Source organism: Acinonyx jubatus, chromosome A1 (genome assembly GCF_027475565.1).
Source record: "Acinonyx jubatus isolate Ajub_Pintada_27869175 chromosome A1, VMU_Ajub_asm_v1.0, whole genome shotgun sequence".
Classification (NCBI taxonomy): domain Eukaryota; kingdom Metazoa; phylum Chordata; class Mammalia; order Carnivora; family Felidae; genus Acinonyx; species Acinonyx jubatus.
The window spans coordinates 6,825,370-6,895,713 of record NC_069380.1 but is presented as its reverse complement, the minus strand read 5'-3'; the positions used below and the strand labels follow the sequence as shown (position 1 = coordinate 6,895,713).

Sequence of the window (70,344 nt, the reverse complement as noted above, 5' to 3'; positions counted from 1 at the left end):
TTATATATTTTGGGGAGAGAGGGGAAGGGGGGAGACAGAGGCTCTGAAACAGGCTCTGTGCTGAGAGCGGGAGAGCCCAGTGAGGGCCTCAAACTCACGCACCGCGACATCATGGCCTGAGCCGAAGTCAGTCATTTAGTCAACTGGGCCACACGGGTGCCCCTTCTGAGGGCTCTTAAATTCAATTAAATGGAGTCCCTAAAAAAGAAGAAAAAAACCTCTTTTAATAAGAAAATGTCAGTTTCAAGTTGATCCGGCAAGATAACATCAAATACAAAGTAACTCATTCAAAAAACTTCCCAAACCACAAACAGACCCAGGAACCATGATGCTCCAGGTGCCAAACAAGTCGATCATTTCACTCCAGAAGAATCACCCGGGTTCCATTCTCAGCCTAAGAATTTCCTTTGAAAACACCCCTTTAAAAGCACCTTTAGAAAGAGGAGCATTTCCTAAGTTGATGGTTCATTCAAGCTGCCACTTCCAAGGGTAGGACAAAGTTGCACCAGCAGCCATGACGCAAGAATTGCAAGTCCTGTGACACACGGCCGCCGTCACTTTCGTGTCTTTGGTCACATTTCTTCGTCCCCTCTTTTCCATCTTCTCTGCCGTGATGGTGAATTTCATGTGTCAATTTGGCCTGGCCATGGGACCTGCTTGTTTGCTCAACCTCTAGCCCCGATGTTACCGTGGAAGTGTATTGTTTCCGTTGTTGCTTTTTGAGTGATCTTTGTGAACCACAAACGAAAGTGTATTTTTAGGTGTGGTTAGTCTTTAAAGGAGCAGGCTTTGAGTAGAGCAGATTTCCCTCCATCCTGCGGGTGGGCCTCATCCAATCAGTTGAATATCTTAAGAGCAAAACTAGGGATCCCCAAAGAAGAAAAAATTGTCCTCAAGACTACAATGTAGAAGTCTTCCCTGAATTTCCAGACTCTGAGTCAGGGCTACAATGCCGACTCTTACCTGACTCTCTAGACTGCTGGCTTGCCATGCAGCTTTTGGACTTTGAAAGTCTCCACAATCCCATGAGCCAATTCTCTCTCTCTCTCTCCCTCTCTCTCTCTCTCTCTCTCTCTCTCTCACACACACACACACACACACGTTGTATACATACATTGTTATGTGTCTATGTATAATATTTATAATGTATATGTGTATGTATATGTGTGTGTGTCTTCTGTTGGTTATGTTTCTCAAGAGAACCCTGACTAATAGATGTTTTATGTCATACTTAGAAAGACCTTCCCCACGCTGAGATTATTAAAGCCATTTTCTGCCATAAATTTTTTCACCCTTTTTATGGTTTCTTTCCTTAATGTTTAAGGCTTTACCCGTTTGTTTTGTCTTTTGGTGTAAGATATGACTAAGAATACAACCATATTTTATTCCCAGATAAGGAAATGCCATTTTGATTTATAAATCCGGTATAAATATAAAGTAATGAGACTGGTTTTATTATACAGTTTGTAGCCTGGCTCAGAGAGCACCTAGAGTCGTAAAACACTTTAGAGAATTTAAGCATCTTTGGGGGAAATATATCATTGTTTGAGCACTACTTTTGAAGCCCCAAACTCACTCAGATTTAGGACGCCTGAAGTGTTTACTTAAAGAAGAAAGCCAGTAACTCAACAGCGATGCCTCCTTTATCAAATTATATTGCCACAGGCGTCGCTCCCGGGCTGAGGAAGGTGTTTTGCCCACGAGCCTTTAATATCACTGTGTACCTTGTGCCTGGTTTTGCACCAGAAACAGCGACAGCTTGACTCAAGGCACTTGGGAACTCACACACAGTATTTCATTCTGCCCTGTTTTGAATCCTAACAGGCACTGTGGAATGCCCTTTGGCAAAAGACAATTTGTAACCCAATGGGAAGATTATTTATTGGGTCAAAGTCCTTGAGGTACTGATTCAAGAGGTATGACTATTCGCTGGGGAATGTAATTTGTTCAAAAGGCAGTTTGAACACCATAAACACTTGAACATCGGGGGACGGACTGCTTTTCCGACAAGGTGAAAAGAAAAAACCAATTCCAATTCCATAACTGTACAAAAAATACTACTCACAGGGTTTACAATAAGATCTTTTGTTTGAATTCAAAGTCAAAAGTTAGCTTTAACAGGCGTGTTTTCCTCCCTAAACTATTTGACATTGTCAAATGAATCCACATTTCAGGAGGGGAAAAACAGGACTCAAATCAAACGTCATCTGAATGCTATACATTTGAAATAACTAAAACTCGTACGAGCGGTTAAGGCACACACTATTTCAAACCACCAACCCTACCGTAGGTTGAAAATAGTACAAAACTTGCAATATTTAAAGCAGTACATGAAGAAAAATGCAAAACCCACAAAAACTAGAATTGGGGGTATTTCTGGGTTCACGGGACTTGAACACAAGCACGTCAGAGGGGTGAATGGGTACGTACGTTAAGGGTTTCGCTCTTCAAAGAAATGAACCGGAGAGAACCTCTCTGGAAGGGATAGACAAGGCACTCACTGGTGGAGTGGAGGTTGGGCTCAGGGGAGTGGTCCTGGTGGCTAAAGAGTTGGAGTTAGGAGGGAGATTGATCGCTCACTTCCTATCAAAAACAAAAAAGGATTTCGGAAGAAATCGTCGTTGGGAACTAACAGTCAGTGAGACAGACCACCAAAAAGAAATGCTGTTGGGGTTCCTGGGTGTCTCCATCAGTTACGCATCTGACTCTTGATCTCAGCTCAGGTCATGATCTCACGGTTTGTGAGTTTGAGCCCCGGGTTGGGCTCCATACCGACAGTGCAGAGTCTGCTTGGGATTTTCTCTCTCTCTCTCTCTCTCTCTCTCTCTCTCTCTTTGTCTCTCTCCCTAAATAAATAAATAAGCATCTTTTAAAAAAAGAAATGTTGCAGAAGAATGGCCGAACTGCCATGGACAGGTGACGCTGTTGACCACACCCTGAGACTTGGTGCTCCAGCCTTCCTTGACTTCCGGAACAGTGTGCTCCTCTAGCTCTCCCTCGATCTCTGACGTTCCTCCTTGGTCCTGTCCTGGGCTGCCCTTCTTTGCTCGCCCATTAATTCCCACAGCTCTGCCACGGCCGGATTCTGGACAAAGGGATTCACTCCCAAGTCTCTCCCCAAGCTTTGAAAGGTGGAACCAAGTGCCCCACTAGCTCAGCTCACATGCCCTGCAGGCTCCTCAGTCTCAACACGCCCGCTTCCAGATGCATCTAAGAGCCAAGTGAAGCCTTTGGGAGGCCTCACAGAGCAAGCTGTCCACGTGGCGCCATGCTGGGACGGGCTTGCCTGACCTGGGAGACAGGAAGAGTAAGCAGGAATCTGTGCTTGTGTTCATTCAACACTGCATCTCCGGAAGCTTCTAAAGCACCCCAACACCTCAGATGCCACGAACATTTGTTGAGAGGAGGAAAGGGTAGGAGGAAAGGAGAGGGGGGTAGGGAGCCCAGGAAAGAGGGAACAAAGATGGAAACAATCTTGACTCAAAACCCAGCAATTTATACTAAACTTATGGCCTTGGGTAAGTGACTCAGCCTCGCTGACTCTAAGCCTTGATGTCCTCGTCTGTAAAACGAGGCAGCCACTCCACTCAGGGTTGTTGTGAACACTGAATGAGATAAATATGGATAAAATGCTTAGCATAGGGCCCAATGTGTAATGAGTGGTCCATACATGCTATTGTTATGACTCTTGATGAGGGTCATAGAGCTGGCGAGGACCACGGGCGTAAAACACGCCTGTTAGCTCAACATCCGAGCCCCTTCTCTCTGCTCTCACCTCCACCTCCAGCCATTTGTGTAACAGACCCTTTCCCAGCCAGCCCCAGTTTCCCACTGTCCCCTGAAGAGCCCTGTCCCCAGCCACACAGACACCTGTCCCCTCTGGTGAATGCAAATCCACTAACAACAACCAAAGAACTACCAGGATCTGTTTCTACTAGCTTGATAAAGCCTCTTCAACAGCTCAGCTGTCCCTGACACACAGAAAAGGAGCGGGCGGAACCATCAGGATGCGCTCAGCCCGTTCTAAACCTCGAGGCAGTCAGCCTGAATCACCGTCCTTGTCAACGGTGCCTCTCAGCAGCATGGGAAGATTCTGTTCTGGGCTCTGGACCAGATTGCTCAGGAGCAAGAGGAAGCAGGAAGCTCGAGCCTCTCGCTCTCGCTGTTGCTGACCACGTGGCCACCGGGTTGGGGACACTAAGCCACAACCCTAGCGGGAGGGACAGCAGCCGAGGAGTCTGGTTCTAGACACAGAGCACTCATTTCTGCTCCAACGCCCTTCGATGCTCTCTGCCCCTCCAGCAAGTAGAAAGGGATGGCAAGTAGTGACCTTCCCGGTCTGCGGATGTCCTTGACCACAGACAAAGGCTAATCGAAAGAGATGGCTTCGCTTGGCAGCTAAGGGAGTATTCTGGAGTCGTTCAGCCTGGGTGTCAATTCCGAGTCTGCCTCTTACCGGCCATGCAACCTTGGGCAAGATACTTAACTTCTCTGAACCTCAGTCTTCTCATCTGTAAAAGGGGGGTGATAATAAGACTTCGCTCATAAGGGTGTGATGTAATGCCGCAGTAAGGGGAGGACAGAGAAGCAGTGGTCCGCGTCCACCTTCCCAACGTCCCACTTGGTCAAGTCCATCAGCACAGGCACCCCCTGACATTTGACATGGATTGGGCGTTGGTATGAGTCCTCAAATGGCCCAGACTGAGTAAAAAAATCTATTCCATGGTGGAGGAAAGATGTTTGCTCTTTCCTGATTGCCATGAAGCCCCAGTGCCCTTGGGCCGCCATCTTGCCTCCAAGAAGAGAGGAGCCTTGGACTGATGTTGACATTGAGGACAGAATGAAGACGGCTCAGTCGGTTGAGCATCCGACTTCGGCTCAGGTCATGATCTCACAGGTCGTGGGCTCGAATCCCACATCGGGACAGCTCAGAGCCTGGAGCCTGGCTCGGATTCTGGGTCTCCGCATCTCTCTCCGCCCCTCCCCCGCTCACGCTCTGTCTCTCTGTCTCTCTCTCTCAAAAATAAACAAACATGAAACAACAACAACAAAAAGGCTATTTGCCAACATCAGACTTCTGGTTCCTGAACAAACTTAGGGTCAGCAAGACCACATCCTTGACCGCATAAAACAGAAGAACCGGGGCCACGTGCCCTGCTACAGCATATCTCCGCGTCCAGCTTCCTGGCACACATAGAATAAGAACATGTGAAATTGATTCAGCCCAGCCCGTGACAACCATCAGCATCCCATGGATTGGATGCCCCCCAAGACCACTTGTGCTCAAATCTTCTGCCTCTCTAATCAGTGTCTCCAGGCAACTCAGGCAGTGAACATTTTGTTCTTTCCTTCCCTCCCTCCTTCCCTCCCTCCCCCAACACGTATTGATCAAGCATCTACTATGTGCTTGGTGCTCAGGGTGGAGGGGGAAGGAGGTGTGCGGAGGGTCCGTGGAGGAAGTGGCGTTTGAGTTTGCCCTTGCAGACTGGCTGAGATCTGGATGAGCAGAAGGGACTCCAGGAGGACAGAGCACATGCATAGATGCCAGGAAACAGGAAAGACAAACCAGGTTCAGGGTCAATGAGTAGATAAGGTCTCTCGGGAACGGAGGGAGGGTTGCGTAAGGGCAGTGAGGGCGCCAGTCTAGAAGGGTAGGTAAGATGTGATTGTGCCTTAGAGGGGTACCCCACCTCACCACCTGCCCTTCACTTCCCACAAGCTTGAAGTCAACCTGCAGAGACCAAGGAGAAGGGGCCGGAGACCCGGAGGCAGGCAGGTCGTTCCTCCTTCCAGGGAAGGATGGAGACAGGAAGGGAACAGTGACAATCACATGGTGCTCTGACTATAATGGCCAAGTATCCCTCTATTTGGAATGTATTGTACCTGGACTCTGACCATCCTGGTGGGCGTTCAGATTTGCATGGCAGTGTGGGAAACATGACTTGACTGTCTATGGTCGAGCATCTAAATCTCTCACCGGGTGAACGATTTTGTTCGTGTACCATTCACCGGATGGTATACATGTTCGTGCAGATGCTTCCTTTCAAAGCACAGTTAGATGGCAGCCAAGAGACGCTTACGCTTAGATTGGCTTCTTAGACGGGAGTTAGTTCCTATTATAAGACAGCTCCCCACCCCCACCTGCCAGTTCTAGAACAGAATCACAGGTGAACACGTTGGCTTCCTAAAGTATGCTGGGGTGGGGGTGGGGTGGGACAATGAAAAAGAGGGGTCTGTAGACTGCAGAACAGCCCTTTCTGCGGGGAGTTTGAGAGGACCAATGGGGTTCCCGGGCAGCCTGTCCTAAGTGTTCAATGCAGCTGGATGATTCAAGTAAGCAGGGGCTTCCTGTCCCAAATTGTCAACCAGGCAGCTCCTTCTGGCTTGTCCGTGGGATTCAGGGTCTTCGGGGCACCCAAGAAACAATAACGGGAAACTTGTAAAATGTTTGTTGCTTCCCTTCTGGAGTACGAAAACCAAAAAGGGGTGGACTGCTTTGTGCCAAAGTGAGACACCACCATACTGGAAAGATCTGGTGATGCTGTTCACGTAGGTTGTGTTAAGAATGCAAAACGCTACTTGAAGTATGTTGTTTTCTAAAAATGCCTCCGTCAGGAAATGTTGGGCTGGGGAAGAAAGGAATCTCAGAACATTAGAGCTAGATTAAGGGAGGCTAAGACCTGATAACTGAATACATCGTGTGTCTGGATCTTCTGCTAGAGATGGAAAAAAATGCCTTAAAAATATTACTGGATACTAGACCCTGACCAAAATCACAGTAAGAAACTGCTGCACACGCAGTAGGATGGCTATAACCAAAGATAAGCACGTGTGTTGGCAAGGGGGTGGAGAAAATGGAACCCTCACACATTGCTAGTGGGAACGTAACATGGCGTACCTAGGTGTGTACCCAAGAGGAATGAAGACATATGTCCAGACAAAAACATGTACGCATACGTTCGTGGCGGCATATTCATAACAGCCCGAAAACGGAAACAGCCCAAATGTCCATTAACTGACCAACACACCGATGAAAGGTGGTACGCCCAGGCAACAATAAAAAGAAATAAGCTGGGGCGCCTGGGTGGCTCAGTCGGTTGAGCGTCTGACTTCAGCTCAGGTCACGATCTCGCGGTCCGTGAGTTCGAGCCCCCCGTTGGGCTCTGTGCTGATGGCTCAGAGCTTGGAGCCTGTTTCAGGTTCTGTCTCCCTCTCTCTGCCCCTCCCCTGCTCATGCTCTGTCTCTCTCTGTCTCAAAAATAAATAAAAACATTAAAAAAAAAGAAAAAGAAAGAAAGAAGCTAATCGGCCAGGAAAAGACACAGGAAAACCTTAAATGCATATTCCTCAGTGAAAGAAGCCAATCTGGAAAAGCTATACACGCTCTAGGATTCCAACTCTATGACATCCTGGAAGAAGAAAACTACAGAGACGGTAAAAAGATTCGAGGTTGCCAGAGGTTAACAGGGAGGGAGAAGTAAAGAAGTTTCTTTAGGGCAGTGCAACTATTCTGTTGTGATTCTGCAATAATGGATACACATCACTAAACGTTTGCCAAAGCCTATAGACTGGACGACATCAGGACTGGACCCTGGTGTAAACCATGGACTTGAGGGATATGCCCACGCAGGCTTTTCAGTTATATGAAATGTACCACTTTGGTGCGGGATGTTGACGGCGGGGGGGCTGGACACATGTGGGGACGGGAGATGTACGGGAGAGGTCTGTACTTTCCGATCAATTTTCTGATGAACCAAAAACCTCTCTAAAAATAAAGCCTATTTAAAAAAAAAAAAACAAAAAAAAAAACGAAAGGCGACTCCCAAGCCAAGAAACGCAGGCAGCCTCTGGAAGGTGAAAAAAGACAAATGGATTCTCCCCAGAGCCTGCAAAAGACACACAGCACTGCCAACACGTAGATCTGAGCCTCGTCGTGAGACGATTGATGAGGCATCGAGCCCCAGCTCTGCCCTCCAGACTGTACGGGAATGAATCTTGTTTTCAGAGCACCGAGTTTGGGTGATTTGTTAACAGCAGCCGCAGGAAACTCCTGCGGTAGTGTTGTCTGCTGAGTGCAGCGTGGTGGTTATGATGACGTTTGGGGGTGATGCTGGGGTTCACGGGGTCTGGAGCCGACGGCCAAGAAGGAATTCTTGAAGGCGTCTTTGGTGCAAAAAGGTGATTTCATTAAAGCGCGGGGACAGGACCCGTGGGCAGGAAGAGCTGCCCAGGACCAAGAGCAGAGACTGGTTATATACTATGGAGCTGGGGTAGGTCAAGTCCAGGGGAAGTTTCCGGTGAGATTTTCATATGCTAAAGAAGACGCACTCGGGGTGCTGGAGGCCTAGCTATTGCCCAGCGAAGGTGGTTTTTCCCTCTAGCAAAGCATCAACATTAAGACACAGGGAGTCCCTGGAGGAGCATTTTACTCGCCTGCCTCAAGTATCTGTCACTGGGCTGAGGTTATGAGGAAATGTAAGGCTACCCGCCATTTTCTTCTTGCCTCTGGTCCCCACATCACTATGGAAGGGTGACGTTGGGGCTCCAGGGAAATGGAGTCCACAGGTCACTGGACATTAGGCTATGGATAAGATTGCCTTTTTCTTGTAATTGACTAAGATACTTGTAAACTGACGGAGACCCACTTCCTGTAAGACTGTGATCTGCATCTCAGTCATTTGTTTTCTTTCCTTCCCTTTGTTCTTGGGCGGCCAGGAGGGCCTGAGGGATGTCACACAGATCCCACCTGGGGGTGGTCGGATAATGCCAGCTTGTGTTTGGCCCTCAGCCCGCCTCACTCACCCTCCCTCATCAGTTAGGTAAGAGGATAGCAGTAGGAGAAGCTGATGGAAGGATATACTAGCACCCTCTACACCGTATCTGTAACGCTCCCGCAAACCTAAAAGTACTTATGTTTTTTCTTAAAAGAGGCTAAGATTGGCCAAAAACCAACAGGCGAGGCCCCTTGTGCACAGTCCCAGTGTGGCGGGGCCCTGCTGTCTTCTTGCTCCTTCCTGGTCACAAGGAGCCAGGACAGAAAAACCGAAGACGAGGAAAACCAACCATCTCCTGAGGGCACTGCCCAGAGGGGATCCTCACCACTGACGTGAAACAGTCAGTTTTCCAGAAGAGGTCAAGTCATCTGCAGCAGTGACCCGTGAGCCCCTTGCAAGAGAGACAATGGGTAATTGTGCAAGGATGCCGAGGTCGAGAGGTGACAAAGTAGAGAATGTGCCAAGTATCTACCACAGGCTGAATAAATACGTGTTACGGAAAAACGAGGACACTGTGCCAGCCGCCTGAAGCGTCGCTTAGAAAACATAGGCATTGGGGCGCCTGGGTGGCTCAGTCGGTTAAGCGTCTGACTCCTGATTTCGGGCTCGACTCGTGATCTCGCGGGTCGTGGGTTCAAGCCCCGCGTCGGGCTCTGTGCTGATGGCTCAGAGCCTGGAGCCTGCTTCCAATTCTGGGTCTCCCTCTCTCTCTCTCTCTGCCCCTCCCCTGCTCATGCTCTCTCTCTCTCTTTCCCAACCATAAATACATGTTTAAAAATTTTTTTAAAAAAGAAAACATTGTTTTTATAGATTTCTTAAAAACAAACAAACAAACAAACACTGCTTTCTGTGTACCTATTCCTTATGCTGAGAAAAGTAGAGTCTTAACAACAACCTAGTTTCTCCTTCTTGAAAGTTTTATTATAATTACTATAAAATTAAGTGACTTTACACAAAAAGATCGACATTAAATTCTAAGCTAGGGAACATGACATTCTTCGTGGGCAGTACCTTCTGCTCCAGGGCTACACAAGTGCCCACTTCACATGGACGAGCGCCTCCCCAGGCGACTCCTCCCGCTTGTCCCCCGAGTCATCTTCCAAGGTGAGGGCATCTTCATATCTCCTTGACTGAACTCTCTGCTCCACCCAGCTCTCTGGGGCTGCCCTTGTTGGTAAAGAGTGTTTCTTTTCCTCCAGTTGCCCAGTGGACTCCACTTTTGAGCCACCCCCGTCCCACTGCACCTGCTGCCTCCTGCCCACACCCCTGCCTCGGCCCAGAGATTAGAGACAGTCGAGATGGCACAGCTTCCTGTGACCAGCTCCCTCCCGCCTGCAGGATGAAGTCTCCACCTTCCCGACCTAGGAGATCATCAAGTTCCTCACAGTCCTGCTCACAGGCTCACTTCACCTCCAACCCCCCCCCCCCCCGCCAGCCCTTCTCCCCCTTTCCCCACCCCTACCCCTTCCCCTCTTGCTTGGCCCCCACACACCCGCCAAATCATAGGGCCTGTTCCTTAGAGTAGGCAGGTCCCATGAGCACCTGGGACTCTGGGCTCAGGCCCCTCCCTCAGCCTGAGGGTGCTCACCTCCCTCCACCCTTGACAAGCTCATGCTTTCTTTTTTATCTATTTATTTTGTATTTAAGTATAGTTGATGACATGGGAAACAAAGGCAGAAGGAAATGGCAGATAAAATTAAATTTCCTTATAACCTGCTGCCCGTTGACAAATAACTTGGGCTGGCAGAGTAAAATATTTCTCCAGAAACTTCCTACTGTCTTAATGTTAATGCTTTGCTAGAGGGAAAAACCACCTTAGCTGGGCAATAGCTAGGCCTCCAGCACCCGGAGTGAGTCTTCTTTAGCATATGAAAATCTCACCGGAAACTTCCCCTGGACTTGACCTACCCCAGCTCCATAGTATATAACCAGTCTCTGCTCTTGGTCCTGGGCAGCTCTTCCTGCCCACGGGTGCTGTCCCCGCGCGTTAATGAAATCACCTTTTTGCACCAAAGACATCTTCAAGGATTCGTTCTTGGCCGTTGGCTCCGGACCCCGCGAAAACCCCCCATCACCCCCAAACCTCATCAGCTGATGCACAGCGTGACAGTTTCAGGTGTACAACATAGTGATTCCACAACCCTGTATGTCCTGCTGTGCTCGCCACAGTGCAGCCGCCACCTGTCACCAGACAGCTCTATTCCAGGGCCACTGACTGTATTTCCTGTGACTTGTTCAGTCCATGACTGTATCTCCCAATCCCCCTCACCCGTTTTGCCCGTCCCTCCTCCTCGCTGGCAGCCGTCAGTCTGTTCTCTGTATTTATGGGTCCGATTCTGCTTTTTGTTTGTTCATTTGGGTTTCTTTCTTGCCTTCTTTCCTCCCTTCCTCCCTTTCTTTTTCTTTCTTTCTTTCTTCCTTCCCTCCCTCCATCCCTCCCTTTTTCTTTCTTTCTTTCTCTTTTTTTTTCTTTCATTCATTCTTTCTTTCTTTCTTTCTCTCATTCTTTCTTTTTTTCTTTCTTTCTTGTTCCCTCCCTCTTTCTTTCTTCCTTCCTTCCCTCCTTTTTTCTTTCTTTCTTTCTCTTTCTTTCTTTCTTTCTTTCTCCCTCCCCCTTTCTTTCTTTCTTCTCTCCCTCCCTCCCTTTTTCTTTCTCTTTCTTTTTTCTTCTTCCCTCCCTCTTCCTTCCTTCCCTCCATCCTTCCCTCTTTCTTTCTTTCTTTTTTCTTTCTTTCTTTCTTTCTCTTTCTTCCTTCCCTCCATCCCTCCCTTTTTCTTTCTTTCTCTTTCTTTCTTTCTTTCTTCCCTCTTTAATTCTTTCTTCCTTCATTCCTTCCCTCTTTCTTTCTTTCTTTCTCTTTGTTCTTCCCTTTCTTTCTTTCTTTCTTCCTTCTTTCCTTCCCTCTTTCTTTCTTCTTTCTTTCTTTCTTTCTTTCTTTCTTTCTTTCTTTCTTTTTCTTTCTTTCTTTCTTCTTCCCTCCCCCTTTCTTTCTTTCTTCTCTCCCTCCCTCCCTTTTTCCTTCTTTTTCTTTCTTCCTTCCTTCCCTCCATCCCTCCCTTTTTCTCTTTCTTTCTTTCTTTCTTTCTTCCCTCTCTCTTTCTTTCTTTCTTCCTTCATTCCTTCCTTCCCTCTTTCTTTCTTTCTTTCTTTCTTTCTTTCTTTCTTTCTTATCTAGATATAGACAAGAGAGAGGAAGAAGACCAACCATTTCTTGAAGGTTCTACTCAGAGGGAGTCCAAACAACTGATTTGGGCCCATACACCCAACTCCTTCTAAATGCCTCCTTCTCTCTGATCCCTACTTGCACCCCTCCTGTCAGAAAGACTGGAACCCCCTCACTGACCACCCCCTCTGTTCCCAGAGCACATTGCTTGTCCCTTTCTGGTTGCTTCTGTCGAGTTTGCCCAGTACTCTGTGAGGTGTCTGTCTATCTTATCTTTTTTTATCAAAGTCATCCATTCAGGGTGACTGTGTATTCAAGCAGCCAGCAGAATGGGTGGGGCGTGGCTGAGGACAGCCTCTTGGCAAAGCACTAGCTGAGACCCACAGCCAAGGTCGACTAGGCCTGCGTCACAGCTCTGCCTCTCCCATCGGGGGCGTGACCTGGGACAGCCTCTCCGCAGCCGTGTGCCTCCATTTGCACATCTGTAACAGGGGATAATCATCACTCATACTATTAATAATGTACCGATAATACTAATTAGCCCTAATGTACTAACAATAGTATATGTCACGGGATCGTTGCAGGATAAAATTAGTTAATCCACGAAAAACTCTTTTAAGTAGTGTTTGGCACACGGCAAGGACTCAGTAGGTTTTAGGTGTTTTTGTTGGGCAATTTCCACGTGGAATTTCTGTATCAGAGTCTCTGGGAGTAGGCGCGGGGGGCCTGCATTTTAAGCAAGCACCCCCAGGCGAGTCCACTGCATCCTGGCATGCGTGGACCGCTAACGAAACCCAAACCTCTCGTTTCATAAACGAGGGGCTTGGAGACCAGCGAGGGGAAATGACTCACTCAGGCCCCACAAGGACTTGCATAAGCCACTGTTTAGTGTATCTTTCATCATTCAGGAGCTTGAACGCTCAAGAAGACCAACTTTTTTTGGTTTTCAGATGCTTTCCCCACCCAGGGCAGCCCAGAGGGGACCAGGGCCACAGAACTGGCCTGGGCAGGAAGTCCAGCTTTGGCCGATACACCCAACTCCTTTCCTATCTGCAGCCAGAGAAGCAAAGCCCACGAATTACCACTTACTCCATTTCCTCCGTTCTAAGCTCCTCAAGTTCATAAATAAGAATGCCCTTGGGGCACCTGAGTGGCTCAGTCGGTTAAGCGTCCGACTTGGGCTCCGGTCATGATCTCGCGGTTTGTGAGTTCGAGCCCCACGTCAGTCTCTGTGCTGACAGCTCGGAGCCTGGAGCCTGCTTTGGATTCTGGGTCTCCTTCTCTCTCTGCCCTTCCCCCACTTGTGCTCTGTCTCTCTCTCTCTCAAAAATAAACAAACACTAAAAAAAAAAAAAAAAAGAATGTCTGACTATCAGACTGTTCGCCCGTCTGACCCCGTCCCTCCAAGGCAGAGGACCTTGCTATGATTTGTGTGCGTGGCCTGGGAGAAGCTGAAGTGGCTTCCCAGAGTCCCCAGGCTTCTCAGGTACCAGGAGCAGACAAGCCATTGAGAGGACACTGGGCAGAGCCATTTGGGGGCAAACTTCCCCTTCCTTCTTCAGCCAGACATGAAGGAAGTTCTTCCCTTCTCTTCCTTGTCCTCTACCAACCCGTGAAAACCCAGAGAATGAACCTGTCCTGAGGTGGATTTTGTAGCAGTGACCATTAGCTGTCTCCAATATCCATTCTCTTGTCCCTTAAAAAATGGAAGTCGAATTTTTAAATTTTATTAGAGAGAGAGAGAATGAATGGGCGAGAGGGGCAGGGGGGAGAGAGAAAGAGAGAGAGAGAGAGAGAGAGAGAGAATCCTAAACAAGCTCCACACCCAGTGCGGAGTCTGATGCAGGTCTGGATCCCATAACCCTGGGATCATGACCTGAGCAGAAATCAGGGTCGGACGCTCAACCGACTGAGCCACCCAGGTGCCCCCGGCAGTGGAATTTCTGGCAGGGAGCAAACTGCCCAGCTGAAGCCTGCATCCCTCAGTCACAGGAGGGAAGGACAGCAGAGGGGACAGCCTCGACTTTTGGGTCTCCACCTTAAAGAGACAGAGCCTCCTGTCTTGGCCCCTTCCTGCTCTCTGGCTGCAGACTGGCTGAGAGGCATCGTAGACCCCGGAATGAGGGTGACGCCAGGAAAGGCAGAGTGACAGAGAGGTGGAGCCTGGGCCCCTCCTGGGCCTCCTGGGCCCCTGGAATGTCGGAGCAGAGCCACCCACCCAGCTTGAACTGCCCGTGTGGGAGACGCAAACTGTCTCTCGTCAGGCCATGCAGATGTCAGGGCAGCTAACCCCAATCCTGACACAGACGTGGAGAACTATACTTGGAGGACAGAGCCATGGTTCCCCCTGCTCTGGGCTGCCGTGCCTGGCCGCAAGGGTGCGGTGGGCAGAGCCCCGGCTTTAGGTTCAGACTCAAATATGGGCCCAGCCGTCTATTAACTGTACCAGTCAGCTCGGGCTGCCGTAACTAAGCACCCCAGCCAGGTGGCTTAAGCCTGCTTCTGGAGGCTGGACGGTCGAGGTCAAGTTGGTAGCAGGGCCACGCCTAATTCTGATTCTAAGGAAGGATCCGTTCCAGGCCTCTCTCCAGCTTCTGGCTGTCCCTCGGCTTGTGGGCGTTTACCCCAATCTCCGCCTCCACCCTCACATGGCCTTCGCCCTGCGTCTCTTCTTATCACCTTCCCTCTGTTCACGTCTGTCTCTGTGTCTTTTTAAAACTATGTATGTATTCATTTGTTTAGTAAACTCGATGCCTAACGTGGGGCTTGAACTCACGACCCCGAGATCATGGGTCCCATGCTGTACCGGCTGAGCCAGCCAGGCCCCAGATTTCCTCTTGTTATAAGGGCACCAGCCATTTTGATTTAGGGCTCATCCTAATGACCTCGTTTGAACTTGATTAGCTCCCTTAAGACCCTATTTCCAAATAAGGTCACATTCTGAGGTCCTAGGAGTCCAACGTATGGGTTTTCTGGAGGAACACAATTCAGCCCACAACACTCGCTTTGCTCATAAAATTTGGGTGTTTACTTAATGCCTTATTGCCTGTTTCCCCAATGTTAGGTTTATATATTCATTCTCAAGGCCTAGTATTTAGGAAGTCCCCGGGCCATGCCTTGGGTCTGGCCTGTGTCAGTGTCACGTCTACATTTGAAGACAGGCGCCCCTTCGCATCATCTAATCATCAGACGTATGTAGTGGCCTTTGCCAACTTTTCTGCCTGCTCGTCCCCCAAACCCCTTTTCCAGGGTCTGGGGTGAGCCTGTACCTTACGCGTCGGGGACAGGGACCATCTGCCACAACAGATGCTGAAAATGCCACTTTCTCGGCCTCCCTCGTAGCTGCACAGCCCCAGCTGTGGTTCTCCAGCTCACCCGGTGATGCAGTAACGACTCACTAGCCCTTTTTTATTGATGAGGCAGAGTCTTCCCTAGTGATACCCCGTGGCATTTTCAAGGCCAAGATGGTTGATCAGGAGAATGTAGCAGCTTCCAGGTGACCTCAGGGTGCAGAGAGTAGGACCGTTGGCATGGGAGGCAATACAGTGTGGTGGCTTCCAAATCAGAAAGTTGTGGATTGATGGGGCGCCTGGGTGGCTCAGTTGGTTGAGAGTCTGACTTCGGCTCAGGTCATGATGTCACGGTTCGTGGGTTCGAGCCCCGCGTTGGGCTCTGTGCTGACAGCTCGGAGCCTGGAGCCTGCTTCGGATGCTGTGTCTCCCTCTCTCTCTGCTCCTCCCCTGCTCATTCTCATGCTCTGTCTCTGTCTCAATAATGAATAAACATTAAAAAAAGTTTTTTTTTTTAAAAAAGAAAGCTGTGGATTGAAATCTCAACTGTGCCCCTTACTGGCTGAGAGACCATGAGGAAGTTGATGAACCTCTCTGAGCCTTGTTTTCCTGGTCTGTCAAATGGCGATGGTAATACTCAGCTGCTCAGAATTGCTTGGGAGGATTAAATGAGATAATACGCCTGAGACTCTTACTGCGCCGTGACGGTTACTTTGACCTGTCAACTTGACGGGGTCACGGGATACTCAGATACTTGGTCAAATGTTATTCTGGGCGGATCTGTGAGGGTGCTTCCACATGAGGTTAGCACCTGAATGAGTGAACTGGGAAAAGTAGACTGCCCTCCTGAAAGTAGATGAGCCCCCTCCAGTCCCTGGGGGGGCCTGCGTAGACTAGAAAGGCTGACTTCCCTCTTGTAAGCGGAGCTCCTCCAATACATATGTATATAATACTATACTATATATATAATACTATATATAATACTATATGTATATATAATGCTATACATATAATGCTATACTATATATATTATATAATATATACTATATAATATATAGTATATATATACACTATATAATGCTATACTACGTATATATAATGCTATATATATGCTATACTATATATACTATATATGTACTATAATACTATACTATATATATACTATATATATACTATACTATGTATATGTAATGCTATATATATAATGCTATACTATATATATTATACAATATATACTATATAATATATAGTATATATACACACTATATAATACTATACTATGTATATATAATGCCATATATATGCTATACTATATATACTATATAATACTATAATACTATACTATATATACTATATATATACTATACTATGTATATGTAATGCTGTATATAATGCTATACTATATATATTATATAATATATACTATATAATATATAGTATATATATACACACTATATAATACTATACTATGTATATATAATGCTATATATATGCTATACTATATATACTATATAATACTATAATACTATACTATATATACTATATATATACTATACTATGTATATGTAATGCTGTATATAATGCTATACTATATATATTATATAATATATACTATATAATATATAGTATATATATACACACTATATAATACTATACTATGTATATATAATGCTATATATATGCTATACTATATATACTATATAATACTATAATGCTATACTATATATACTATATATATACTATACTATGTATATGTAATGCTATATATAATGCTATACTATATATATTATATAATATATACTATATAATATATACTATATATATACTATATAATACTATATTATGTATATATAATGCTATATATATGCTATACTATATATACTATATAATACTATAATACTATACTATATATATACTATACTATGTATGTATATGTAATGCTATGTATATAATGCTATACTATATATACTATATAATATATACTATATAACATATAGTATATATATACACTATATAATACTATACTACATATATATAATGCTATATATATGCTATACTATATATACTATATATACACTATACTATGTATATGTAATGCTATGTATATAATGCTATACTATATATACTATATAATATAATAATGCTATACTATACATACACTATACTATATATATATATTTTTTTTTTCTGTTGATTCTATTTCGCTGGGGAATCCCGATACACTGGAATACATGGAACAACAGTGCCCATTCAGCGATTACAGTAGCTGTTTGTTGCGTGAGTTCTAGAATTCTGCTACAAATAAATGATGGAGCCAACACACAGCCCCCAGCAAAGCCCCCTCGAATATCGCCATAGCAGCCTCAGCCTTTGCCCTGCGCCACACTGAGTGGGGTGGGGAGGCGTCTTCAGCTCCCGGATGTGCACTGGCAACTTCTGCTTCCCTACACCGTTGGTTCCCACAGCCCCCTGGGACGCTGACATCAGCCGCCAGGTGCTCCAGGAGAAAAGAAAATGCCTGAATCTCTGGGGGCCGCTGTGCAGGCTGCTTCTCAGGGCCCCGGTCGGAGAAGAGCCTCAAGAGACAGCATGGCCGGGGTGGGGTGCCCCGGGGCCTCTGACTTAGTGCCCCCTGCCCCCCGCCCCAGATGGCTTCCAAAACGGTGACTCTGGGAGAGACCCTCCTAGCCTAGAGAAGACTGCACTCTACCGGCTGGCGCTGAAGACAGAAACTCAGCAGAGCAGCCGGCCCCGGCCCCCCAGGCCAGCCACGGGGTCCCCCGCCCGTCCCTTGTGGCATTCCTGCCCTCCCCTCCAGGTGTCACTTTCCCCTGGGGAAACAGGAAGCCGGGATGATCTTGCTGAAACCTGCAAATGTGAGCTATCCGGCCTCTTCCTTACCACTCAGGGAGCTCGTCAACAAGCGGACTCCTCCTCCACAGACCCACAGAATCCCTGGAACTGCGCCCCGGGATCTTTGCTTTGAACAGCTTCTCCAAAAGACGTGGGCCTGCACGCGTCTGGCCAAGGGAAACAGCCCTGAGCTGAAAGGCACTCTCTCCCCTTCCCCGGGCCGGACCTCCTGCTTCCTGGGTTTATATGGCTTGTGGCCATCGCAGGACCTCTCTGAGCTTCAGTTTCCTCATCTGAAAGATGGGAGTGATCATGGCTCTTCCTCAAAGGATTCAAGAGAAAATAAAAGTGCTCCGTGCAGAGTCAAGGATCAGTAATTGTTAGGCATTATCACGGAGAGAACAACGGCTCCCCTGCAAACTTTCTTTCTCCCACATGTGAAATGGAAAAAGTCACGTCTTGCTGAGCACCTACTATAGTTTTTGGAGTACACGAGCAAGCTCAAAAAGCACTCTTTTTCCAAAAGCAGCTTCGTAAATGTACCAGTGTACCTTTAGAAAAATAATAAAAAACTGAAACTATTAATAATAATAATAATAATAAATTACAACTTCCTGAATGCCTTCTATGTGTCAAGCTCTGGCAACAATCCTGCCTGATGGGTACTGTTATGCCCGTTTTAAGAGAAGGAAACCCATACTGCACCTTGACCCAGGTAAAGTGGGCTTTGAACCCAATCTCAGTCTGGGAGCCACACTGTGCTACCTTCATAAAGCTGGTAACTGTCTCATCAGCAGGAGCTCCCTAAATTTCCCTGATTTTCCACAGTCATAAATACACGGTAGTATTTCCAGGCAAAATTTGTTTATGTAAGTAAGCTTTGCTATTAGCAACGTTTCTTTTTTTTTTTAATGTTTATTTATTTTTGAGAGAGAGTGACAGTGAAAGCGGGGGAGGGGCAGAGAGAGAGAAGGAGACACAGAATCGGAGGCAGGCTCCAGGCTCCGAGCTGTCAGCACAGAGTCCGACGCGGGGCTCGAACCCACGAACCGTGACATCATGACCTGAGCTGAAGTCGGACCCTTCCCCGACTGAGCCACCCAGGCTCCCCAACACCCTGAGATCCGGGTCCGGATCTTGTTTTCGCCTTTCATCCTCCCGAGTCCCACCCTCAAGGCGGACTCCCTAGAACTCCCTCGGACCGTGTTTCTGGAGAGGGACAGCTCTCTTGATCACAATGACATCTGGCACAGAGCTTTGTGGGAAGCAGGTTCTCCATACATGTGATTTGAAACCGTGCAAATCACTACCGTGGTGGTCTTTAGAAAGATAGGAGGAAAACCAAAAGCAATAATACTCATTTTGTTCACGTAGCCACGCCGTGGAGAATGGGTAAAGGGCCAATTCGGATCGTTTGACAGCGGGAGCCCAGAATACAGATACACACAGCACTGCCCTCCCGGCTGTACCCAAGTAACTGGAAATGCTCCTTAAGTTTTCTGATGGCTCACCTTAGCAAACGTTGAGGATCCTGGCTTCTACCGGACACTACGGCAGGTGCCGTGGCTGGGGATGAGGCAGCAGACGAGCACTAGAGGAGCTCATTCCTCCTGGGGCAGAGGTGCATGCGGGCATCCGAAGGTGAGGGCCGACCGAGCCAGGATGGACAAATTTCTGCAGGGTATATGGAAAACCGTTTTTGCGGTTGCCAACTAATCATTGCTTACGACGGTTCATTTTTCCTAGACCCCTAGAGAACTTCAGGGTGGTTGGGATTTTTTTTATGTATCACCCCTTTCTCACTGGGTGTCCGAGTGGCTCAAGACCAATTTTAACAAAGTCCTGAAAAAGACTCCACCGTTTGGAGAAGGGTCAAATGGTAAGAATAAGTTATGAATCATCCCAAATTTCATCGCATCGTAAATTCGGACTGGTGACTGTGCACGGCGAGAAGCCGAAATGACAACACACACGTGGAACAAAAAAGCGATTCGAGCCCCAAGTTCATGACTAAACAGCCATCTTGTCTCTCCCATCTGCTCCGTTGCCTTCCACGGCGACTTATTTTCATCCGTTCCTCCAAGGAGATACGAATAAACTTCGGGACTTGCGCTGTGCCCTTCACCTCAACCCAGGCAAAGCAGATTTATCTTCTGAGGCTATAATGGGTCTCGTTTTCCATTATTCGAGTTTGCTCTCCACGAGTGGCACATGGCGTACAGAACGCTTCCCGGATGTGCAGTGTAGTCATTTGGAGCTTCTCCATTATCTCCAGGCCCATTAATTAAATCATTCTGCAGTTTCAGAGCAGCATTAGCGCGGAGCCTTGACCGGAAGGGGGATGAGTGGTGTCAGTGGAGACGGGGGAATCTCAAAAACAGATGTGGGGGGGGGGGGCTGGGGGTGAGGGGTGGGGGCGGGGGCGGGGCGTGAGGACGGAGGTGACAGTGAGGATGACACCCCGGAGGTACGGCACGCCTATGATGGAGATGTAGAGAGTCTCCTCCCCACCTCCCCACCTCTCCAATATTCTCCCCAAAGCTCCAGGAGGTGTGTCCCCACCAGGGGCGAAGCGACAGCCAGGGCTCTGCCTCCCCCACTCCTGAGGCAGAGGGACGCTAGCTGGGAGCTCAGCTTCCACTCTAAGGGCCTCCTCCGCGCCCAGTCAAGACCAAATCCTCACATCCTCTTTCCTGCACACAAATCCAACAACGTCCCACCCTAAGTGTCCCCCCACCATGAACTCCATGCTCCCCTCTCACATCTGCACGGCTGCTACTGGGGGGCCTTCTGGATGTTGCCCCGTGCACCTCGCCCCTCAGCAGGAGGTCTGGGGAACAGGCATGGAGGTCCCTGTGAGACCAGGGACCCGGGTCGTCCCCTGGGTCCGTTCTGGCAACCAGAAAGAGAGGAAGCTTTGAGACCCAGGTCAGTTATTTGTGATGCCGAGGCCAGGAAAAATACCATGCGGGGTGGTTTCGGCTTGGCCCCGGGGTCCCTAGCGGCTCTGCTCCTCCCTTTGGAACTGCCCCATGACTTTTGACCCCTCTGGTCCACACTGTGCTCTCCCCTGGAGAGCTCAAGGGTACTTCCTGTCCTCAACATTCCCTCGCTTGGAACTTCTTCATAGGCAGCCTTGGGACATCTCTTGTGTTGTTCTTTCGCTGCTACAGTAGGGCTTTCCCCTTGGGATGTGGGATGCCTTATTCCCATGGGATTTGGGCTCAGCTCCTTAGAGGCAAAGGAGCCCCCTCCCTGCGCAGAGTGGAGATCTCGGCAGGCTGTGGGCATAGCGGTAACTAGCACAACTGTGGTTTTCATGTCCTAACCTCCGAAGGGAAGATGTATGGTTAGAAGCAGGAATGGCCGATGATAGAAAGAACTGCTTTAGTTCTGTGCTTGCGAATCAGCAAGGAGGAGTAGGCACTTTTTCAAACATAATAGAATCCAAAACTATATTATTTTCCCTTGATTATTTCGATGCTGCTTTAGGCATGGACTATCTAATTTGGGGGTTTTTAATTTTTTTATTTTAAAAAAGTGTCTTTTAATGTTTATTATTTTGAGAGAGACAGAACGCGAGTGGGGGAGGGGCAGAGAGAGAGAGGGAGACACAGAATCCGAAGCAGGCTCCAGGCTCCGAGCTGTCAGCGCAGAGCCCGACGCGGGGCTCAAATCCACGGATCGCGAGATCGTGACCTGAGCTGAAGTCAGATGCTTAACTGAGTGAGCCACCCAGGCGCCCCTTGAACTATCTGATTTTTGTAAGCCTTCAATGCCATTTAGCACAGGTAGTCACCCCAGGTAGACACCCCTCAAGTGCAGGGAAGAATGATGGTAACAGCACAGATGTGGACACAGGTATCCCTGGAAGGCAGGGTAATGGTCTGAAATGACCAGAAGCTACATATGTGTCCCTTCCTCTCTGTCGCTGCCAATCAAGTACCTCTAACTACTCGGAACACCTCCTTTCCTTATTCTGCGGAAGTGACATTGTTTCATCGTAACTTCCCATCACTGTCCCTTGGCATCAAAATCAACGCATGCAGCTGGTATTATTCAAGTATTTACTGAAAACTTACCACTCTGTGCAAGCTGGAGGCCAGAAGCTTGGGATACAAAGTCATAAAATGCAGTTGCAAAGGAGGTGACAAGTAGCTACATGGTGTGGCTGGGTTTCACACAAATGCTACAGGGAGACGGAGAGACGGCACCCCGGGAGCTGAGCCCAGCACAGGACTTGGGGCTTGAAACATGAGTTTGTGATCTTTTCGGGGGAGAAGAGGAAAATGTATTCAAGGCACAGGGACTGGTTTGTGCTAAGGCAGGAAGCGTGACAGAGCCTGGTATGTATTGAGAACGGCAGACCGTTCTGTTGAATGGGCTTTCAGTCCATCGTGTGTGTGTGTGTGTGTGTGTGTGTGTGTGTGTGTGTGTGTGTGGGTGTGGGTGCGTGCTTGAAGGAGGAGATGATAAGGTTGGAGAGGTGGTAAATGATCTCATGCCTCATTTATATTTTACCCAGTAGATAAGGGGAAAACGGTTGAGTTTCTTTAGCCATGAAAATAAAGAGATTAGGGTTGGTTTTAGCCAGGTTGTCCTGATGTGAAGAAAGCATGCGCGGGGTGTCATTCCAGAAACCAAGAAACCAGTCTCACCTTCCCTGCCAGTCTGGGCGACACCTGTACAGGCCTAGATTGTGGCAGAGTGACGCTTTAGAAAAAAGAGGGGAATGGACCCTTCAGATGCCCTGTTAGATGTGAGGGTCCGGGAGGCAGAGCAGGAAGAATTTTTCACCACTCTGGGTAGGGTGCGGTTACTGACCTAAGGCATTTTTAGTTTTTAGAACAGGGTGGAGAGGATAAACGAGCATTTGCACCAACAAATAAAACTGTTACTCTTGTTTGTAATTTTGTAGCACCAGCGGATAATGAACCCCTTTCCCTGAAAATCACATGGTGTCAACTTCATGCCTGTGGCAAAGCGCCCTAATTAAAGACATCCTACAGTTGCTCAAGTCTTTCCTCCTGCACATTCTTTCCTTTCTCCCACAACAGATCCCCCTACATCAACCCCCTTACCGCAGGACACCAACAGGAGTTCAGACTGAGGGCAAGTGTGGAGCCTTTCTGGGCTCTGGTGCAAGTATGATCTATAAAAAGACATTCAGAAAACAAGGAGCCATGTTGCCATTTTGCCTTTAATGGAAAAGTGGCTAGCACTTACAGTAAAAAAAAAAAAAATTTAGTTTAATAAAAAAAAACAAACAAACTATCCAACTTCTAGGCAATCACTGAATTTTCAGAAACACATACACTCGAAAACCAACGGTCTGTATAAAAATAAACTTTGAATGTGCGGCTAAAAAGGGAGATCCCCAGTCTTTTCGGCTGCATAAACGCTCAGTAAAAAGGAGGCGAGTCTGGGTGAGCCGGGTTCACCCCAGCGCAGAGGGGGCTTTGACTTTGGAAGACAGAGCCTGCTTGAAGCGCCTCTTGAGGTCTTGCATGTTGGGAGAGCGCGGCCGGGGAATGATGGAGGCTCTCCTCCTCTCCCCGCTGACGCCGTGCGACTTGCTCACCTCTTTGCAGAGGTGCTGAAACACATCGCAGACGTCCTCGTAGTTTTCACTGGTGGAAATTTCAAGGAACAGGCTGCCCAGCTCGTTGGCTAGTTGAACGCCATCACGCGTTTGCACCTGCCGGGCATGCAGAAGGTCCCCCTTGTTGCCCACGATGACGACGGGGACCCTGGCGTCAGGGTGGACCTTCCGGATGTGCTGGTAGAGGGGGCGGATGGCCTGGTAGCTGTCGTAGTCGGTGATGGAGTAGACCAGCAGAAAGCCGTCTGCCCACTGCACGCACCTGGACAGCGGATCAGCTACCTGGAGGAGGTTGTCTTGGACCTGAGAAAGATCAACGCGAGTCTGGATCAAGGAAGCCCGCAGAGGGAGCGGACCCAAAATAAGATCAAAGGGACCCTCGGGAAAACAAGTTCGAAAAAGAAATCGTAAGTACAGTTTTCAGACTCCACCTAGCTTCTGCGGAAGGCGGCTCTGGCTGCGGGGAGAACAAATTCTCGGGCCAGCTCCCTGCCTGGGTTATTTTATTGGCTGCCACTAATGCTCGATCTTTCGGCCCCCTGCTTGGCAGGTATTCTGTGGTGAGCCCTGGCTGACTGAAGGATGACTTCAACGAGAACTTTCACATTAGAATGGCGCAATCTTTAGGGAACTGGGAATAAACAAAACTTTGAAAACAAGCCAAGATAAATATCTTCCCAAGCCCATAAAAATATTTTTAGCATGCCCTTTTTGAGAATGTTACAGAAACAAATTCCTTCTTTCTGTTCTTCCACTAGACCTTGCCTCCCTAGAAGGGAGCGCAATTAATAACTTGTTAATCAAGTTAAATTCCTGACTGCTTGCCAAGGGCTTATCTGGTTGCAATTACTAACTTGAGGGAACAGTTAAGAAGCACGTCAGCAGTCCCTGCTAGGGGAGGAGCCCCTCCCCAGAATCCCACCCCAATAATTTTGTTAACGGTTTCCTGGCCCAGTTCTGGAAGCTGGGGAGGACCCATCCCTACAAGCAGTGATGCCCCACTAGGGTTGTAAAGAAAGGTCACGTATCTCTCTCCTTTGAAGGTGACGGACACCAGGATGCTGCCTCCCTAACCATCCACCCACCCTGCCCGAGCCCCCAGGAGGGTTTCTAAGCCCCCACCTGGGGACAGCCTACTTCTATATCTAAAGGCAAAACGGGTGTGTTTAGACATCTTGCTCAAGCCTGGGAGCCCTCCCCCGCCCCCGTGTGTGCAAGGTGGTGAGCTGTTTGCTGCGGGCAGTCCTTACCTGGATGCCCCCGGGGGTGTCCTGAATCTGCAAGGATAGCTGGTCCCCCTCTACGTAGACGAGCCGTGAATACAACTTGCCTGGAGAGTGAAGGAGAGTTTGCTTTTAAATTCCTAGCCTCCTATCAGGAGAAAGCAAGCCGGAGCTCGGAGCATGCAGCCACGGAAGCAGAGAGCACGAAATTATTCTAACCTGTATTCGGTTCATAATCGCCGATGAATCTCTTGGTGAGGAAGCGCACGATCATTGCTGAAAGGGAACCATGGGGAAGTCCGCTAAACGACTGGAACCAAACAGTCACCCCGGACGCTCTCGAGGAAAAGGAGGGGGCGATGGGCCGCAGGACAGCGGGTACTGCCCCGGTCCTGCGGCTCTGCAACACCCAGGGTGCGGCCGTCGCGGTCTCCCGCGCGTCGGGGTGTGACTGCAGGTGCCCGGCCTGCCGCACCAGCCCCCCGCCGTTCTCCAGCAGGTGCCAACCCGGGCGGGAGGGAGCCCTGGAGTAGACGCCCCGGGGAAGCAGCGGGAAAAGCGGGCTGGCGGGGGAGAGCCGGGGCCGGCGCCGAAACTTCCAGGTTTCTCCCCGCGCTCCCCCCCGCCTCCCGCCGCTCCAGAGCTCCGGCTCTTCCCCGAAGCCCGGTTCCCCGTCCCCCCCGCCCCTTCCCGGCGCGGCCCCCCGGGCACTCACCGCTCTTGCCCACGCGGCCGGCGCCCAGCACGGCCAGCTTGATGTCCTTGGGCGGGAGGCAATCGGAGGAGGACTCGGGGATGGGCGCGAGCAGACAGTGCCCGGACATGCTGGGCGGCCGCATGGAGGGCGCGCCGGCCGAGCGGGACCCGCCGCCGAGAGCGCAAGCCTGCCGAGCCCGGCCGCAGCGCCGCGGCGGCCAGCAGAGCGCGCAGGGACGCGGGAGCGCGGGCAGCGCGGCGGCCGGCGGAGCGCGCGGGGCCCCGCGGGTTTTAAAGGGCTCGGCGCGCGCGGTGGGGGCGCGGCGGCCGCCTCCGGCTCCTCCTCCTCCCGCCCCTTCCCGCGGCGGCCGGGAGGGGACGCGCTGGGAGAGCCGAGGGGGCCGGTGGCCGCGGGCGTGCGCGCCGCCTAGGCCCTTGACGCGCTGTGCGCGGCTCCCGCCTCCGGCCCCTGGAAGGACCGCCGCCGTCCCGCGAGTGCGTGGGAGGCCCCGCGTCAGGCTGTGCCTGCGCAGCCCTGGGGGCCCCTCCTTCCCGCAGAGACGAACCCGGGTCCCTGGGCCGGTGGGTGAAGCTGAGATCCCCCTGAGCTGGAGGAGGAACGAAAGAGGAAAAGGTGCGCTCAGTCGGGTGTCTCCGCAACAACGGGAGGGATAAATTCCTGTTGAGTGCAGTGGCCCTGTTTATTTCCAAAGGTGCTAAGGGATGACATTAATAGGGAAGAAAGAGGGGGGTGGAGTCCTGAATTCGTGACCTGGCTCCGGATATGTGAAGGCCCCTTCCAGGCAGTAATTGTTTGCAACTCGGCCTCCCCGCCCGACCCTCGCCCCTCGCTGCTGGCCTTGGCTGAATCCACTCATTAGGGAACCCTCAATGCACATTCCGTCCCCTGGGAGCTTTGGCTCTGGGCTGATTCTCCATTGCTGTCTGCACTTGAGTCAGGCATTTGCTTTATTACTCAAGTACTAAAATGAAGGTCGGTGAGGATGGGGAGTGGAAGAAGAGGACACAAAAGGGAAAAGTGGCCTGCTCTCGGGTTTGGGGAGACCACCGTAGGAAGGCAGAAGCCTTGGGATTTTATCCTTGTAGGTTCAGAACTTCATGCTTCTGGCCTCCTGTGTACCCACCTCAAATGTCCAGTTGCCTATTGGGCGGCCCCACCCTTACTCGCCCCTTTCTCTTGGTTGAGTCAGCTGGTTTTGGCTGCATGACAAACTGCATGAAACTTAATGGTTTAAAACGACAATCCCCCACAGTTGCTCACAAGTCTGTAGGTCAGTGGAGGGGTTATCCTAATCTAGGCCAGAATCAGCTGACCTAGGCTGGGTCCTTTCGCGTATCTGCGGAGAGCTGGCAGGGGGTGGGCGGTGGCGGGCAGGCAGTCAGCTGTGATGGGGGAGGGAGTCACAGGTCTCTCCCCACCCCGCAGGCTGGCCCGAGTTTGCTCCTGTGGTGGCTGGGCAGCGAGTGGAAGCAGAAGCAGAAAAGGCCTCTTGAACCCCAGGCTCCATGGTGGAACCCATCACCCCTGCTGCATTCTGTGGGCCAAAGCAAGACACAATGCGGCCCAAATTCAAGAGGGGAAGATACACCCCACTCCTTAGTGGAGGGAGCTGAAGTCACATTTGAAAGGGCTGAGTGTATGCAGAGAGGGGCAGAGAGTGGGATCCATGTTTGCAACCGACCACACTAATGCATGTTCCTTCCGTCTCCCCACGTGTCCAGACCGGCAACCGGTGAACCATCCTTGATTCGAACCACTCTCTCTTCCGAGTTCCACCATTTCTACGGCCTGCACACCTTGGTGTCTCCCCTCTCCATCCCACTGCTGTCCTTGCTTCTCAGTTGACTTCTTCAGGGCTCCTGCAGCAGACTAGGAATCTCTCCTCTCTCAGATTTCTTTGATCATTGCTGCCACCCCCACCCCTGTCCTCCTAGTTCCTCTCTCTTGGGACACCCTTGGCAGCACGGGTCTCAACTGTCACTTTCTGTTGAACTGGTTTCCTGTCTCCAGGAGGGCAGAGACTCTCGTTTGTGCCTTTAGCATCAGCACATAGTGGTAGCTGGGACTTACAAGGTCCTTTGTTCACTGACCGACTTTCTGAATAAGTGAGTAAATGATGTCTTCCCTGTGTGAACTGGAAAGGGCAGAAATCGTATGTATAACCATCATCCAAATACCTCGGTTTTGAAAGCAAAATGCTCTCAAGAGAAAGTGTTCCAGGAAGTGTCCTGAGATGAACTGCGTATCTCAGTTGCACGGACCTTTGCCGGCTCACAAGGCAGTCTTTTAAACCTCAGTTTAACTGTAAAGATTTGAAGCAGGGCGCCTCCTTCTTGGACGGGGAGAAGGTACCATAAAGACAGCTACTATTTACAAAACCTTGAAACTATCCGGTTCCAAGGGTCCTTCAGCTGCTCAGTAATAGGGGTCCAAGTTGTTGTCTCCCAGATTCTCTTGGCTCTCCTTGGACACAAAAGGGCCCCTGCTTCGCCAAACACCAAGTCCTCAGCAAAGCAGGGAGGGTGGGACTCTATTCTTTGGTCTCTTTTTTATTATGACAAAATAATTCTCAGAACCCGCAGACTTTCTCTTATCTCTGAATCTCCAGAGCTGAGACGTTGAGAGTTTATCCAAGTATCTCGAAAAGACTGGGACTGTCACTCCCTTAGGACAATCGTCGTCCCTTCCTAGGCGCTAGCAGTCACACTGCTTCCCCATTAAAAATCAAGAAATAGAAGAGGGGATCACTGTGGAGCAGGAGTCCACGGGACCTGCCACAAACACCCCTCACTTTCCCATTAAAATGCAGAACTCTCAAGGTAAAAGAGAGCACTTTTTTGGCTGAATCTTGGGACTTATCTCTTCACCTCACATTCCCCATCTCACATTCCGTCAGAAATAAGATCGTTTTAATTTAAGGTCACCCAATAAGTAAGATTCCTAAGACTGTTCCTCTGTCCACTGATGATTATGTTCCATTTTGCATTCATGTTGCACCTTTGCTCAGAGAGCTCAAAATGTTATTCTTTGCATTTGCAGATAGATAATCCATGACCTTTTAATACAGACAATATGTTACCGACTGTTACTGAACATTATAAATAGCCTTCCTTAAATGGTTGCAGCTTGTGTTCTCTTTCATTTTGGATTTCTTTGTGTCCAGAGTGATGTAAAATTGTACTGCAACCAATATAACACAGGCATACTGAAGTGGTTTTAACATGATAATGGAGATGCGTAGGCACAGATATAGATACACACATCCTGTGGGCGTTTAGAATACATGTGAGTGGCAGAATTTGGTAATTTGCAAATATCAGCCTCAGGAAGTTATTAACCCTTTACCAGCCAAGTAAGCTTGATTTCTAGCCCTCAGGCAAAACTTTGCTGAGGGTACTTGTCTAGTTCAAGAACATCTCTCCCCCCACCGTCCATCATCTCCTAATATCAACTGTCTTTCCTGCGTATCCTAAATCCTTGAACACTGAGCTTACTGGAGACTCACAGACTACCTTTTGGTAGTTTCCCCAGAATAAAAATTGTGCTTCTGTACCAGCTCCCTACTTTATTTCAATCTTCAAAATTATTGAAAGTCTACTCATTGCAAAGCTCTATTAAGTGCTGGTACAAAACACAGAGAACAGCTTTGTTACCATTTACTGAGGAGACAAAGTAGAAGACATTCCCGCCTGCCATCACAGACATCCCTAGTGAAACAGTGAAATTAATTCCCTTTTATAAAATTGCTTAATGTACAAAAAAAATTCGCATACATTTTTTCTTTAATCTCTTTTTTTTTTTTTTTTGGACAGAGTGTGAGCGGGGGAGTGTTAGCAAGAGAGGGAGACACAGGCTCTGAAGCAGGCTCCAGGGTCCAAGCTGTCAGCACAGAGCCTGACATGGGGCTTGAACTCACGAACTACGAGATCATGACCTGAGCCAAAGTTGGGCGCTTAACTGACTGAGCCACCCAGGCGCCCCATTTCTTCCTTAATCTTAGATTAAGCCTGTAAAATGGGTTAAATATCTCCTAAATTGAGATTCAGACAAGTTTGGTACCTTACCCAAAGTCACAGAGCCATTCAGCACTAGATGCCCCAGCCCCTCTGATGTCGTCTTGGCACTTCCCATCAAGGTAGAGAGCAGGATGGGAAACGCGCCAGTCGTGGACAAGGAGTGACAAAGCAGGTCAGGGTGCCAACTCCCAGTAGAGCTACAACAGGAAGAATTAAATCTGAAGGGGGCGGGGGTGGTGGTGGTCATCAGGGAAAGCTACAGGGAGAAATGGCCCGGTCTCTGAGCTTCAATGATATTTGATAGGTGGAAGCACAGAGGGCAAGAGATAGCATGTCAAGCTGAAGGAAGAGCATGAGCAAAATCATGGAGGTAGAAAGTATAATTCAAGTTCGGGGAGCTGGCAGACTCCAATATTAGGATGTAGCGTGATCCAAGAAGTTGGCGACCCCGCCACGGATGGCAATGAATGCTACCCTCGCTTGGGAATGTATCTGGAGCCCATGGAAAACCACTGAACTGTTCTCAAGGAGGGAACAATATGTAACTGTCAGTGCTAGGAGCATGTGAAAAACAGAGTATCATCTCTGCTCCCAAGGATCTTGAAACTATTTACTCACTCATCTCCCAGAAGCAATTCTTCTGGATCTCCTTCTGGCTCAGGAGCAAAAGTTCAATCACATCTTCCCTTGAGCTGAGCCATCATCATCACCCCATTTCAGAGACAACAGAGTACCTCACTGCATTTCTTTTCCAAGTCAAATGATTTCCATACATTCCAGTCTTGCTAGCCAAGTACGTATGAGAGCATTTTCTCTGTGCTTTTCCCATTTGGGGCTTTATGAGCTAGCCTGTCGGTTACTCCTCACCACACACTCTGGCAGTTTGAAAAGAATCTCAACACAGAAACCCCAGGCTGCTTACTCCCTCCTCTGCACACACTTTCCACCTCAGCAAGAACAGCAAGCAGATGCTGCCTCACTGTTACTCATAACCAAATAACCTGTCAAGCACATTCCGTGGAGGTTTTCGTACGAACAATACCAACTGTTTTCCTTTTCAGTGGGGATGGGACAAATACTGGTCTTCCAAAACCAATTGTTTAAAATTATTTCTCTTGCGCTCAAAAAATAAACCTGCTTTGTTTATATTTTAGCAACATTGTTTATATTTTTCCTATTTCTTTTCCCACCAGAGTACAGAGAAGATGCTATAGACATTAGTGAGAACATCAAAGAGATACCAAACCGTGGGGTTTTTTTCCCCACTACCACAGAGTGGGACAAATTTTATTTAACCCTCGGGATTGGGCTCAACTGAACAAAAACAGAGGCCTTAAAAGACACCTAGCTAGATGAGAAAAGAATTAAAAGTTCAAGGAGCCAGGCACCTTCACTTATGGTCATGGCTCTAACTGAAAAACAGGGTGAAAAGTTTTACAGTTAGAACATTTTCCTTCATTCTCATCAAGTGTACGAAAAGGGAATTGCACGGTAAGAGATTCACTTACAATTTCACAACCTGTAACAATTACTCGTTTTTATTTTTTATTTAAAAAAAATTTTTTCAACGTTTATTTATTTTTGAGACAGAGAGAGACAGAGCATGACCGGGGGAGGGGCAGAGAGCAAGGGAGACACAGAATCAGAAGCAGGCTCCAGGCTCCAAGCCATCAGCCCAGAGCCCGACGCGGGGCTCGAACTCATGGACCGCAAGATCGTGACCTCAGCTGAAGTCGGACGCTCAACTGACTGAGCCACCCAGGCGCCCCCAATTACTCGTTTTTAAAAGGACCTGCATTTCAAGGCGGGTACGTAATCTACCAGTGCACACACACATTACTCAAAGCTCAGGGAATTGGATGCAATTTATTTCACCAGTAATAAAACCCCTCCAAATGAATCTGTGGTCTATGCAGGATATCAAGATGGAGCTCCCCAAGAGGAAGCTGGAAATACAGTCGGGGCTTCAGAGAATGTGAGCTCTGAAATTTGAGTCTCAAGTGTATTAGAGAGGACTCAAACTTGAGCAAGCATCTCAACCACCCAGAGAGGCTGTGAAGAGTGCTGGGCCCAGCCCCAGAATTTGATTCAGTAGGCCCACATTCTTAATGAATTTCCGAAAAACATAGATGCCATGTGGGGAACCATACTTGAGAACCACTGGCTTGGGTCATGCAGAAAATACAGAGAATAGAGACAGATGCGGAGCATCACGAAGCCAGAAAACAGGGTGCAGAGTCAGACAGGTAGAAAAACCTGGGTGAAGTAGGATGGCAGAAGCCTCTGGAACAGAAAGTTAGTCGTTGGCACGTCCAACATCAAGGAGGTAAAATCAAAATTGACGTGTTTGGTGACCCTTGAGAGGAGGTTCATAGGAACGGCGGGGGCAGAAGCCAGATTTGCACTGGGGCGCTAGGAAATTAAGTTACAAATGGGACAAGGCATGCACAAGAGAAGCGGCTTCATTTAATTTGCCGGCTGAAGTCAAGGAAAAGCAAGCAGAAAGGGTCAAGGGTACAAGATCCAGGAATAATCAACGGAACGAGAGCAGACGCATGTCAACACCGTTCTCCCCTCTGCTGTCCCTTTACACACCGTGCCGTCCTAGCTTACCTTGTTTTACACAGCTTGAAGTCTTAACTGCTCCTCCTAGATTGTCATCTTTGCAGTTTGTCCCCACTTCTCTGGTAGAGTAGGTAAGAAGTATTCCCTACCCTGAGAATGTTAAGTTGATAACCACCCCAACAACATGCACCAAGTACAAAAGCAAGCGTGTAACTTGGCCTATCTGAGGCACCGCAAAGGTAGCGTAATTGAATTGGACCTTGGGGCTCAAGGAGTAGGAGGTCAGAAAGGCAGGCACTGACCAGACGATGTGGGTTTTTATAAGGCCCTTGAGAATCTGGAGGTCGGAAAGGTAGTCAAGACACAGCAAAGACTGCATTAAGAGGCAAAGGGAAACCAGGCAAGTGCCGCAGGAGGTGAAGCCAAGTCCGTAACGATTGCAGGATCCTCCCACCAAGTTAGCAAAGACTGAATGAGAACAGTGCGGACACCGGCATTTTCATTCACGGGAGGGCAAACTAGTATAATCCTTCAGGAAAACAATTTATTCTCAATGAATCGGGAATCTGGAAAACACATTTTAGACTCCCCGCTGTGTGCGAAGAACAATCTTTAAAGCGGAATCTGAAAAGCCCCAAATGCCTTACGCACATTCGCAGGACCACCGCTGCCCCGGGCTGCACTGCACCTCAGATGGGAGCTCGCGGTCCCGATGATGAACTGCCTGAAGGCAATTGCCCTAAGCCAGCTCTCCTCGCCGCCCTCCTTTCCCGCAACATTCCCGCAACATTCAGCCTCGCCAGCTCTCCCGCACGGAGCCCATCTTGTCCTCCGCCAGGCCTCTTCTCACAAGTATGTCATGGGGGTCACGGTTTAACAGGAAATCACAGGCCCTGAGTGCACAAAGGACCTCCGGGAACCGTGTGGTCCAATCCCTGTACACCTGTGGGGAACACCCTCATTTCACAGGGGACAACAGAAAGTGAGGTTAACACGAGCTGCTGGAAGCCAAGCCAAGAACTGTTGAGGGTTCCACAGCATGTGGGAGATTTAAATAATCCCAGAAAACAAGATTAAACGAATGAGAAAATGCACATCAAAAAAGACAGTGCTTTCCTCATTAATCCCAAGAGCATTTATTAAATGCTTACTATGTGCCAGGCCTTAGGAGTGCAAAGTTACTAAGACCATCTCTAACCTCAGGTGTAATGGGGAAGACAAGTTTTTAAAAATTATAAACACTGTAAAAAAAAAAAAAAAAAAAAAAAGCAAACACACCTGTCGTGGTAATAGGTATAAGGGATTTAATTCTATCATCCCAAAGCAGATTTTCTCCTTTGATTCCAGTTTCATTCCTCTCCTTTCTCCTTAAAATACATTAGGGAAGGTTCACTTATGACATGCAAGGTGAACAAAGGACAATCAGGAATTCACCAACTTTAGAAAGCATAGGCAGTCTTGGGCAAAGGCAAGTGCAAAGGACCTGGGGCAACAAAGAGCGTTTCCAATAAATAAATTTTTCCTAACACCATACAGAAAAACACTTAACAGGAAATGACAGGGAAAACAATTCACTGGGAACCAGAATGCTTTAAACAATCTTTTTAAGTAATAGGCTTCAAAGGGAAGTACTTTAGCCTTAAAACACAGCTACTTAAGGCTTGATACAAGTACTCAACTTTCCGTGCTTAAATGCAATCTCAACAGATAACCTTTCATTTGTTTTTAAAAAATCTTTTTTCTTAGTGATTTAGAGGAACTATTTTCAAACTACTATAAAATATGTTATACGTACTACCTGGCAGTTCCTAATCAATGGGAGTATATTGTACAATAAACCACTTCACATCTTTCAGCAAAAACAAAACAAACAAAAACCCCATCATATTTTAACGTTTATTTTTGAGACTCTAGAGAGAACACAAGCAGGGGAGGGCAGAGAGAGAGGCAGAGACAGAATCCAAAGCAGGATCCAGGCTCTGAGCTGTCAGCCCAGAGCCTGACGCGGGGCTCAAACTCATGGACTGCAAGATCATGACCTGACCCAAAGTCGGATGCTTAACTGAGTCATCCAGGTGCCTCAAAACCCACAAAATTTGAATAAAGCCATCCCCCACTGAATTTGGATATAAAGTTTGCTTTAAATACTTCTTTGGGGAAGACAATACCACCTGCTACTCAATTAAAAGAAACATTTTTACAGTCTTGACGTCTTTTATTTTTTTTACATTTGTCACGCCATGAATTCATAGGGAATGGGTTCCAACAGCTCAGGCTCCTTTCCATTGGTTCTCACAAAGTGTGCTTCTCTGGGTGGGGCAGGCTATTAAAAAAAAAAGGCAAGGGAACAATCATGTAAACTACAAGCATCAATTTCAAAGTACTCTAGAACCAAAAAAAAGCAACATAGTCAATTCATTACCTTTCATATAAAAGAAAATGACCACTGAGCAAGTTTTAAAATTCCCAAGATCAATACCAGGAAGCCATCTGCCAAGCACTCACCTGGCGCTTCAGTTGAACCCAAGTACCTTTCTCCTTAGCTTCCTTCTTTTTCTGATCATTTTCCTTCACACGCTTCAGGAAGCTGTCTCGGCTCTTTGAGTGCTTAATGTGCTCGATACGTACATTAATTCTCTTAGCAAGAATCTTGCCCCTGGAGAACAGAAATCCCTATAAATGCTCCAGCAAAAATGTAACAAAGTCCAAAAGCACTTCTGCCGATTTCATTTATTAAAAAAAAAGAAAAAACAAACATTAAGGGCACCTGGGTGGCTCAGTCAGTTAAGTGTCCCACTCTTGATTTGAACTCAGGCCACGGTATCCTGATTTGGGAGATCAAGCCCCACACTGCGCTCTGTGCTGACAGCGTGGAGCCTGGGATTCCCTCTCTCTCAGTCCCTCCCCTGCTCTCATGTGCTCTCTCCCCAAAACAAACAAAAAAACCACAATCCATTTAAAATAAATCAACCACAAACCTTTACCAACAAATAGGATTAAACAGCAAGGTACAGCTAACTTACAATCATTTATTAACCGTACTGGAAGAGGCGTTGAGGCAAACACCCCCCATTTGTAAGCTTTAACGAGGTGACAGACCTCACGATACTAAATACGCAAACCAAATCGCTAACTAGATTTACATCGTGTTACACATCCTTTTATACTCTGAAGATCAGAGTTGCTTAACATCCAGTTCTAATGAACATTTTTCATTAGGTCTAGTTCAATTTGTTTCCTCTGACAGGATACAAGACAAACACCCAGTTTGCTTGAGTTTTGAAAGGATATTTCCTCTGCCCCACTTGAATGACCAATAAAGACATAAGTCCAATTGGCAAAGTGAAACGGGGGTATGAGGGAATACTAATCAGCTGGAAAGAAACCAGACATTACTTACTTAACTTGTTTGTTTACAACAATGCCAACAGCATGCTGGGTAACATTGTAGACTCTTCCAGTTTTGCCGTGGTAACATTTGTGGGGCATTCCTTTTTGAACAGTGCCCATTCCCTGTGAAAAGGAGGTCAAAGTTATGCCAGCAATCTTCCCTTTTTACATCCTGACTCTTATTAAAGTAACTAAGATACTCTTAGAATTTTTCTTTTAAACGGCAACTCCAGAGCTTTCAGAGCCGGTGAAATGGGTTTTTCACATTGCTTTAAGCAATCAAAAAGACAATCATCATTAAGCTCTAGAGTGCCAGGATTCTTTTAAATACCCATCACAAAAGAACGTAACTTTCACCGTTTTTTAAAAAACAGCAATCTCCATCTTCATCAACAATTAAATTTTGTACTAACGTATTATTCCTTTCCACCTTAAAAAAACCTGATTTTTCCACTACCTGTTAACAAACAAGTAGTAGAGTTTTCAGATTCAAGAATAGCACTTTAAAAACTCTGGTTTCTGGAAGTTAAATTAGCCATTCTACACTTAAGAGCTCTTATTTAGGCCAAAAATGTCCCCCTATTTAGGAGAATAAAAAGTCAACAGGTGAAATACAATATACACTAGTATCTGAATTTCAGTATTACACTTTTCTAGCTTCTAATGTTGTTCTGTAGGTTATTTACCCAATTTTAGAATTTACCTTGATGTCCACAATATCACCTTTCTTGTAGATTCGCATGTATGTTGCCAAAGGAACAACTCCTGTCCCCCAAAAAATCAGTATAGTTAGTATCAAGATTAAAAAGTCCACACTACAAAATACACGTAAGCTTACTAGCCTTCAACATACTCTTATCTTTGACAGTTGTATTTTTAAAATCTTGTTGACAAAAAACAACTATATGAAATTTATGCTTTTTATTTACTACAAAGAACAAGTTAGGTAGATGCTGGTTAATTAACACCATTTATTAAAAACACATACGAATATATACTATGTTTGCTCTCAAGAAGGAAGTATCTACTTACCATGTTTTCTAAAAGGCCTAGAGAACATATAGCGAGTACCTCTCCTCTTTCCCTTTGTGTTGGTCATTTTGGCGAATTACTGAAAACAGTAAGTATAAAACGTCAAACAAAACCGCAAAATTGGTAATTGTCTTTTTAAACAAACAAAAAAAAAAACCCAATCAAACCCCGTAAATTTCAAATGCTTGCTTTACAACAAAAAAATCTAAGCTGACTCACCAATTATTTCCCATAAAGGATAAAACCCCATCATTTTGGCATGTAGGATCTTCACGCAAACTGCCTAAGTGCTATTAACATTAAAGCTACGAAGACCTGGATTTTGGAACCCACACCAGTACTTTCCCTGTTAGAACATAAAACACAGAACTTCTACCCCACTTCTGTAGAACCCATCTGAGAATGCCAAAGGCACTGGAATTACTAACGGACAGTAATTTACTGTTGGAGAGCAAAACAACTCAGCCCTGCATTTTTATGTGGTGGATTAAACCCCTTCTCTTATCGAGGTAACTTTTTGTGACCCCATATCTCTTACACAGGGTCATGTCTACAAAGCACTCAGCAACTTTTTTTAACATTTTGAGAAAGAGGGAGCCTGCAGGTGCGAATGGGGGAGGGGCAGAATCCGGAGCAGGCTGCAGGCTCCCAGCTGTCAGCACAGAGCCTGACGTGGGGTCCGATTCCGAACCCTGAGATCACCGACCTGAGTCGAAGTTGGACGCCCAACCAACTGAGCCACCCAGGCACCCCCACCGAGCAACTTCTAGTGTATGTGTTTAATATTAAGTGGTAGTTAATTTATCGTTATCTAAGAATTCACATATAGGCATTTCAAATTGCATCTTTCACTGTTCCCCAAAAGGTTGAAACAATGGCTTTTATGCTTCAGGTCGCTGGAGAGCAGAACTCCCATTGCTGGGAATTACTCCAACCACAAGGCAAAATATATGGAAGTCAGGCTTAACTTGATGAGACCCGAACATAAATCCCTTAACTTATGAACACTTCTTAAAAGAAAAGGGACTCCAAAGCACCTTCTTCGGGTAACTTGAGACGCAAAGGGTGACAATGTTTCACCCGACCCTGCTTGAATCCTCAAATTCTCTACATTTGTACCCAGCGCATACAAAAGTGTGAAGTTCATCATATATACAGGAGACGCTCTGCAGGTCCAAATCACTTCCCCGGGTCACAAAGTGGCAGATTTAATAATGGAAGCAATTTCGGACTCCAGAAACCATTCTTTCACCAGATCCATTTTCCCCAGTAAGAAATCACCCAACACACGCTTTTGAAAATGATACTTGATGTAGGGAATAGTGATGCTTTCTTTAGTCTCCAAAAGCACCAACCTGCACGCCACCTGCAGTTTGCTCAGCTCTGGTAGCTAAAATTAGCAAACTAACCCCCCCCTCCCCCAAAAACCTAAGATTAAGTGGTAATTCACTAACTCACTCCCCCCCCCGCCAAGAGTCTACAGGAGACACACAACTATTCGGGAATCCTTTCACCGGCTGCCCCGGCCTTAACAAAATACCTGCGGCAACCTGAACGTACTTTCCGTTTGTCCAAATGCGACTTGGGCCTAAAATCTGTAACAACCGGGATAATTTCACAAGCACTAACGCCGAGGGGTCTGGGGTTCACATCCTGCGAGGCGACTAAGCGGGCATCTACTCTTTTTTCGGACCACGGGCCCGGGCTTTCACACACACCCTGAGGCCTCCTTGAAGGTTAAAGCTCCTGACTTTAAGCCCGTTTTAACCCGTCCCAAACGACCGTAAGTCCCCACCCAACTCATTACAAGTTTAGGTTGCACATTAGGGGCCAAAACTCCACACTAAGTTCCAAAGGCCTGCCTGGGCCACGCGGCCCCACAAAGCCTGTCCGAAGGCCCAGAGTACGGAGTCTAAAGCCGCGGGGACCCAAGAAAAACCAACGATTCCCTAAACTGACCCGAGTCGCCTCCCCGCTGTATCTCGACTTAGCTTCTCTGGAGCCTCTCCCCCCGCAGGGTCCCGGCCTCGCGGTCCGGTCCTCAGCCCCCCGGCCCAGACCCGGCGCACGCCGCTCCCGGTCTGATTGAACATGGCTCCACCGCCCGGGCCGGTAGGCCCCGAACAGTCTAACCAGTCCCTTTCAGGCCTCAATGCTCGGCGGGAGCGGTCACAGGGTCAGGACTCAGGTCTGGGGGACAAGCGGCACCGGGAGCCACGCGCAGGCCCTACCTGGAAGATGGCGGTTCCGGCCGAAAGGAAAGAGGCGGGGCTGCAGCGCGCGCCTTACAAGGGCCTACGGGCTGCCCGCGGCACTGCCTGAAAGAAACGCCAGCCGAAAGCAACTCTTCCGGGGAAAGGGATCTTCTCAGAGAACAAGGGGAACCCTTAGAATATTTTTCTTTTTTGTCAAAAAGAGGCAATAGACCTACACAAGCTGACACTTGGATCTTTCCAGACAGCCCGGAAAGGGGCCTTCAAGGACGTCAAACAGGGCGCCGACGTCCTACGTGTGCCGACGTTCGCCTTTACGTTGAGCTTACGCCGGAAGTGGGCGTGTATTGGCGTCTCCGGGCGCCGGGGAGAGGCTGGTCTAACGGAGTTTAAGCCTTTTGCGGGGCTCCTAGTAGTCGTATGTTTGTTTGCAGAAATGATTGCGTGAGCACAGAGGGCAGATTACAATGAGGAAAGCATATTATCCAGTTTGTGTCTTTCAAAAGTTATTTTTCCTCTATGAGTCACGGCATAACCACGTTCTTGCTGGTAGGTGCGTAAATGTTACATCCATTTTGGGAAGCACTTTGTCAGAAAAAAGTTAAAACCTCAAATTTTCAAATACTGTATCCTGGCATTCTGCTTGTAAGTTTGTATCTTACAGAACCTTTGACATGTAGACAAGAATGCGTAACAGCACTGAGTAGAAGCAAAAGATTAGAAACCTCCCCTGGTGAGAACAAATACATGAATGGGATGCTCATATGAGGGAATATTATATGCCAGTAAATCAGTACTAAACCCAGAAATATGAAGCCAGAAGAGGAAGATGTAGAATGTATATAGCATGACAATTTATATACATACGATCTTAAAACATGTAACGCTACCGTATGTTGCTTAGGTATATATGCATATGTATTGGAAGTACTCAAGAAATAAAAGGGGGTAAAAATCGAACTTGGAATTTTTTACGTCCAGTAGGAAAAGAACTGGAAAGTAGTACAAGAAAGGGTTTTGCGGGCGCCTGGGTGGCCCAGTTGGTTAAGCATCCGACTTGGCTCAGGTCACGATCTTGTGGTTAGTGGGTTCCAGGCCCAGCGTTGGGCTCTGTGCTGACCGCTCAGAGCCTGGAGCCTGCTTCGGATTCTGTGTCTCCCTCTCTCTGCTCCTCCCCCACTGATAACTTTGTCTGTCTCTCTCAGATTCTGTGTGTGTGTCTGTCTGTCTGTCCCTCACCCGCTCACTCTCTCTCTCTCTCTCTCTCTCTCAAAAATAAATAAGCATTAAAAAAAAAAAAGGATTCAATAAAGACTGTCTCCTGATTCCTTAAGTTCTTGAGCAAGTGAGCTCAAGGCAAGAAACTACAGACAGAATGTATAAATTCAAAATTTTGAAGCCTATGCAGTTTTTAAAAATTACAAAGTCCAGATGCATCGGGTTTGTAAGTCAAATTTCAAAATCAACGGAATAACATTATTTAAATTAAGGAAGGTTAAGATTTTTGTTGCTTAGATTATTTTTAGAAAAAAAATCATAAAAATAATACAATCATGAGAAAAGGATCAGACAAATTCTGCTATTGGGACATTCTACAAAACATCTGCCCAGCATTCCTCAAACTGTCAAGCTCGTAAAAAACAAGGGTAGTCTGAAAAACTGCCACGGCATAAGGAGACGTGATAATTACATGTGCTGTGGTTTCCTGGATGGGATCTTAACAGAAAAATAATATTAGGTAAAAATTAAGGAAGTCTGAATAAACTATGGCCTTCAGTTAACAACACTGTACAAAATTTGGGACACCTGGTGGCTCGGTTGAGCATCCGACTCTTGATTTTGGCTCAGGTCATGATCCTAGGGTCATGGGATCAAGCCCCATGTTGGGCTCCACACTCAGTGTGGAGCCTGCTTAAGATTCTCTCTCCCTGCCCACGCTCTGTCTCCCTCTCTGTCTGTCTAAAATAAACAAAAAGCCCTCCCCCCCCGAAACTCAACAATGTACAAAACTGGTCCACTACCTTCACTGTATTATACACTCCTTTGGTCTCTATATTCTTCTTTATCTAGCTTCATTTTTAGTAGTTCATTGTTACAGCCACTCTATCTCAACTGACTCAAATCAGTCTTCCGTATCACTCTCCTAAAAAATGTACCACCTTGGATAAATGCAACCTGTTTTCTTCAACACACAGAGTGGTTTTTGTTGTTGCCGTTGTTTTGTTTTTTAGAGAGAAAGAGGGCATGGTGAGCGAGGGGCAGAGAGGGGGAGGGAGAGAGAATCCCACGCACTGAGAGTGTGGAGCCACAAGTGGAGCTTGAACTCACCCGATGTGGGACTCAAGCTCATGAACCGGGAGATCGTGACCTGAGCCTAAGTCAGATGCCTAACTGACGAGCCACCCCGGTGGCTCATAGAGTGTTTTTTAAATTAAGGTATGTTACATAAAAATCAAGATTTCTGGCTCCTCTTAAATCAGAGGATGTGACAACATAGGATTGGCACTGCTGTTGGTGGCAGCAGTCCAGTGGCCACCCCCTTGAGACTGGATATATATTCTTGAGTTTCATGTCCACTCAGCCTGCTTCAGGTTCCTTGTCTTGGCCCCTGTAGGCATTTGAGCTTTTAGTCTGTGCCACAAATTCATGGTCAACAACTCTCAAGTGGTGCCTAACATCCCCACTGCAGTTCAGTTAATTTACGTACCTACTCTCTGTGAAGATTATTTCATGTTTTTTTTCTTCAGTAACCAAATCTTCCGTCCCTTTCGAAACTTCACCCTTTTTCAGCTGACAGTTGCTTCACGTTTATCAAGGTACAAACACGCTTCGGTCTTTCCCCTCTCCTTCCGGGCCCTACTTGACCTCATCTTCCCTTCTATGTTCTTCCATCAAGCTCCTTAGAAAAGAATCATGTGAAATTACTGTTTTTGTACATCAGAAACTGTCAGAGTTCAGCAGTGTCCTATGATTTAACCTAATACGTGATCATTATGATCTCTTCCTTACATCCCATTCTGTTTCCAGTTTGATCTGACTTTTGCCCCAATCATGCTCTTCAGACTGCTTCCACGTTGCCAAGACCAAAAGGTAGTCTATGTTCGTGGTTTTCTTAATCTCTGAGAAGCTTTGGCCACTCCCTCCTTGAAACACTACCCTTTCTGACCAATCCACCACCTGCTTTGCTGGTTTTCTTTTTCTTCCTGTCCTCTAAAAGTCTTCTTCAGGATTTGGAACTGGTTCCCTTCTCTTCTCTTTCTACACCCTCTTCTTGGGGAAATCCACGTATACCTATAATTTTAAATTTCGTCTCTATCCTGCTTACTACCACATTTATTTTTTTAAATTCAAGACTCTTCTCAAAACTATTCAGCCTGACATCTCTTCTTGGATACATTTTGGCATCTCAAAGTTAATGTGTCCAAAATAAAACTTACCTTTCCACCCCCAAACCTGTTTTCAGTGCAGTGTTTCCCATGTCAGTAAGTGGCATAAGCCAGAAACCTCAGTTTCATTTTTAAGTTTTCCTCCCCCCCCCCCATATCCCATCCATCAGCATATTTTTTTCCAGTAATACCTGTAAAATATATCTCCGGATGGCCTACCTCCTCCCATCTCCACCACCACCACTGGAATCTCTCCCCCAGACTAGCAATGGCCCCATTAAGGTCACTTTTTTCTCTCTTGCTTCTGCTCTGTCCATTTTCTACATAGCAGCCAGAATGATCTTTTAGAAATGTGAACTCAGTTGTGTCATAACCTTGCTTAAAGTCCTCCAAAGGCTTTCTGTTGCTCTTAGAATAAAATCTATACTCCGTACCTTGGTTTACAAGGTCCTGTATAAACCAGTTCTGGGTTATCTTCTCAGGGTCACTTGGTTTCCCTGCCCCAGCTCATTTGTAGCCTTCTGTGGTTCCCTAACCCGGACCAGGGCTTTCTAACCTCAGGGGTTTTATGCACACTCTTCCCCTTTGCCTTTCCCATGGCTCATTCTTTCTCATCTTTTTTGCTTCCTAAGCATTAGCATCTGCATAGTTAGGAATTTAGTAAGGTGTTTAAATTATAGAACAAATCCAGATGCTGTGACCAAAGTATTGGCAATTACTGTGCTTCTATTTTAGGTAACTCTTTAAAAATCTTTTTTAGAGATTTTAAAGATTTTTGTCACAGGAAAATATAATTGGAAGGTGGCAGTTGTTTTTTAGCATAGTTTTTTACGTCACTCATCAGTTGGTCCAGGCTAAGTGTAACCAGAATCATATTACTTTTAGCCTAAGAAAATCATAATTAAGAAGATAAATATAATAGTACAATTCCAGAATTAATGTGTTCTTGGTGTGGCCCACCATTTTAGACTTTGTATATTGTTCTTGACTATCTTGAATAATAAATAATTGAACCCCAGTATAATGTACGTATATGTGTGTATACACATATGGACACCTAGGTATATATGTGTGCATACATCAGAGAGAGACTGAGAGATTTTTTTAAAATACATACACTAAAATGCACACATCTAAGTGTATACGTGGATGGTTTTTGACTAATTTTTATAACTTTACAACCAGTATTTACGACAAAGGTATAGACCATTGCCATCCCTGTGGAAAATTCCCTGATGATCCTTTCCAGCTAACCCTCCTCCCCACCACAACCATCTGATACCCTGATTTCTACAATTATAGAGTAGTTTTGCCTATTCTGAAATTTCACGTAAATGGCGCCCTACAATCTGCACTCTTACTTATCTTCTTTTGTTCAGCTCAGTGTTTTCAAGATTGCATCACGTCATCTGGACCAATAGTGCAGTTCCTTTTTCATTACTAAGTAGTATTCCGCCATGTGAATATCCTACAAATTATGTAGGCATTCTTTTCTAGAGGGAAAGTGGGATGTTTGCAATTTTTTGATACTATGAATAAAACTGTCGTCAACATTTTGTGAGTATGTTTTAATGTCTTTGGGGGAAATACCTAGATTTAATGTTGCTTGACCATAAGGTGGGTGTATCTCTAACTTCATAAAAAATTGCCAAATGGTTTTTCCAAGTGAACCCCATTTTATTTATTTAGCATATTCCTCCAAAGAATGTAAGGCATTTATTTCTACTGCAGGCTTTTAAAATCGGTTTGTGTCACTAGCTCTGTCATACACATCTGAAAAACAAAGTGGTTTCCTGAGTCTCTAACAGTCAATTTGTCTCTGCTTTGAGATCATTAATGTAAAGAATAAGAAAAGCGTTGAAACTTAAAAAGAAATGTGCAGTAATTGAATGTGGAAAGAAGGAAAACTCGAAAGTCATTCAATATTTATTAGCATCCAGATTAAGTCAGGTGCTGTGCTGAGTGATGAGACTATAAACATGAATAAAACGTGACCCTTGCCCTCAAGGACTCCACAGAGAGTTTGGTGGAAGAAAAAGGTGAGTGTGTTCCAATATTCTAAGTGGTCTAGGAGAGGACACTGAACACGAGCAGTGCAGGCATTATGTGGATGACACTGTGTGTGTACGTTGGGGGGGGGGGTGGATGAGAGACGAGCCCCCGGACAAGAAGGAAGCCTCATGGAGGAGGTTGGACTTGAGGAAACAGTAACGCTTTGACCATAGAACAAGTAGTAAGGGTATTTTAGGTAGAGGGTATTTTAACTTTTTTTTTTTTTTAAGTTTATTGGTCTTGAGAGAGGGGGGAGAGAGAGAGAGAGAGAAAGAATGGAAGTAGGTGAGGGGCAGAGAGAGAGGGAGAGAATTCCAAGCAGTCTCTGCCACCAGCACGGAGCCCGGCCTGGGGCTTGAACTCACAAACCTCGAGACTAAGACCTGAGACGAAATCAAGAATTGGACGCTTAACTGGCTGAGCCACCCAGGCGCCCGAAGGTATTTTAACTTTTGTAAAAGCACAGTTGTTTTGAATAACAACTTTCAAAACTCGGGGAAATGAAGGTCATGCGACAGCTTTAGAAAATACGGTCAACAAATGAACAGGAACGTGACTTATTAAAATGAGGGAAGTTAGTTGTGCACCAGGCTTGAATAAAAATACTAAACAAAACCCATAATTTTTGGCCATTAAGCTAAAGTCATAAGCTAAAGCTATGTCCATTTTCATGTTTTCTTCTGTGAAGGAATTTTAATAAAGTTCAGTGTATGTTTTGTTTTATTTTGGTTTTCAGAAGACACTGGCAGTTTGACTCCAGCAGGAAAGATTTTTCCAAGCTACGAGGAAACCGGATCCACGTTCTGTGTGAGGCTGTGGTTAGGAAGTGCATGCGCGTCTCGGTCGACTCCTTTTGATTTGCCCTTTGTCTTCGTAGGTTGACAGAGCAATTTCAAGCGACAACTGATTAGGAAATTCTGGGGTAGAAAGTACATAATGAGAATTCTTGTCTCCAGGGAAATGGCAGTAATGACACCTGAAGTCATGGGAACTGAAATACCATGAATAATGGACAAATGTATAGTGAAGAATAATCACGTAAAAGAATCATTTTCTTCCCCATAAGAATTTTTCATTTGAGATCCTGAGAAGCGAGGGGAAGGGGGAGGTGGAAACGAACGAGATAAAATCTATTTTTTAATCAAGGAGGCAAAGATTGCACCGTTCCGGAATTTTTCCACCTGCGAACAGTGAAGCATTACCAGGCTTGTGACCATGGGATTGGACATTCTGATCGCGTCTCAGCCCTCTAACCCAGGTCTTCATTGTCTGTCTCCAGATGTTTCTGTTCCCAAATCCTGTGTTTGCTCCAGCTTCCAAAATACCTTCAACTACCTTAGGCTTTAAGGCCAGTGCAACATGAGGAAGAAGCTAGTCAAATATCAGAAGTGTTCAGACAGGAAGAGTGTTGCAGTGAGAGTAGGAGACGCCGTTGCAGTGATTTACGGAAGCCTAGTTACCTTTAGACAGTCAAGTACAATTTGGAAAAGTGGGAAAAGATACGATGCAGAGTTTTGTAGTAGGTAGGAAACATCTAGTGGACCGTTGAACTTGTAATAAATTCCAGGAGACTCATCAGTTGGGGTCAACAGTCCTCGCTCTTAGTGATTATGTTAGTTGTTTTGTTTTGTTTTTTTCCTAGGTGATTCGATCACTTGGAGCTGTGCACAACTCTTCCTGGCAAACTTAGTAACAAAGGAAGAGGTTCGTGCTCGGTTCCCACATACTTGCCTCACAATGATTTAGAAATGAGGGCTGACAAATTTCAAGTCTGTTGTTAGCTCGGATTGATTGATTGATTGATTGATTATGGCTACCTGGACCTGAGTTGAGATGTGTCTGAGGCCAATTCCAGGCTAACTGAAAAGTAAAGATTATTAATGTCCGGTGGGGTCTTATTGGGGGGAGGGGGGAGACCTCTTATACCTTATTCTTCTCACTTCTGGCTTAGGTAATTAGTATAAGAGAAGTAGTTTTACTGCTAGAGGAAAAGCTTTGCCCAGACTTGGAAACAGGTTAGATGGTAGTGTGGGGCATGGCTTATCACGGTGGGCAGTCTGCACGAGGGTCCCTAAATCAAAGCTGGAAAGAAGGTATCTTTTTCCACTGTGGAGGAAAAACATGAGTTTTGGAGCCCGACAGACTAGATTCTACGTTCTGTCACTTCCTAAAGCCTGTTTCTTTGTCCTTAAAGTGGAAGCACAGATACTTGTTGAAGAGAATCTCGGACTTATAAGCCCACCTGGGATAATGAATGTAGAACATCTTTTCCATTTTGTACAGCACTGGCACCTGGGAGGCCCAAAGCATGTCCTCTCCCTTGCTCTCCTTTGGACACCTGGGTGTCTCTGGGACCTTTGTAAGGGATGTGTGAGGTCAAAATTATTTTCAGAATAGTGTTAAGATGTTATTTGCCTTTTTTACTACATTGCCATTTCTCTGGTGATGCAAAAGCTATAATGGGAAAAACAACCTAGTGCTTTACCACGAATCAAGGCAGTGGCACTGGCCATTATTGTACTTTTCGCCACCATGCACTCTTAAGATAAAAAAATAAAACCAGTTCACTCAATAATAGGTGTGATGAGGGCAGTAAAAATCATTAATTTTATTTGATCTCCATATCTGAGTACACACCTTTTAAATAAACTGTGTGACAAAATGGGAACTGTGGATAAGACATTTGTGCTATATAATCAGTACAATGATTGTCTGGAGGAAAAGCACCTGTTCTGTTTGAGTTGCAAGCTGAACTAACACCACCTTTCCCATTGAATACTATTTTTACTTGAAAGAACAGACAAACTAGGGTTATTCAGAGTTGAGTATTTGGCTGACATCTTCTGATGGGCTAAACCAGACTACTGCTACTTCAAGGGAAACAACGGAGAAAATTTGAGCTTTTAAGTAAAAGTTACAGTTTGGAAAACTTGTATCCACCACCGTGAGCCTGACAGCTTCCTACAACTGAGATACTTTTCTGTTAAGATCATTGGTGATATGAACAAACTCAGTTTGTTTTATATAGTTAAATGTTTCCACATTTCGATTATCTGCATAACTGAGTGAACCATATTTTCAAATGATCAGTACGTAATGTTACAAAGTAAGAAATGGGAAAAGATCATTTGAAGTGTAAGATAGGCCAATGGAATTAAAAAACTTTTTTTTAATGTTTATTTCTGAGAGAGAGAGAGAGAGAGAGAGAGAGCGCGCGAGCATGAGCAGGGGAGGGGCAGAGAGAGAGGGAGGCACAGAATCCGAAGCAGGCTCCAGGCTCTGAGCTGTCAGCACAGAGCCCAACGCAGGGCTCGAACTCATGAACTGCTAGATCATGACCTGAGCCGAAGTCGGAAGCTCAACCAACTGAGCCACCCAGGCACTCCTACGTGGGCCAATAGAATTTAACGTACCAGTATGAAAATGTCACTGATACGATTTAGATTTCACGTTGCAACTACTCTTTTAAAAAAAAATCTGTCACTGTGGAGTGTTGGTGTGATATCAAATAAGATTAGCCACAATTACCTGAAAAAGTTATTAAAATACTGCTCCCTTTTCTAGCATACCTGTGTGAGACGGTTTTCTTCATATACTTCAACCAAATGCATATGGCAATAGATCCAATGCAGAGGCAGATGAGTGTCCAGTTGTTTTCGGCCGAGCTAGACCTTACGATGTCACAAAAAGGTAAGACAGTGCCACACTTCTCACCAAACGGTGCAGCAAAAAAGAAATGCAGTGAAAAAGAATTTATTTTGGAAAACACAGTCACTTGTCATAAAAATATTTATGTGACCGTGTATGAGGTTTCTATTATTATTTTTATTTTTATATAAGTTAATGAATATTTCTAGAAATTCTTCATTTTAATGTCTGATAAATATTGATAGATGAAAATCCACATAAATGACAGCTCAGTGATTTTTAAGAGGTAAAGGGGTCCTGGGATCAAAAAGCTTACGAACACTGTCCTAGTCCCCTACTTTTGCTACTGCTACATGTGCTCTGATCCCCAGAGGAGAGCCAGAGATGTCCCTGCAAATTCTGGAAGTAATCCCTATTTGTCGCAAACTTTGACTGTTACACTATTAGGGTGAGTTCCCCGTCAAAATATGCATGTTCCCACGGTAATCTTGCCCTTGCAAAGTAACTCAGAAACATGGGCACGTGGGATTATTTTCCATTTTGCCCTGTGGATTCTGAACAAGCTTTGGTACAATTTTGCTGACTTGCCTTGAGCTGACGGTCTGCAATTGTTAATTTATCCTGTAACTAAACTGATTTTGCTTTGCTGTTACCCTGTCATGTCCTTAGATTTCCAGTGCAACTGCTGATTAAGTCAAGCAGGTCAAATTTTGTGGGACAATCAGATAGGGGACTGGCACTCTGTTGTGCCTGTTAAAATTAAACTTGGAAACACTTTAAAAAGAAACCCACAAAAGTGTTCTCAAAACAGCCATTCTGGTTGTCAAATGAAATAGGGGAGCAATTAGGCCTTTGTCCTATGATAGATTCAAAATTTTCTGCTGACTGGCAGTGTCCTGTTTCTACCTCCGAACTATTCTGCAGGTACTTGGCTGTACTCCGACGGGATAAGAAGATTCTGCGGTTGAAATATTTTAACTACAGTCCTTGCTGACAAAAGACTAAAACCTTTTTAGCCATTAGAAAAATTACTCTGGCTACAGTTTCATATATGCCCGGAATTATTGAAATAAACTCTTTTTTTTTTTTTTTTTGGAAAACTGACAATAACTTTAACCATTATAATGAACCACAATGACATCAAAATATTTCTGCAAAATAATTGATACAAATGCTTTTAAAGGTTTTAGCGCTGGGACTTATATAAGCTGAAGCGTAAAATTACATGAAGAACCTTCGTCAGATAGCAGTTTCATGTTGCTAATTTGCACTCAGCTTTCATATTGTATAGACGCGATCCCAGTGCTATCTATTCAGACTAGTTTTTAGGTATCTGTGGTGCTTCAAGCTAGGTTTCGGTGGTCTTTGAAAGCTGGTTTATGTGCATGAAATTGGACGATTGAATTGAAATAATTTGCTAGAATTCTACTTAATTTTAGTTGATCTGAGAGAAGATACTTGAAACTGGGGAGAGGTAGTGGTCTGGTGACTTTCACATGGTGAATTTCAGAAAACTGTAAGCTTCATAAAGGTAAGGACTTTGTCACTGTAGGCCTATCACTTTGTATCCAGTGCTTAGCATACCGTATAGTAAAGGCTCAAAAATATTTGGAAACCGAGATGGAAAATACGGGGGAAAAGGGAGCAGCAAGCTGACCCCACTGAATCAGTGTTAATAGGGGTAATTTTAATAACATGAATGGAGTTTGAAGAAAATGATCATTCACAATAGCAGCATCTTTTGTAACGAATGATTTGATATTTAGGATCCATTTGAGATTGACAATTAATCCAACTTAGTCTGCTGCCCAGTTGACGGGTTTCCTCAAGCAGTGCTCAGGGCATTCGTTCATTCAGTCATTCATGGAGCATACATTCATTGGGCACCTACTACATGGCAGAATGCTAGAGATACAGGGGATTAAAACAGACAAAAATCCCTATCCTCTCGAAGTTTACATTCTAGTGGGGGAAAGACAGTAAACGGTACACTATTTACACTATTGTGTTACAATGTGTATATTCTGACAGATGGAGACAAGTGCCATAGAGAAAAAAAAATCAAGCAGGAAAGAGGAAATGAGATATCACAGTTTCAAATAGAGTGATCAGGGGGGCGCCAGGGTGGCTCAGTCGGGTAAGCTTCCGACTTCGGCTCAGGTCATGATCTTGCACTCCGTGGGTCTGAGCCCCACATCGGGCTCTGTGCTGACAGCTTGGAGCCTGGAGCCTGCTGCGGATTCTGTGTCTCCCTCTCTCTCTGCCTCTCCCCCACTCACGTTCTGTCTGTCTCTGTTTCTCAAAAATGAATAAATGTTAAAAATAAAATAGAGTGATCAGGGACACCTGGGTGGCTCAGTAGGTTGAGCATCTGACTCGATTTCAGCTCAGATCATGATCCCAGGGTGAGTGTGGAGCCTGCTGAAGATTCTCTCTCTCTTCTTCTGGCCCACTTGCTCCCTCTCTGAAAAGAAGGAAGGAAGGAAGGAAGGAAGGAAGGAAGGAAGGAAGGAAGGAAGGAAGGAAGGAGGAAGGAAAGAAAGAAATGTTATGTTATTGACATAAATTGACTTAGAATATTATGTAGTTTCAGGTGGACAACATAATGATTCAGTATTTGTACATGTTGTGAAACGATCACCCCAATAAGTCTAGTTAGCATCCATCACCATGTAGTTAAAAAGATTTTGAAACACAGGACACCGAACTGAGAAACTCCTATGATTGTATGTAGTACAAAGCACACCTTGCTGCACTTGACAGTTGACAGGACGCTGGGAGGGAAACAAGCCCGCAAATGCCAGGGGCTCACATTCGCTCACCCTCAGTAGTACGCGCTCCTTTCTCCGTTCTCATTCTCTGCACAAGCCAGAAATAAGACAACCGACAGAAATTACGGAGTCCTTCCTTTATAAAATTCTCTGTGGTGTGACATATTTATTCATTGATCTTTTTTTAATTTAAAAAATTTTTATTTTTAAGAGAAAGAGAGCGAGAGAGAGAGAGATAGAGAGAGAACATGAGCAGGGGAGGGGCAGAGAGAGAGGGAGACACAGAATCGGAAGCAGGCTGCAGGCTCCGAGCTGTCGGCACAGAGCCCAACGCTGGGCTTGAACCCACGAACCGTGAGATCATAATCTGAGCCGAAGTCCGATGCTCAACCGACGGGGCCACCCAGGCGCCCCTATTCATTAATCTTTTACTAAGCATTTCATTATGTGCCTGCTTGATACTGGAGCCCATTCCTGAAGAGGGGAACAAAGCCCGTGTCTTTTGGGAAATTATGTATTTTCCAGGGAGACAATACTGAACTAGTCATTGGGAGATAATTTAAGAATTATTTTTATATGTGCCACGAAGGACCAGCTGAGACTATGAGAACATCAAGGGCACGATCCTTATCCGGGAGGTCAGGAAAGACTTCCTGGAGTAGGTGACAGACAGTATCAGCACATGTGCTCAACACGTTTTGATTTGTGTTGATTTATATGATTATATCTGTACCCTTGAGAAGTATACGTTTCACCATAGGATACAAAAGTGAGTAATCATGTTGGCTTGGTAGTGTATGGTCTAGGAAAAAGACTCACAAATTTCTGTGGCTACATAGATTTTTGAGAAGAATTATTAACTGAATTTTTCAGTTTAATAATGTTGTTCTAGCTTGTCAGTTGTTTTTTATTGTTTGTTGGTATGTTTAACAAGTCATAAAATGTATACACCTTCCTGTCTCTTGTGTGTGTGTGGAGGTGTATTTGATCACGTTTAGAATAAAATACAGAACCACAAACTAAATTTTCCGGTTCAATAGCAGACACACTATACTTTCTGAGGCGCTTTCTACAAAAAGTAGGTACAAAATAAAATTTTGTTTGATTTTTAAATGAACGTGTAATGTACAAAAGTAACAATCTGAAATCCTAAGTCCTACATACATTGGTGAGCTCCTTGCCGCCTTTTCTTTTCTTTTTTTTTTTTTAAGTTTTATAGATTTATGTATTAATATTTGGCCTTGAAAACATACACAGAACTATAGCTTCTCTTCAAGTCTTTTGAATTTGAGGTTGGATGGATTGTTTAGAGTGGTCTTTATAACTTTTATTTGGGGGTGGACTAAAGGTTTTACCCAATTCTCCCTATTGATATCCCCTAGGCCAGACCACACTTACTTACATGCTCTTTTGGCTACAGGCGCTAGAATCCTTATTTATTTATTTGTTTACTTACTTACTTACTTATTTAAAAAGTTTATTTATTTTGAGAGAGGGAGAGAGAGTGCACTCACAAGTGGGGGAAAGGCAGAGAGAGAGAGAGAGAGAGAGCGAGCGCAAGAATCACAAGCAGGCTCCACGCTGTCGATGCAGAGCCTGATGTGGGGCTCAGACTCATGAACCATGAGATCGTGACCTGAGCTGAAACCAAGAGCCAGATGCTTAACCCACTGAGACCCCCAGGTGCCCACAGAATCCCAATTCAAGTGAGGTTAGAAAAAAAAGTCAGTTTCCCAACAATAAAGGATTGTTTGCTCCACTTTCTCTGAGTATCAACCTCCTTCTTCTCTCTCGTTGCAAGCATTCTTTCAACACATGAGAGAAACTTGACCTCTGATAGCTCCTGAGCTTTGCAGCTGACCAAGTTGGCCACCTGCAGAGAAGCCACCTCAACTCTCTGGGCCCTAGGTCCAAGACCAGTGGGAAAACCCTCTCTGGGCCACAAGGTCTAGACACAGCAACTGTGATAGGAGGAGGAGAGACGTGTGTGTGACGTTGTGTCATAACTGGAGATCCTGAGAGAACAATCTGGATAGGATGACGGGAAATTGTTCTCAGAAGAAGGAGGCAATTCTGAGAAAAGAATTACATGTGAGCCTACCATGGTATTATTGGAAAGAAATGTGAGAGAATGGGACTAAACGATGAATAAGGAACTAATGTTGGACATTTTATGTGAGGGAAAGGGAGAAAAGAAGGTCAGGAGATTTCCCTGAGAAAGTAAGGAAACATGAGAAACTTTAGCCAAGACAAAGTGGGACATAACCAAAACGTTGACAGATGTTACACCCCGTTTACTTTCAAACACTTCAGTAAAAAACAAATAGATGCAACAGAGATGGCAAGATGTTAATATTAAAACTGGGCAATGAGTATATAGATGTTTTCTAAAGAGTGGCTCTCGGGGTGCCTGGGAGGCTCAGTCTAAGCATCCGACTTTGGCTCAGGTCATGATCTCACAGGTTCATGAGTTCGAGGCCCACATTGGGTTCTGTGCTGATGGCTCAGAGCCTGGAGCCTGCTTCCGAATCTGTGTCTCCCTCTCTCTCTGCCCCTCCCCCACTCGCATTCTGTCTCTCTCAAAAACAAATATTAAAAAAAGTAAAGTTTTGTCTGTTAAGTCTGATATTTGGGCTTCCTCAAGAACTATTAACTTTTTTCTTCCTATGAATGGTTCTTTCTTTCACGTGTGACTTTGTAATCTTTTCATTGAAAACTTAATATTTTGAATATTCTCATGTGGCAACTTTGGAAATCACTTTTTCCCTCTCTCTCCATGACGTGTTGTTGCTGTTTGTTGTAGCTGTTGTTGCTTGTTTTTTAAATGACTTTTCTGAACTAATTTTCAAAGTCTATTCTTTGTCATGTGTGGTCACTTAAGTTTCTGTTCCATTAGTTTACTAGTCAGCTAGTGGTCAGGCAGAGAGTTCTTTTAATCCCTGGAGTAAAAAAAAAAAAAGAAAAAAAAAAGCCCCCTAAAAACTCTCTCCAGTCTTTTCAGGTGGGCTCTGCGTTGTGGCACTCCTCGATACTTGGCCGGGCCATTTACTTCCTGCTTGCATGGAGCTTGAAGGTCAGCCAATGAGAAGATCTTTGAATCTTCTCGGGTCTTTTCTGAGCATCTATCCAGCCCAGGCATGCATGGAGTCTTCTAGTTCTCTGGATTAAATGGGAGCCTCTCAAAGCCCTTATTCCCTGAAATACGCCCTTCTCCAGCCTCTTTCTTCCCAGCATTTTGGCTTTTCTGTCGCTTGCCCTAATTGTTACCCTTTGCCACAGATGGCAGCCGCTTATACATTTGCAGATGTCACCCAGGAAACTGCCTTGGAGCTGAGGCGTGTGAAACAAAGGCAAGTCCTTGAGCAGATCCTTCAAGGAGCTTACGGGGAGCTTCAGGGAGCTACTTAGGCCAAAACGTGGATCCACGGTTCTTTGAGGTAAGATAAGATTGGTTCTGGTCCCTCCGGTACCAGTAACCTGCACCAGGAAAATGGACTTCTGTCTTCAAGTCTGTAGCTGCGTTGGAGATGGTAACAAGGTAAGTCGAAATGCTCTCTTACCAAAATTCAGCTGGCTTTTTTTTTTTCCAGGGAGCTTTATTCTGGTTGCTGAAAGTTTCTTTTCTTAGATTCTAGAGTTCTGAAAAACGTCATCGTGACAATTCTTGCCAGCTTGTTCACTGCCTTTATGAAGGGATGAAGGTTTGGAGTTGTCTACTCTGCTGTTTTCAGAGACGTCTGTCCTGTGGAGAGAATGGGTGACACGGGTGTGGTAGGTATTCCTGATTCCAACAAAAGGGCAGCATCCGGTCCAGATCCCTTCCGACTTACCTGGGAGTCTTGAGAGTTGGATGCCTGAGGAGATTTGTGGCTGAGCCCTGGAAATCATTGGCCTGCCCCTTCTGTGGGGTCTACTCTGAGGAACCCTATTCCATAACGTACGCACCTTCTGTCCAAGGTGCCTGGGCTCCTCGGTGATGCAGACTGACAAGAGGCTTTTCATCCACTCCGGGTGCTTTCAGTTCTCACAGAATAAGTAAGGCCAGGAAAACCTGGTAGCAGGATGTTTGGCGGACCTTTTCAGAGAGTTGGACTCTGGAGTCGAGCACTGAGCATGGGCCTTAGGTCGGCAGGTTTGTGTGTGACCGTGACAGAAAACCGGAAAAGACTCCTCTCTTCCTTTTACCTGCACTGTTTGAAGACCTCTGCTTGACATCTTGCAAACAACTTATGCTTCCCCTGCCTTCAGCATTTGGCGAGAAAGCACCAGACAGGCCATTCATTTCTCGCCAGCATCTTGACATTTCTCAGATACGCAAGATCCGGATCAACACGGCCCTCGGGAGGGTGGCTGAGACGAAGGTGCTCACGCCTGCGCCAAGCCCGTGCTGCTGTATGCTCGGATTTTATGTGAATGTGAACTTGGGTTCACTAACCACCACCGACTGTCTCACATCCTCTGAGACATGTGAGGTGTCAGAAGCGTATGTCTGCTCGAGTCCGGTAGAGACTCCTGAGACATTCCTCTCCACCGCTGGTGTCCTGGCTTCTCCACTTCACTTCTGGCCGCAACGATTAGAAGATGGAAACGGGAGGGAGGTAGAAATGGGATATAGGTGCTTGCTTGGCATCTGTCCATTGTCAAGGAACATTCCCTGTGTCTTCAGAGCTCAGATTTAGTGTTGGGAGCCTCACAGGAGGATGTGAAGTTGTGTTATCCGAACCCAGGACTGTTCTCCACATGCACTGAAAGTTACAGAAGGTGAGCATCTTCCTGGCTTGACCTAAAAGTCAACTCATTTTATGATGCCTCTGATGGTTTCCATCTCTTCACATTAAAAAAAAAATGTGTCTACCTCAGGGCCTTTGCATCAACCCTCTATTCTAGGATTCTAGGGGTAAGAATGTGAAGATCTGTCCCAAGGGAGCCACAGATATTCCACTTTGGCCACAGTCACCCCAAGAAGACATGTAAACTCTGTCCAAAGTAAAGAGCAGATGGGAGAAAACTGTTGACTCCTATAGGCCCAAGATCTTTTGTTATTACAGGTGTTTATAAAGTTGAGAATACTGGGGGTTTTTTTCTCCTGATAAGGAAGGCTTGTGATAAAAATTGCTAAAAGAAGTCATTAACTTAATTTTTTAATGTTTATTTTTTTTTAGAGAGAGAGAGAGAGCAGGGGAGGGGCAGAGAGAGAGAGAGAGAGAGAGAGAGACAGAATCCAAAGCAGGCCCCAGGCTCTGAGCTGTCAGCACGGAGCCCGACGCGGGGCTGGAACCCACAAACCGTGAGATCATGACCTGAGCTGAAGTCGGACGCCCAACCGATTGAGCCACCCAGGCGCCCCAAGAAGTCACTCATCTAACGACTGGCTTACCTCCAACTGCTAGGTTTTGCTTAGGCTGAGCCACAACAAACCAAAGAGGTGGCATTACAAGTGTCCTTTTGTTTCCTCTTACATGTTTCTGAGAGGACGGAGCTGTGAATTGCTGCTTTGGAAGGAAACCGAGAGCTAGCCTGTGGACAGTATCCAGGAGGAATCTGTGTAAAATGCCAATGAAAATACTCCCAGTCAAAACATGAGGTGTGTGGGCGAGCTGCGAACAAAGAAGACGTCATCACATTGAAGGCTCAACGTGCCAAGCGAGAAAGATGACCGATAGGCAGATGAAGCACCCAACTGCACAGGCTAAAGGCGGACTCCGAAACAGAAGGCTTTCAAAGGGAAAGGATTTGCAAAGACAAGAAGGAAGTCAGATTTCAGAAAGATCTGCTCCCCCAGTAGAGAACCTGGTAAGCATTTGATTCAAGAAACCGTGAAGTTATCAAGGTTTCCAAGTTTATATCCGTGTGTTAATGCTGGCAACAGACAACTTCCTCACGTGACGTTATAGTCCCAAAGACCAAGTCATAGTCTCAGATGCCAACATAACAAGATCAGGAGCGGAATTGCTCTTGTTTGGAAACCAGGTTTATGGGATGTTCACTATTTTAAGAGCTTGGAGACCCAAGCCAGTTAGGGTGGTCCTGTTATTTTTAATTTAGCTCAGAATGCAAAGTGCTTTACTTTTTTCCTTATTGCCGTCTCTGAAGTGCTTAGTCGTGTTGGGAGTAGAGTCATGTATCAGTGTTGGCTTCCTGCTTCCCTCTTTTGGTCAAGTTCCTGCCATTAAGATGTGGATTTGATAGCAGGGTTGGCCTGTGGTGGTGGTGGTGATTGTTGTTTTTAAATTCAGTATCATTAATTGTTTTTGTGTGTGTCCTTTGACTTATTTGTATAGGAGTAACTAGAGTTGTTTTCATAGAAGATCCTTTGAATGGTTATCAAAAATGCAGTCACATCATATGGAGGTCTAAAACTCTGCTTTTTGGGGGGATTTTGTTCAGCCCGTAGCCTTATAATTGCCTTTCATGTTCAGAAGTATTTTACTTCCTTTATCAGATCTGTTGGGATCGAGAACTGAGAAATTAATCTACTCTACCAGGTCACCCTGAAGTAACTATGACTGTAAGGGTCCCCATGGTAGACTGTTCCTGGCCTGCAAGCAACAAGCTCAAAATATGTATAAGGGGAGGATCTCATCAGCCATAGAGCAGACACCAGGCAACTTTTCCTGGGAGGAATTTACGGATACCTTTTCCACATGTGAATCAGCCCTGAAGAGTGGGTTTTTGATGGGATGTCTAGGTGGCTCAGTTGGTTAAGTGTCTGACTTTGGCTCAGGTCACGAACTAATGGTTTGTGAGTTTGAGCCCCGCGTCAGGCTCTGTGCTGACAGCTCAGAGCCCGGAGCCTGCTTCGGATTCTGTGTCTCCCTCTCTCTCTCTGCTTCTCCCCCACTCATACTCTGTCTCTCTGTCTCTCTGTCTTTCTCTCTCTCTCAAAAATAAATAAACATTTAAAAAAAAAGGTGGCCTTTTGATACTTAATTCCAGAATAATTAAACATGTAAATGTATAAAGGTAAGACCTTTAAACATTTAGAAATAGAAGACTATCTTATCTTTGTGTACAGAAAAAGTGCTTAAGACACAAAAAGCTCAAATCAGAAAGATTGATGTATCTGCCTATGTTATAAATTTTTAACGTTTGTTTATTTTCTCGGGAAAGAGAGACAGAATGTGAGTGGAGGAGGGGCAGAGAGAGAGGGAGACACAGAATCTGAAGCAGTCTCCAGGCTCTGTGCCGTCAGCACAGAGCCTGATGCAGGGCTCAAACCCACAAAGGATGGGATCATGACCTGGGCTGAAGTCGGAGGCTTAACCGACTGAGCCACCCAGGTGCCCCTACATCTGCCTATATTATAGTTAAGAACTTCTGTTCATCAAGCGATGCCAACAAGGAAGTGCAAAAACAGTCTACAAACTGGGAGAAGATATCTGCAACACCTGTCGCTGGCAAAGAAGATAGTATTCAGATTAATACTCTGAAACAAACAAAAAAAGACAAACAACCGATGGAAAAACCATCCAAACAGGTGTTTCACAGGAAGACGAAACACAAAAGGAGAATAAACATGAAAAATTGCTCAACTTCTTTAAGAGAGACAGTGGGGGGAGGGGCAGAGAGAAAGGGAGAGAGAGAATCTCAAGCAGGTTCTACACTGTCAGCTCAGAGCCTGATGTGGGGCTTGATCCCTTGAACCGCGAGATCATGACCTGAGCCGAAATCAAGAGTGGGACGGTTAACTGACTGAGCCACCCAGGCGCCCTAGGTGTCTGACTATTGATTATGACTCAAGTCATGATCTCACAGGGTTTGGGGTTCCTGAGTTCGAGCCCCGCATTGGGCTGTGTGCTGACAGCATGGACCCTGCTTGGGATTCTCTCTCTGCTCCTCCCTCACTTGTGCACACACACTCTGTCTCTCAAAATAAACTTAAAAAAAGACTATAACAAGATAACACACAAAACCTACTAAAGTGGCTAAAATTAAGAATTCATAATCACAAGTCTCAGAGATGAATAGGAGCTCTACCATACTGCTGGTGGGATGATAAATATACACGAGCACTTTCATAAATACTACACAATTTGGTAATATCTTGGTAGTGGAACATTCACATACCCTGAAACCCAGCAGTTCCGCCTGTGTGTATACCATCATGACTTTTGCACGTGTGCCTAGGGAGACATCCATAAGGACATTCCACAGCAAGAGTAAAACTTCACCTTTCTACCTTGCTTTCTGAAAGCATTCGATAAACGCCGAGGTCTGCATCTCTGCCCCAGAGCTGAAGTCACCTAGAAAGCTCATTCTGCATAATTCCTTGAGGAAGTGCTTAAGATTGAACAAAGGAAATGTTCATAAAACTACTCATTCTTTTTTTATTCCGGATAATTTTAAATACCATCCGACTAGCACGTCACCTCCAATGAAATATCAACTGAAAATAGGTGTTTCTTCTTCCTTTCTAGACTGTTTAATATTGTTCTCCTGTGCCATTGTCTAGTTCCAAAAGCAGCAGCTTAGTGTGAAATTTGTGGGAAGGATGCTATTCAGAGTTTAATTTCATTATGCAGTAACCCAGTGAAAATCCAGTAGAAAGAATGTAGATATTTCTAGAAGATGCTAAAAACTATTCGAAAAAGGAGGAATGCATAGACGTAATTTCTCTAAAATAGAGCATTCAATCATTAGAGTTGGAAATTGAATAAATGAAAGGATGATTGAATGAATGGTTGATTCAAAATGCATCATTAGTAAATGGGAAGAATAGACTATGTTGCTGGGTCCTAAAAATATTCCTCTAAGGAATCATTAGGATTATATGGGAGACTTTAAAAAAATAATACCCAAGCCCCAGTTAAATTGAATCACAATCTCTAACCTTCTTAGCCATTAGTATTTCTTAAAAGGACTTAGCCATTAGTATTTTGTAGAAGCTCCCAGGTAATTCTAAACGATAACAGCTTTGTGAACCACAGAGCCATCGCCTGTACTCCAAGTGGGGTCCAAAGACAACATCATTGGGATGTTGTTAGAATTTGGAATCTTGGCCCTGGCCCAGACATACTGAATCAGAGTCTACAGTTTGACAAAGTCCCCAGGTGATGTCTAACATAAAGTTTGAGAAGCTCTGGGTAATCAGGATTGCTTTCGTTTCTGCATGCCATTTTGCTACATCTTCGATCAAGAGGTTGGGGAAAGACTGGGGAAAGGTCTTTCTTTTTAAGATTCTTGTTCCCACTTTAATCTGGAGGCAACTCACATCACCATTTTGATAAATCTGATCATAAGGAAATAATCAGATAAACAAGTACATGAAAAGTGCTCAGCATCACTCGTCATCAGATAAATGCAATCAAACCCAAAATGAAATATCACCTTACACCAGTCAGAATAGCTAGTATCGAAAAGACAAGAAATAACAAGTATTGGCAAGAATGTGGAGAAAAGGTAACCCTCGTGCACTGTTGGTGGGAGTATAAATTGGTGCAGCCACTGTGGAAAACGGTATGGAGTTTCCTCGAAAAGAAAAGAAAAAAGAAAAGAAAAGAAAAGAAATAGCATATGATGCATCAATTTCACTTCTGAGTATTTATTTGAAGGAAATGAAACCCTAACTCGAAAAATATGTGCACCCCATGTTCAATGTGGCATTATTTATAATAACCAAGACATAAAGCAGCCTAACTGCCCATCAGTGGATGAATGGATAAAGAAAACATATTATATAGAATTCAGAAAAAAAAGAAGAAAATCCTGTCATCTGTGACAACATGGATGGATCTTGAGGGCATTAAGTGAAATAAGCCAGACATAGAAAGACAAATGGTACATGACCTCACTTACATGTAGAATCTAAAAAAACAAAAACAAAAACAAACTCACTGTGACAAAGAACGGATTGGTGGTTGCCAGAGGTAGGGGGCAGGGGGTGGGAGAAACGGGTGTAGGAGGTCAAAAGATACACACTTCCAATTATAAAGTAGATAAGTCCTGGGGATGTAATGCACAGTATGGTGACGACAGTCAACAATACTGTATTTGAAAGTTCCCAAGAGAGTAAATCTTAAATCATGTATTTGAAAGTTCTTAAGAAAGTAAATCTTAAAAGTTCCCATCACAAGAAAAAAAATTGTAACTATGTGTGGTGATAGACATTAACTAGATTTCTTATGGCAAATCTTTAAATTGTAAACCTGAGGCTAATGTCATGTCAACTATATCTCACTTTTAAAAAATAAACAATCGACATTCCACCTCCCAGTGGGAAAAGTCAGAATCTCCTATCTTACCTTGAGCAAAAGTGTGAGGTAGCAATCATCCTGTCCCATCTGTTCCAACATCCTCACCCCCATCCCAGGATGATTTTCCTTTGAACCCCACCTCAGCCTCAATGCTTCATATTTTTACACTGACTCTTAAAGATAAAAAAATTTTATTATAGAAAGCTTCAAACATACATAAAATAGTGCAGTATAGTGAACCATCATATACTATTGACCCAGCATCAATAATTACCAGCTCATGGCTAATCTTGTTTCATCAATGTCAGCACCCACTTCCTACTCTTCTAGACTGTTGTGAAGAAAATCCAATCATTAGCTCATTTCATCTATAAATATTTCAGTGTGCGTCTTTAAAGGACGTAACCCAAATACCATTAGGACACTTAAAAAAATTAGCAACAATCCCTTAATACCATCAGTATTCAGTTACTGATCACATTTCTCCAATTGTCTTATAGTTTTTTTTATATGCTGAAACCCTAGCCCTCAGTGTTTCTGTATTTAGAGAGATAGCCATGAGGAGGAAATAAGGTTACGTGAGGCCATAAGAGTGGCCTCAGGGCTGTTCTCCTTCTAAAAGAGGAAGATTCTATGTCAATTATATCATAATAAAGCTGGGGGAAAGGTTATAAAGAAATACAGAAATAAACGAAGAAACAAATAAATGGAATGATGGAATAACCAGAAGAGGAAGAGACAGCAGAGAGCTCTTTCTACTTGCACGCACTGAAGAAAAAAACATGTGAGGACATGAAAAAAGGCAGCCTTCTACAGGAAGAGAAGTCTCACCAGAAACCAACCCTGATGGCAACTTGATCTTGGACTTTCAGCTTTCACAACTGTGAAAAAGTAAAATGTCTATTGTTTAAGCCCCCCAGTCTGGAATTTTATTACAGCAGCCTGAGATGACTAATACAATTATTGAGAGACTCTTTTCACAGCAGATGCTGCGGTGCGCATTTACATGGGATATACTTATCTCTATACTCCACGCACATTCCGAAAATCCATCCACAAACCTCTGCCCCAGCCATCTCACCAAACAGGCAATTTATTTTTTCCAACTCCCTGAACAATCTGGGGAACCTGTTAACCACGGCCCAGGTATCAGATGGGTCATTCTTCAGACTACCTTTCCTTCCGTACACAGTAAGCCAGGTGTAATACCTGAAGCTCTGCCCACTGGGAAGATTGCTTTTCACTCTTTTCTATCAGGCCATCCCTGAATGGGACTAGAGTTGGGCAACTTATCACTTCTGTGTGGTTGCATCATACCATGTACATCCATTAATACATGTGGCCCCCACTTCTTCATCCTCTATAAGTGGCTACAGGGAACTCCCCATAAGGCCATTGATGTGTGTTGAGAGAGGGGCAGCGCAGCAGTAGGAAGAGGCACCATGGGAGCCTAAACCACCTGGTCTGGAAGTCTGTGGTTTCCAGATCTGCTTGGAGATTGGTCTCACATATATCATTTATACTTTACAATGAATCCTGCTGAGTGTGCCCGGGTCACGGTGGGCAGTTTAACTCACATAGTCATTTGTGACCCAGGGTCAGATATTCAGTCTCTATTGGGAACCTCAGGCAGTCCAGGACCGGCTTTTCAAGTGAAAATAGTTGTCAGCAGTTGACTTCATTTGGGTCTTAGTGGGTCTTGACAGGGGCTCCCTACAGCATCCCTGCTCACCACAGATTCTTCCATGCTATTGGGTGTGCAGGTCAGACTGCTTGTAAGGAAGCCTGGACTTGTTGCAGAACCTCTTCATACCCTGTGCCCACTCACAACTGGTGGTGTTGTAAGCTATCCAATAATTAGGTCAGAGCAGCACATCAAACTCTGGCTTAAGTTGCCTCTAAAATCCAAAGAAAGCCAAGAACCATTGTATCTCCTGTGTAGTATTTGGAACACGGTGCAACAATTGTGCCTCACTTGTGGAACAACGTGGTACCCCAGTGCTCCCCTATGAACCTCACTGATTCAGCAGCCCCTGGACTTCTGGGGGTTTATCTCCCAACTCCCTGGCATGCATGTGTTTTATCAATGTGCCTAAGGTGCTTATCGCCTCCCACTTCTTGGATCCAATTAGTATAATGCCATCAGTGTAATGGACCAGTGTGATGTTTTGTAGAATATCAAGACAAACACATCCCTCTAGATTAAATTATGACAGCAGGATTTGATTTAGCCCTGAGGCAAGACAGTTAAGATATAGTGCTGTCCCTGACATAGGAAGGCACACCACTTTTAATTATTTTTGCCGATAGAGAAGGGGAGTAGTGAAAGCATTTTCTAGGTCATTAGCTGCATACCAGGTGCCAGAAAGTGTTGCCTTTGGAGCAGCCAACACAGCAACAGGAGAGCCAGGATAATAAATATGCCAGCCACTCCCCAATCTCCCGCTAGTGCCTCCGATTAGCCAAATCCGACTGAAATCCATCCCTATGGGTCGGCCTGGAGGACCCAAGGCAGAATGGAAAAGGTGGCGATGGGGTCTGGAATTGCACATGGCGGCCATTCACCATACTGGTACATGATGTAGGGTGCATTTGTGTGCAAAAGAATAAATGGACCCTGATCCAATGTTAAAGGAGGGTCCCTTGCTCAGACATAGAAGTTAGGAGTCATGTCATTGGACAGGAAGCTCCCCGGATCACATTGATTGAAGTTATATTGCCAGGACACGATGTACTTTCTGACTATCTCATATACAATGGAGACAGATCGTATGCGCTCCTTAGTGCAGGATTTGAGGTTTTGAAAATTCTAGGGTCCTCTGCTGATTCATCATAGCTTCAACTGTATTCCTAATAATAATCGAGTTTTATCACAACCTAATCCTCCCCTTTTCAGCTCAGGCTGGGACAGATTCTTCCTTTTAGAGCTTATCAGGAGGTACAGGGTATTAAAAAGACACTGGCATCTATGGATGAACCTTGAGAGTATTATGCTGAGTGAAATAAGCCAGTCACAAAAAGACAAATACTGCACAATTCCGGTGATATGAGGTACCTAGAGTCGTCAAACTCCTAGAGACGGAAGTTAGAACGGTGGATGCCAGGGCTAGAAGGAGGGAGAGTGAGGAGTTGTTTACTGGATAGAGTTTCAGTTCTGCAAGACGAAAAGAGCACTGCAGATGAATGGTGGTAGTAGCCGCACCAGAGTGTGAACGTCCTTACTGCCACTGAACTGTAAGATTAAAAATGGTGAAGACGGTGAATTTCACATTATGTGTCTTTTACAATTTTTAAAAGCTAGAAAAGAAATTGGCACCTAATGTAGAAAAGCATGTAGCTCTTAGAGATATCCCAACTGATTAAAATCCCAGCATCACCACTTACTGGCTGTGCGATTGGGCAAGTTACTTAACCGCATCGTCAATTTCCTTACTTCTCAACTGGTATCGATAATGCCTCTCTCACTGGATTACTGAGAGAATTCGGGAGATAATGTGCAGAAGCATCTCCAGCAGAAGCCATGTAGAGTTGCTGGTTCCCTTTGCCATAATACCTGCCCATTCTTCAGATCTCAGCCGGGACATCCTTTCCTTTCCAGGCCTTTTCTTACCCATAAATCTGGTTAGGGAATCCCTCCTGCAAGACTTACTGTGTTAATGCCAGATTGGTCCATTCACTGTGCTTGCTTGCTTACTACTACTCACTGCTCAAGAACATAAACTCCATGTGAGAAGGGACTGCGTCTGCCTTCTTCCCAGTTATAATCCCAGAGCTGAGCAGATCCCACTGAAATGGGAAAGGAGACAGAAAACCAGTGGAATGACCATGGGAGCCTTGCAAACAAGAAAGCCCCATCCACAGACAAGACATTTTGAAGTTTAGAGACCATAGAAAGTAGATGGGGGGTGTCTGGGTGGCTCAGTTGGTTATGCATCCAACCTTGGCTCAGGTCGTGATCTCGTGCAGTTGGTGAGTTCCCGCCCCACGCTGGGCTCTCTACTGTGAGTGCAGAGCGTCCTTCCGGTCCTCTGTCCACCCCCTCTCTCTGCCCCTCCCCTGGCTAGTTTGGGGGTGCGCATGTGCTCTCTTTCTCAAAAATAAAACGTGAAAAAAAAAAAGGAAAGTAGATAGGATTATAGCAGAATAAAATGGTAACCCTAAGCCACATTGGAAGTGGTGGTGGCTGTTTTGCCTGGCAGAACTCTGCAGAAATTCCAAGACACGGAGTCAGCAGGTTGGGAGAGGAGGGGTGATGGATTGAAGGACCATCTACGGGATGGCTCAATCAGCCCCTCCCCTCCATTAAATATCTGGAGTAGCACCATTTGCCCCAGGCGCACCCCTGTGCACCCCTCCTCCAACAGAGTAAAAGCTACCAGGGTGAGGGAAAATGGGGGGGGGGGTGCTGTGGACTGAGGCAGGCCAGGTGCTGAGAGACTCAGGGCCTCCACAGAAAGCCACAGGCAGGAGACTCCACTCTCAGGGGGAGATTCTTCCTTATTCTGGCAATTCTGAGAATCCTGTCTGTGGGGAGGACACACCCATTTACCCAGAGTCTTCCTGCTCTCCTCCTGGGCTGTTGGGGGTGGAGGGTGGCAGTGGGGTGAAGGAGAGGCCTTTGGGGTAAACAGGCCTTCCCATCTGCAAAGCAAACTCAGGTGTGTTGACCAGAGAAGCCAATATATCCCATCGTCCATCAGCCATGTCAATCAAAATCATGAGGCATTTGGAAGAAATTCATGCTGTGAAAGACCGATTTGCACAAACAGAACACGTCGTTTCAGAGAGTGGGAGACAGATAATGGCAAGAAATAGGACTTGAGAACACTTTCTAATCTAAGCTCCAAAAAGACATACTATCTATTGAGGAAAAAAATAGAAACAGATGGCCATGAAAAAAGAACACTCAGAAAGCGAAAAACTCTCGGAAATTAAAAGCAGGATCACCAAAATGAAAACTGAGAATAAAACAACTGAATGAAGCAAACGATCGAACGTGGATCTGGAAGAGATGGGCAGAGAGGTGCTCCAAATTATGGAGTCCTAACGAGGGAAGGTTAAACGTGGAGCCGACATCTATCTGTGAGGAGCTCCGGGAAGAGATGGTGGATGAGGAACAAGCTTTTAAAGACAGAGCAGTTGGGGCACCCGAGCGGCTCAGTCAGCTGAGCGTCCGATTTCAGCTCAGGTCATGATCTCACGGCTCATGAGTTCGAGCCCCGCTCATGAGCCCCGCGTCTGGCTCTGTGCCGACAACCCAGAGCCTGGAGCCTGCTTCGGATTCTGTGTCTCCCTCTCTCTCTGCCCCTCCCCCACTCGCTCTGTCGCTTTTTCAAAAATAAATAACGTTAAGAAAAAAAAGACATAGCAGCAGATAATTCCCCTGAGGTGGTAGAAAAACTGTAGTGTTGGGATTGAAAGAAACTTCTTGCCCACCTCCCATTCTGGGGAGGGCAGAGGGCGGTCTGAGTCAACATTTAGTTGGGAACATTCAGAATGCCAGCTTTATTTTTTTCAACGTTTATTTTATTTTGAAAGAGACAGAGACAGAGAATGAATCCCAAGCAGGCACCAGCACTGTCAGCCCGGAGCCTGACCCAGGGCTTGATCTCCTGAAACATGAGATCATGACCTGAGCCAAAATCAAGACTCGGACGGTTAACAGACTGAAACTGCCCCCCGCCCCCCGCAGGCGCCCCTAGAATGCCAACTTGAAGAAAAATACTAAGATTCTGCAGAAAGGAAAGAAAATAAGTTTCTCAGGTGGAAATGAGTGCCACACTGGCCCCAGACATATCTGAAGCAGTATTGTCTGCTAGAAGGCAGTGAAGCAAAGACTCTGAATTGATAAGGAAAAATTATTTCAACCAAGAATTCCATATCCGGTCGAACAAGTAAGGCGAGGATAAGATAAAAACGGTAAACACCCACAAAGGTTAAGTCTACATATACCCTTTCTGGAAAAAAAAAAACCCCAATTAATTGAGGATGTGTTCCTCCCAAGCTGAGAAGGAATCGAGAAGAGGGAGACACAAATCCAGCTCAGGAAATCGTTGAAAAGAAACCGCAGGGGGTCATTTGTGCGACTGGGCCTGCAAAGCTGTCATTTCAAATTAAAGGAGGGAGTAAGCAGGCTCCGCAAAGAATAACTTTAAAAACAAAATAGATGTCATTACACACACCGAATATTGAGGAACCTGGAAGTTGTCAACAATAAAATGAAGACATTTCGATAACTACTTACAAACACACACACACACACACACACACACACACACACACACACACGGAGATAAGAAACTTCCCTTGAGGGAAACAAATGCTCTATAAGAAAATCATGATCCGGGGGCACCTGAGTGGCTCAATCAGTTAAGTGCCAGACTTCGGCTCAGGTCGTGATCTCGCAGTTCATGAGTTCGAGCCCCGCGTCGGGCTCTGTGCTGACAGTTCAGAGCCTGGAGCCTGCTTCAGATTCTGTGCCTCCCTCTCTCTCTGCCCCTCCCCTGCATGTGTATACTCTCTCAAAATAAATACATAAACTTTTTGAGAAAGAAAAACAGGGGGCGCCTGGGTGGCTCAGTCGGCTAAGCGTCTGGCTTCGGCTCAGATCATGATCCGACAGTTTGTGAGTTCGAGCCCCAGGTCGGGCTCTGTGCTGACAGCTCAGAGCCTGGAGCCTGCTTTGGATTCTGTGTCTCCCTCTCTCTCTGCCCCTCCCCTACTTGTGCTCTGTCTCTCTCTCTCTCAAAAAAAAATAAACATTGCCCCCCCCCAAAAGAAAGCCATGATCCAAATAGGAAGCCAACTAAAACAGGACATGATTCGGACCCAAAAGTAGAATTTAGAAAACTTTCTATTCAATCATGACACAGGTGTAATGACATAGGGTACTTTTCATTTTCTATGGGTCCAGTCCCATTACTTGCCTTCACAGCGAACTTGAATCAAGAGTGCAGAAGACTTGGTTAGGGTTCTAGCACAGAGCGAAAGTGTTAGAACAATGGCACACTCTGACAGAACAAGGGGGAGGGGACAGAGGTAGGAATGCCCCCCCCCCCATGCTGAGGGGCCTCATCTCCTGAGCAGCCACCAGGAGAGCTCAAAAGGGAAAGCAGTCACCCCTGGGGAGTGGGAGTTGGAGGGGGGAGAGGAGGAGGAAGGAGGTTTTGTGCCCCAGCCAGATTCTCAGCTCCCACTGCCTGTTTTGAGACCCAGGGCCCGGGTTCTGCCTCCCTCTGCTCTTCCTGTTCTTTTCTGTTTCTGTCCCCCTGCCCCCTCCCCCCATGCCGGAAGTGATTACCTTGTTTTTCAGTCATGCACCCCCTCCCCTTTCTTCTCTCCTTGTATATTTTGTTTGGCATCGCTTAATGTTTGCCGTGGGTGAAATGCATCTTCTGGTACTGTCTTGACTGGACTGCCATCACATTCCTGGTATAACTAAAAAAAACGCTATCTGAAAACAGAAAATCCATTCCTTTCTCCTCCTAGGATTATTCTGCAGCACACTGACATCCGCACAGTTGTTACTCTTTTGCACCCATGCGAAACCAGAGCTTAACTTTCAAGTCAACGTAGCGTTTGTTTTCTGAACTCGAAACCGTAGTATTCCATGAGGGAAACTGAGGCACAGGAAACGAAGCCAACTGTAGCTGTTCAAGTCGCCCACCAGCCCCCTGCCTGTGCCCTGCCCCTCCAATCCCCAGTCCCTGCCCTCAAGAGCAGCACATCTCAGCCTTCAGAGAGTTCACTGTATAATCCCTGTCACCTGAAGTCACTTCAGCCTCCCTTTTCCTTCCTCAGTCCTTGGTGGAGGTGAACAGCTGGCCTTCCTCCTTGTCCTCCCCCCCCCTCCTTCTCCTTTGCGTCAGAACCCTTTCTGTAGCAGAACATCATTATGTAGTCACCTTCTAGCCATTTCTTTCTCTGTCTGACTCATTGCTGTTCCTGAAAGTCCGTTCTAGGTCTTATTGTTTGGAGCTGTGAGTCATTCTGGTGGCTTTTCTTTGAAATCCTCCCAAGAGCTTTCCTTCTCTTTTAAGCCAAGGAGAGCAGAATGGGAAGGATACTCTGGTGAGCATTTCTAGGAGGGCTGAGAACATAATCCTTTTTTATGAGTTTTAGGACCGAAGCATAAAATGCAGTAAGACAAACCGTTGACAATTGTGCCCTAGCAGATAAGCGAGCAAATACATAAATCTTAGGGTTGCCTTTATTCTCTTGAATATCATCATTCTGTTTCTCTCTCAGAGTCAGTTTGTTACCTACCAGGCTGTGGTAAGGAACCCTGTTTTCCTCCCTAATGTCCATTCTTTCCTTTGTTGTACTAGAACCCCTAATTATTGGCTGGGCACAAGGCCACTCAGAGTAAAGACTACTTCCTAGCCTTCCTTTTTATTATTATTATTTTAACATGTACTCAATTTTGAGAGTCAGAGAGAGACAGAGTGTGAGTAGGGGAGGGCAGAGAGAGAGAGGGAGACAGAATCCAAAGCAGGCTCCAGGCTCTGAGCTGTCAGCACAGAGCCCGGCCGACGCGACGCTCGAGCCCACAAACTGCGAGATCATGACCTGAGCTGACGTTGGACGCTTAACCAACTGAGCCGCCCAGGTGCCCCGTTCCTAGCCTTCCTTATAGCTGGATGTGATTCTGAGACCAAGTTCTGGCCAGTGGAGTGTTCGTGGAAGTGTTGGATGCAGCTGCTGGCAAATAGTTCTAAAGGGTTAGGGCAGAACGGCCCCCCACCCCCCTTCTCCTTTCCACTGCTTGGACAAGGAGATCACGGCGGTCAAGCTACCTTCCAGAACCAAGAGGCGGCTCACTAAGGAGGCAGAAGCAGTGCAAGAAAAGGAACTTGGATCCAGCTAATGGTGACTCCATTAGACCAGCCCTGGGCTTTTCAGTAGAAAGTCCTACTTTCTGGTTTATTTTCTGCATGAGGGAAATCAATTTCTTTTTTTCTGAACTGCCGGTTTGAATATATATGCAGCAAATCCTAATCCTGACAGACTCAATAGCCCTGAGAATGTGTTTGTATATACTTCGTTTTGCTTTGTTTTACTCGCATAGGCTGATCCAGATAGGAAATATCTAGTGGGTTATGCTTTTCCTTCCTCTGTGTGTGAATAGCTCAAGTATACCAAATGCTCCCTGTACACCAGTTCTTTTTTTATGCTTTGTCTCATTTAATCTTGACACAAAGCATATGATTCTTTTCATTTCCAATGAGAGTAAACTGCCACTCAGAAGTTAGGCAACCGTGTTCAAGGTCACACGGTGGGTAAATTACAGATCTGGAATCTGCATCTGGACAGTCTGGCCCCAGAGCCTACCCCCTCGGTACACCTTTTTCAGGTGGATTCTGTTCCCCCAGGACCTACCAAAAGGTGTTCATCGCAGCGATCATCCACTTAGTGCCTGCTACGAGCGGGCACTGTGCTGGTGCAGAAAGCACAT

The 70,344-nt window shown here is 45.8% G+C and overlaps 2 protein-coding genes, 1 long non-coding RNA gene and 3 other non-coding genes across 10 annotated transcripts; 1 reads left to right on the top strand and 5 right to left on the bottom strand.

The window, feature by feature from the left end:
• Positions 1 to 14,689: 14,689 nt before the first annotated feature.
• On the bottom strand, positions 14,690 to 14,762 carry TRNAM-CAU (transfer RNA methionine (anticodon CAU)). Its single transcript has one exon. It is a non-coding gene; the product is annotated as a tRNA-Met (tRNA).
• Positions 14,763 to 23,257: 8,495 nt separating this feature from the next.
• On the bottom strand, positions 23,258 to 25,870 carry RASL11A (RAS like family 11 member A). 2 transcript variants are annotated; one of them, XM_027064601.2, is made up of 4 exons: positions 25,622 to 25,868; positions 25,126 to 25,182; positions 24,934 to 25,013; positions 23,260 to 23,986 (listed from the first exon to the last, which is right to left on the bottom strand). In XM_027064601.2, exons 1-4 carry the CDS (start codon positions 25,743 to 25,745, stop codon positions 23,519 to 23,521), a joined length of 729 nt encoding a protein of 242 aa, XP_026920402.1. In that variant the 5' UTR covers positions 25,746 to 25,868; the 3' UTR covers positions 23,260 to 23,518. The 2 variants fall into 2 exon arrangements, with proteins under 2 accessions (XP_026920403.1, XP_026920402.1); XM_027064602.2 differs by lacking the exon at positions 25,126 to 25,182 and having other exon boundaries at positions 23,258 to 23,986; positions 25,622 to 25,870.
• An 8,548-nt stretch (positions 25,871 to 34,418) lies between these two features.
• On the bottom strand, positions 34,419 to 38,876 carry RPL21 (ribosomal protein L21). 2 transcript variants are annotated; one of them, XM_015083759.3, is made up of 6 exons: positions 38,859 to 38,876; positions 36,628 to 36,706; positions 36,299 to 36,360; positions 35,606 to 35,718; positions 34,711 to 34,861; positions 34,419 to 34,528 (listed from the first exon to the last, which is right to left on the bottom strand). In XM_015083759.3, exons 2-6 carry the CDS (start codon positions 36,692 to 36,694, stop codon positions 34,439 to 34,441), a joined length of 483 nt encoding a protein of 160 aa, XP_014939245.1. In that variant the 5' UTR covers positions 36,695 to 36,706; positions 38,859 to 38,876; the 3' UTR covers positions 34,419 to 34,438. The 2 variants fall into 2 exon arrangements, with proteins under 2 accessions (XP_014939245.1, XP_053066624.1); XM_053210649.1 differs by lacking the exon at positions 38,859 to 38,876 and adding an exon at positions 38,587 to 38,776.
• On the bottom strand, positions 35,435 to 35,561 carry LOC113601168 (small nucleolar RNA SNORA27). The gene has a single exon (XR_003422335.1). It is a non-coding gene; the product is annotated as a small nucleolar RNA SNORA27 (small nucleolar RNA).
• On the bottom strand, positions 35,829 to 35,899 carry LOC113601163 (small nucleolar RNA SNORD102). The gene has a single exon (XR_003422330.1). It is a non-coding gene; the product is annotated as a small nucleolar RNA SNORD102 (small nucleolar RNA).
• Positions 38,877 to 39,162: 286 nt separating the features above from the next.
• LOC106985561 (uncharacterized) lies at positions 39,163 to 60,203 on the top strand. 3 transcript variants are annotated; one of them, XR_008293690.1, is made up of 4 exons: positions 39,163 to 39,389; positions 53,977 to 54,235; positions 54,326 to 55,458; positions 56,170 to 60,203. It is a non-coding gene; the product is annotated as an uncharacterized LOC106985561 (long non-coding RNA). The 3 variants fall into 3 exon arrangements; XR_008293670.1 differs by having other exon boundaries at positions 39,163 to 39,393; XR_008293668.1 differs by lacking the exon at positions 39,163 to 39,389 and having other exon boundaries at positions 51,548 to 54,235.
• The last annotated feature ends 10,141 nt before the right edge of the window (positions 60,204 to 70,344 follow it).

Coding starts and splice junctions, on each gene's coding strand:
- RPL21 (XM_015083759.3), bottom strand. CDS start 36,694: ATGACCAACACAAAGGGAAAGAGGAGAGGTACTCGCTATATGTTCTCT. Junction 36,361..36,627: donor TAGGCCTTTTAGAAAACATG/GTAAGTAGATAC, acceptor TTTGGGGGACAG/GAGTTGTTCCTTTGGCAACA. Junction 35,719..36,298: donor GTGATATTGTGGACATCAAG/GTAAATTCTAAA, acceptor TCCTTTTCACAG/GGAATGGGCACTGTTCAAAA.
- RASL11A (XM_027064601.2), bottom strand. CDS start 25,745: ATGCGGCCGCCCAGCATGTCCGGGCACTGTCTGCTCGCGCCCATCCCC. Junction 25,014..25,125: donor CGATTATGAACCGAATACAG/GTTAGAATAATT, acceptor TTCACTCTCCAG/GCAAGTTGTATTCACGGCTC. Junction 23,987..24,933: donor ACACCCCCGGGGGCATCCAG/GTAAGGACTGCC, acceptor GATCTTTCTCAG/GTCCAAGACAACCTCCTCCA.